The sequence below is a fragment of the Chiloscyllium plagiosum genome, unplaced genomic scaffold (genome assembly GCF_037043375.1).
Source record: "Chiloscyllium plagiosum isolate Xiang-an unplaced genomic scaffold, Cpla_swu_hap1 HiC_scaffold_16, whole genome shotgun sequence".
In the NCBI taxonomy this organism is placed as follows: domain Eukaryota; kingdom Metazoa; phylum Chordata; class Chondrichthyes; order Orectolobiformes; family Hemiscylliidae; genus Chiloscyllium; species Chiloscyllium plagiosum.
The window spans coordinates 37461425-37533513 of NW_028270154.1; the positions used below are offsets into that span (position 1 = coordinate 37461425).

The following is a 72089-nucleotide window of genomic DNA, read 5'->3' on the forward strand; positions in this document are numbered from 1 at the left end:
GATCCACACCCCCCACCAACCCAACCTCCACTCCCGGCACCTTCCCCTGCAACCGCAGGAGGTGCAAGACTTGCGGCCACACCTCCCCCATCACCTCCCTCCAAGGCCCCAAAGGAAACTTCCATATCCGCCACAGATTCACCTGCACCTCACACACATCATCTATTGCATCCTCTGCACCCGATGTGGCCTCCTTTATATTGGGGAGACAGGCCGCCTACTTGTGGAGCGTTTCAGAGAACACCTCTGGGACACCCGGACCAACCAACCCAACCACCCTGTGGCTCAACACTTCAACTCCCCCTCCCACTCCACCAAGGATATGCAGGTCTTTGGACTCCTCCATCGCCAGACCACAACAACACGACGGTTGGAGGAAGAGTGCCTCATCTTCCGCCTAGGAACCCTCCAACCACAAGGGATGAACTCGGATTTCACCACTTTCCTCATTTCCCCTCCCCCCACCTTGTCTCAGTCAAATCCATCGAACTCAACACCGCCTTCCTAACCTGCAATCTTCTTCTTGACCTCTCCGCCCCCACCCCAGTCTGACCTATCACCCTCACCTTGACCTCTTTCCACCTATCGCATTTCCGACGCCCCTCCCCCAAGTCCCTCCTCCCTACCTTTTATCTTAGCCTGCTGGACAAACTTTCCTCATTCCTGAAGAAGGGCTTATGCCCAAAACGTCGATTCTCCTGTTCCCTGGATGCTGCCTGACCTGCTGCGCTTTTCCAGCAACACATTTTCAGCTTTAACAAGGTTAGGTTTCCCTTAAGTTTTTTTTTCTCATAGGGTTTGGAAAGACACAGGTTCCATTTTGTATGCATTTATCTACTTGAAAAAGCTCTTACATATATAAAAAAAACTTGTATAATTAAAGGGGAGTAGCCAGTCCTCCCAGCTCAGCCTTTCTGTGGTCTGGTTTGACTTGGTTTGGTTTTAGCAGGCAGGCAATTTTGAAGCTGCTTGACCCAAAGAAGCAGATCGATTCTGATCCCCCGTCTCTCCTGTAAGACCCTGTGTTTGATTTTACCGTTTTTTTTTTACTAAGGGGTGTTTATGGGATTGTTGCAGGATTTTGGAACAGCATCATTAAGCTGGGATAATCTGTTGGGTTTTCAAAAAGGTTGTTATTCTATATATTCTGTTCTTGTTTGTTTGTGTTTCATCCAGTGATTTTGCAAAACAATTCTGTTTTGTTTATAACCAAGCGGTTGGGCCAGCTGTATCACTCCTGGAATGTCCACTATACACCTTCTTAAAACAACTGGCAAACTTAGGGTCCGGGCTACTTTCTTGAAATGTTTTGAGGGGATCTGGCCTGGTCCTTAACAGTAGAAGTGATTGGCAAAAAAGGACAACTGTACTGTTGGAGGTGTACTATAAGCCTCTAAACAGTCGGAGAAATAGAGGATTAAATACATAATCAAATTTCACAGAAGTGTAAGAATAATAAAGCAGTAAAAGTAGGGGATTTTAAATTGCAAATATTATTAGGATGGGTTTAGTGTGCACTGCAGTGAGGAAACAAAATTTTAAATTGGATCCAAGAAAATTCTCTTAGCCAGAACATAGAAAACCTAACAGGGGAGGGGCCAATTCTACACTTAATATTTGGGAATGAGCCTGGGCATGTGGAAGGCATATCAGTAGGGGAACATTTTGAAGATCGTGACTATAACTCAGTTGGATCTAAAATAGTTATGGAAAAAGAGAAGGAATAAATATTCTAAATGGTGAAAGGCTAATTTTATTAAGAAAACATATGATATGGCCCAAGTAAACTGAGATTAGCCGATTGCAGATAAATCTGTTGGCGAAGTGGGGGGAATATTTTGAGTACAGGGAAAATATATCACAGTAGAGTCAAAGAGTCACACCAGGACTGGAGAACCCTATGTATCAAGGGATTTCAAAGACAGGAATAAAAGAAAAAGAGAAGCTATGGCAGATACTAAGGGCAGATATTGCAGATTTCCGAGAGGAGCATAATAAGTGCATGGGTAAACTTATAAAGAAAATGAGGTCAACTTTGAGAGTACATGAGAAGATATTGGCAGGTAGAATATATGGAAACCTAAAGGGCTTTTTTGGAAAATAGACAAAGACCATGAGAATAACTAAGGAAAGGGTAGGACCCCTTCAAGATCTCAGATGGAATTTATTTGTGGACTGAGAAGACATGGACACAGTCCTCAATTGTGCCGACTTTCACAATGGAAAAGGAAGAGACAGATATAGTCTTCAGGATGTGGACCTGTGAAATATTAGAATAAATAAACATATAGAGAGAGGGGTTTCTAATGCATTTAGCAGCCTTAAAAGTTGATATATTGGCAGGCCCAGAGGAAATGTATCCCAGGTTGTCAAGGAAGATATCGGGGCCCTAATAATAATTTTCAAATCCTCTTTGGCCATCAGTGAGGTCCAGAGGACTAGACGACAGCTAACATTTCCCATTATTAAAAAAGGAATGAGGATGCACCAGATTATTATGGGCCAGTTAGTCTGTGATGGTGGGAAGTTATTCAAAAGAATTCAGATGGACAGGATATATCTGTACTTGGAGAAACATAGATTAAATCACATATAATCAGCAAGAAATTGTTATAGGAAGTTGAAGTTTGATAAACTTGACTGACCTTTTCGAAGATGTAACCCAGATGACGTTCATACATTTAATGTGGAATGCAGCGCGTAACTCTTGTCACCACATTGTAGGAAGGATGTGATTGCACAAGATTGGTTTCAAAGGAAATTTACCAGATATTGCATGTGCTGGAAGGTCTGAGCTATGAGGGAAAATGTGATAGGCTGGCATTGTTTGCACTGGAGCAGTGAAAATTGCAAAGGAGCCTTAAAGCCTTAAATTGTGAAGACCATGGGCTAGAGTGAATAGGAAGACTTTTTTTCTGCTGCTCATCAATAATGAAGAGGCACAGATTTAAGGTAAGAAGTTGAAGGCTAAGAGGAGAATTGAAGAGAATATTTTTCCACTCAAAGAGTGGTGGATGTCTGGCGCTTAGTGTCTGAAAGAAGCCCTGTAAGAATTAGGCAGTATTTAGATACTCACTCACATTGCCATAGCCTCGAGAGCAAAGAGTAAAGAGCTGAAAAATATGATTAGTGTAGTCAAATTTTAGTTCACTGACACAGACAATGGGTTGAACTATATCCTTCTGTTCTGTAAACTTACAGCTATAGAGTCATAAAGATGTAAAGCTTGGAAACGACCCTTTGGTCAAACTCATCCATTCTGACCAGATATCCTAAATTAATCCAGGCCACTTTGCTGACATTTGGTCTATCCCCCTCTAAATCATTCCTATTCATGTACCCCTCCAGTTGTCTTTTAAATGTTGCAATTGTACCAGCCTCCACCACTTCCCTCTGGCCAGATTCCTTGAAAGAGAGCAGAAAACTGCAACAGGTGAAGGAGCAAATCGACCATTATCTTCTCAGGGCAACCAGAATTAATGTGGCCTTGTCAGCTCTACCCATGTACAACAAACAAATCTAAATAAATGATTTTTGAGAAGGTTTGCATCAAAGCGAATAAGTAAGGAGGACATTAATAATTGAAAAATGAGCTTTTAATAATTAGCACTGCACATTATGCATTGGCGGAAAATGAGTATTAGTCTGCAATGTTGGCAATTAAGGCATGGAATGCTTTGAGGGATCTGATGTGGCGTCTAAATCTTCAGGAGTCTTGACTACCCCACTAGCTTTCAATTCATTTACTGGAGTGTCCACAGCATTACAAGGTATATATTAAACAGCAAGCCCTTTTCTTTCACAAATGTTGTCAGACCTATTTGGTTTCTCCAGCAATTTCTGTCTTTACTCTATTATATAAATTAAAGGATTAAACCCGGCAAAACTCTCTCGGGTTTGAGGAAAGAAAACTATGCGCAACGATGACAATGTGATATATATATATATATATATTTATCGAGTTGATCGTGCCCATCAAATTCAAACTGAACAGTTACTATTGACAAACACAATTAAAAATCACACAACACCACGTTATAGTTCAATAGGTTTATTTGGAATATTGACAAACACAAACCTTCAGCAAGGGTTCAGAATCACACCATTATTCCGGGGTCTGTTGCATTATGGGATTGTAGTTTATTAAGGCATTCTACGGTGGTGCGTAACAGGAGGCGGACTACAACACCCACAATGCATCGTGCCTCCCCCCCCACACAAACACAAACACACCGCTGCTCCGAATCTTATCAACGATGACATGGCATTGTCAAATTCGACATTTGCTATTGGTCTCCGTGTATGCCAATCATAGTCAGACCGTCACCTGCGCCGATTGGTTCAGCCGTTTCTTTTTGTTGTGTGAGGTCACAATGGAAATGCCCGCCCATACCCCATAGCGATTGGTCTGTTCTTCCCGAATCGAATCATGTATGGCTAATAGACACGTCCATCAGAGTGACGGTTGGAGGGGTGGGGAGGAGGCAGAGGTGGTCGTACTTGGGAAAAAGATCGAAAGGTGTCGCAATAAATAGGAAAGTAAGTCGGGAAGCAGTTATAATTGTTATATGCCATGATAATGAGCGAGGGTTATTGTTTTGTGCTGGGGTATGAGGAAGTGTTGTGCTCTATTTGGAGGTGCGTGTGGTGTTGGATCATGGAAGCTGGGCCTTGCGTTCCGGCAGACCTCCCCCCTCACCTCCAGCTCGGGCTGTCTGAACCGAGTCACACTCCGGATTGAGAACTTGCGGCTTTCCGAAACATGCGTTGCGTAGTATAGATTTGCAGCAAGCAGCTTCGGAGGGCATACATTTGCAGCAGGGACCTTTTCAACGAATTGATTAATTAAGCGAGCATTTTTAAAAAAAAAATAGACTGACAGCCGGCAATCAACACTGCCGGCGTTGCTATGGTTACGGCGCATGTCAATCATCGGAGCTTTTACTCTGCAAATCTAAGGTTGACTGCTACCCAGGGTCACTAATCCTTCATGCAACCTTCATATAAACGTTTCTGGCGTTTTGCCTTGTGTTATTTGTTTATACATCTCATTGACGATGACGGTTTTGTTTAGGGAAGGCAAATATCTTTTGTCGTTGGCCTTTCTGTGAGTTCTTGAATTCTGCATGACCATGAGTATTTGCAGATTGTCGCTCCATTATTTAAACGTCTTGGCTGTCGCAATTTATTGCCTCTGGTCAACTTGGTATATCTTTTGTAATTTAATTAAAATAAAACCTTAAACACATAGAGACGTAGAAATGTACAGAATGGAAATGGACCCTTTGGTCCAACTGGTCCAGACCGATCAGATTTCTAAATTAATCTAGTCCTATTTTTCCATTCAGATGCCTTTTAAATGTTATAATTGTCCCAGCATCAGCTAGTTGCTCTGACAGCTCATTCCATACATTCACCTACCCACTGTGTGTAAAAGTTGCCCCTTAGGACCCTTTTAAGTCTTTTTTCCCTCTCACCCTAAACCTAACCCCTCTAGTCGTGGACTCCCCCACCCTTGAGAAAGATCTTCTCTAATTACCCTAATTAAACCTCTAAGGTCAACCCTCAGCCTCTGACGCTCCAGAGAAAAACAGCCCCAGCCTATTCGGCCTCTCCCTGCAGCTCTGGTTTCACTCTGAAGCCACTTAATCGGAGGATAGATTTAAATATCCTCTAACCAGGAAAGTTTTCACTTTTGATTCTGAGACTGTGTTCTATATGGTCCCTTAATATTGATTTCATTCAATATAATTGACCATTCCCTTGGGTCTAGATCAACCAGAATGTTAAGATTTAAAATGTATAATATCAGTTCCCTTATCCTTTACTCTTGAAACCTAACTTATTCAAAACTTGCATATTCAGCTGGCACAAAGCTTGGAAATATTGTGAATTGGGAGAAGGGTAGTGACAGACTTCACAAGGATATAGATAGACTGGTTGAATGGGTGGGCATTGATTTTGACCTGTTTCATGTACAGAAGTTGAAGTGACCTCTTTTGTAAGGGAGAATGAACATATGCAATTATACATAAACAGAATAGTAGGCAGAGCAGGAAGATACTGGATTTGTGTATATGAATTGTTGAAAATGGCAGAGCAGATTGAGAAGGCAGTTAAAGGTTTTTATAAATCCAGGCATAGAGTACAAAAACAAGGAAGTTAGGGTTGACTTTTATCAAGCAATAGTTCTGCCCCAAACGAAGTATTGTGTGCAATTCTGCATACCACATTTTTGGGAAGATGTGAAGGCAATGGAGAATGGTTCTAGGAAAGAAAATACTTCACATAAAGATAGATTGGAGAAGCTGGAGATATTTTCCAAAGGAAAAAGGAAGTTTGATAGAAGGGTTGAAAATCATGAAGGGTCTGGATAGAATACATGCAGAGAAAGACTTAAAAATGAGATATCAACTTGGTCAAGCTACAATGCAGGATTACTTGTGTGCCAGACAACATTAGCAGAAAGTGACAGGGCTAAGTGATTCCACTACTGATGTCTTGGATCAAATCCCTGTTTTGCTGCCATATTTAGTTTTGACAGATGATGGACAACTGGAGAACTCACTAGATAAAAGAGGCTCCAAAAATACTTCCATGCTCATTTATGAGGAACCCAGTGTACCAATGCAACAAATAAGACTGAACCATCTGCAATAATCTTCACCTAGAAGTGTCAAATGGATGATGCATTTCTGTTTCCCCAGAGGTGTTCATTATCACAAATACCAGTTTTCCTGTCACCTACTCCTTGTGATATCAAGCAGTGGTTCAAGCACTGGATACTGCAAAGGTTGTGCACCATGACAACATTCCAGCTCTTGTACTGAAGAGCTGCCATTCTCCCAGCCAAGTTGTTCTGCTTCTGCTAAAATACTGATATCTGTCAGTTAATGTGGAAAATTGGTGAGGTACTCCTGTGTACACAAAGAGGAGCCAGTTACTAGTTTACTTTAAGTTAGTAAAGTGATGAAAGTGGTCATCTACAGTGGTATCAGTAGCTCTTGCTCAGCAATAAACTGCTTACTGAAGCTCACTTTAGTTCTGCTATACCAGGCAATGACCACTCAACTCTTAACCTCATTACAGCCTTTGCTCATAAATGAAAGAGGCTGGATTCCAAGGTGGGGTGGAGTGCTGATGAGATTGACTGATTGTTCTTGATATCATGACTGCATTTGAGCTAAAGTGGCATCAAGGATCTGTAGCTAAGCTACAGTTAATTAGGAAAACACCCAGTACAAAGAAAGATTGTTGTGTTTTTTTTAAGAGGTCAGTCATCTCTGTTCTAGGACATAGGGGAGCCTGGGGGTAGTGTCCAAGGTCCAATAATCCTCAGTTGCTTCATCAGTGATCTTGCCTCCATCACAAGGGTAGAAGTGGGGATGTTCAATGACGATTAGTATTCAGCATCATTCATAGATCCTCGGTATTGAATCGATCCATGTCCAAATGCAGCAAAGCTTGGTTAAAATCCATACTTGGGCTGATAAATGGCAAGTAATATTCATGGCAGGTAATAACCATATCCAATAAGAGAGAATCTCACTGTATTGCCCCATGACATTCATTTGCATTAGCATTACTGAATTCCCACCATCAAGATGCTGGGGTTACCATTGACCAGACATTGGACTGGACTGGCCCAATAAATACTTTGGCTATCAGAATGGATCCGAGGGCAGGAGGTTTGATAGAAGAGTTGAAGATCCTGAAGAGTCTGGATAGAATACATGCGGAGAAATACTGCAGCAAATAATTAACCTCCTGACTCCCCAAAGCACTCGGCACACATTAGGAGGGTGATGGAAGACCAGTGACTTAACTGGATGACTATAACTCCAACAGCGTTCAAAAAGTGGGATACTGTCTGTGAGAAGGCAGCAACTTGATTGGTCTTGCATCCACAAACATTCTCTCCTTTCACCATTGACATATGGTCGTCACTGCCTTGTATACCATCTACTGATGCAATGCAGAAATTCACCATAGCTCCTTAAACACATGACATTGCCATCTAGACAGACAAGACCAGCATTTTTTGTAGGAACTCCACCATCTTCAAGTTGCCCTCCTAGCCACTCTGTATCCTGACTTGGAAATATATTGTTGTTCCATTTGCATTGCTTACTCAAAGTCCTGATTTCTGTCCCCAGCAGTATTACTGGTATGCCTTCAAACAGACTGCAACAGTTCAAAAAGGCAAATGACCTTCAAAGTCGTCTTAGGTACAACTAGGATTGGGTGACTGCTGGCACACACTGTGAAATCTACAAGCCATGAATTTTGTTTTTTTTAAAAAGTGAATACGATCTGGAGTGCTCTGTCTGAGAGTACAATACCTTCCAGAGGGATATTACTTAGTTATCTGAAGGGAATAGTCTACATGGAAATTGTGAGAAACTTGGAAAAGCTTGATTTGCTCTTGCAGAAAGCTAGCATGACCATGATGGCTAGAGCTCTTGTAGAGTTGTACAGCATGGAAATACACCCTTCGGTCTAACTCAACTGTGCTGACCAGTTATTTGAAATTAATCTAGTCTCATTTGGCCCAGATCCCTGTAAACTCTCTTCCTATTCATAACTCATCCAGCCATCTTTTAAATGTCATACCAACCTCCACTACTTCCTCTGGCAGCTCCTTCCATATGTGCATCCACCTCTGTGTGAAAAAGTTGTCCCTTCAGTCCTTTTTAAATCTTTCCTTTCTCATCTTAAACATTCCCGCTAGTTTTGGACTTTTTTTTCACCCCCGGGAATAAACCTTGTCTATTTACCCTATCCATGTCCCTCATGATTTTATAAACCTCTAAGGTCACCCTTCAGTTTCTGAAGCTTAAAGGAAACAACCCCAGCCTATTCAGCCTATCCCTATAGCTCAAACCTTCCAACCCAGGCAACATACTTCTAAATAATTTCTGCATCCTTTTCAACTTTAACAACATCTTTCCTACAGCAGGAAGTCCTGAATGGAATACAGTATTCCAAAATTGGCCGAACCAATGTTCTGGATCACCTGAACGTGGTATTTCAACTCCTATACTCAATGCACTGACCAATAAATGCAAGTGTACCAAACATCATCTTCACTACCCTGTCTACCTGCGACTCCACCTTCAAGAAACTATGAACCAGCAGTCCAAGGGTGTCTCTGTTTGACAACACGCCCCAGGAACCTGCCATTAAGTGTATAAATCCTGCCCTGATTTACTTTCCCAAAATACAATATCTCATATTTGTCTAGACTAAACTCCATCAGCCCATCTGATCAAGGTCCCAGTGTATTCTGAGAAAAGCTTCTTTACTGTCCACAAAACTACCAATTATGCTGTCACCTGCAAACTTGCTAATAGAGTGTGATGGAGTATATGCCTCTGAGAGGGTGAGAGTATAGATGTGTATGTGTCTTTGTGTGTGTGTATGAATGAGAGAGGGTCTATGTGAGTGTGATCGTGCATGTGTGTGAGTGTATAGTGTAGTGGGGTCACCTGTAGCATGACATGAATCCAAGGTCCCGGAAAGGCCTCCCACTTTCCAACTATCCCCTTACCTGCAAATAACCTCTCCCAATCAACTTCTGAAATTTGTTGCCCAACATCGTCAAAGTTGACCTTATTCCAATTTAAAAGTAATTTTTAGATGAGATCTTATCCTTTTATATAACTATTTTAAAACAAATGGAACTATGAGCCCCAAAGTGCTCCCCCACTGACACCTCAGTCACTTGCCTTTATTTCCAAAGAGAAGGTCCTGTGTTGCTCCTTTTCTAATAGGTATATCAGGTGGTTCAGTGGTTAGCACTGCTGCCTCACCGCGCCAGGGACCCGGGTTCGATTCCAGCCTTGGTTGACTGTGCAAACTCCACACAGACATTCTCCCCGTGTCTGCGTGTGTTTCCTCCGCATGCTCCCGTTTCCTCCCACAGTCCAAAGATGTGCAGGTTAGGTGAATTGGTCATACTAAATTGCCCATAGATTAAGGTGCATTAGTTAGGGGGGATGGGTCTGGGTGGGTTACTCTTCGAAGGGTCGGTGTGGACTAGTTGGGCCGAAGGGCCTGTTTCCACGCTGTAGGGAATTTTAATCTAAAAAAAATTTAATCTAAAATCTTTAATCAGGAATTCCTTAATCCAAGCAATTAATATGATGGAAGTTTAGACACTTTAGCAGACTTCAAGCTGAGAAAATCTGAGCAATCTACAGGATAGCTTTCAAACGATTGAAATCACAGTTCATTACTTGGAAGGTTCTCTTTCTAGCATGACTTTTTAAAAGACAACAGTTTTTCCAAGGGACACCTGAGAACCAGTTCAACCTTATAAGCTGAGTTGTGGCAGGTGGAGTTTACTTTGAATAAATACAAGGTATTGCATTCTGGTAAACGACAAGGGCAGGACTTATTCAATTAATGGTCAAGCCCTTGGTTGTGTTGTGGAACAGAAAGCTATCAGTTCAGGTACATAATTCTTTGAAATTTGCAGCACAGATAGACAGGGTAGTTAGGACAGCATTTAGCATGCTTGTCTTCATTACTCAGACCATTGAATGCAAGAGCTGGGACGTCATGTTGAAGTTGTACAAGATGTTGGTGAGGCCTCTTCTGGAGTATAGTTCTGGTTGTCCCGCTATAGGAATGGAGGGTTTAAATTATTAAAAATAGGCTGGGACTCTTTCATTGGCGTTGAGGAGTGACTTTATAGAGGTTTATAAAATCACAGGCATAGATAAGGTGAATAGCAAATGTCTCTTCCCTTGGGGGGTGGGGGTGTGCCAATACCAGGTGCCATATTTTTAAGGTGAGAGGAGAAAGATTGAAAAAGGCCATGAGGGGCAACTTTTTTTACACAGTAGTTAGTGCATAGAATGAACTGCCAGAGGAAGTGGTGGATGCAGATATAGTTACAACATTTAAGAGACATTTGGATAATTATATGAAGAGGAAAGATTTGGAGAATATTGGGCCAAATGCAAGCAAGTGGGACTGGTTAAATTTGAAAACTTGGTTGGCGTGGACTAGTTGACCGAAGGGTGTTTCCATGCATTGTTACCCTGTTTCCCTGAATGAGGTGGTCCATGTTGGGAATTGAGTGCTGCATCACATTTAGCTGCTTTCAGCTGGAAAAAAAATTGCATTTTTATCCTGATTAATTCTGGAAGCAACAGCTCACTTTTTTTAATCATGGCAAGAAAAAGGAGTAAGGCAGGACCACAACAAATTTTGTCTTCTACTGTAAAGGATTCAATTTTTACTAGTTTAAATTTGCACCTGAACACCAGGTACAAGGTTAGTCAAGTGTCAATTGTTTTTTTTTGAAGCATCTCAGTACTTCACTGATCATTTCCTTTAGATTAGCCTTTCTGGTAACTTGTGTGATGCATTTGGACCAATCAATGGTCTAAAAATTAGGCCAACAGCTAAACAATTTTTTTTATATACTGTAAGTTTACAGTTATCAAGTAACTGAACAATATCTGAGCTTTGCTGTTGACTTATGCTGGTTGTGCTACTTAGTTATTCTTATAACTGCTATTTCAAAGAAAATGTATTCCTGATGCTGCAAGTTTTTTATATGTAAAATAGATGGCCTGGGAATAAGCGTCATATTGGAAGTGAGTGGGAAAGTAGTGTTGCTATTCCCTAAGACCTGTTTAAAAACTTTAGTATCAAGTAGTGTCTGTGTTTTGGTGGATCTCTTATAATGATCATAGATAAAATCCAGAAATGTCTTTAGTTCTCCAGTTGTTTTTGTCTCCCACTCTTGAGTTTATTTCCTTCTCCTCTTTCCCCTCTCCATCTTCCAAAACAAAAGTTCTGGACTCCAACTAACTGCACTCTGACATATTTTTCCCTGTTGCGTGGTCTATTTCATTTCTCCCTATAAAGACCTTGATGAAGACACTTGTCTATGGTTGAAGTGAAAGATTTATAAAGATAGAGATTTAAGGGAATGTTAGCTGTAGTGCGAATATATTTGAAGGTTTTTTTTTCACTATTTCATTGTACTGCTGATGTGGATTGTTGAAAAACTGGTGTAGTGTGTCAGAGAGGATATTTGGAGAACTAGGGCTGGAACAACCTTGCTTTGAGTGAAGGATCAGCAAGATGATTGTTGTGATGAGATGCTCGGGGGAGGATCCAAAACTGGGATAATATCTATGAAGTGAAATTTGGACTTGCTTGTGTTAATTCTCCCTAACATTGTGGTTATCAATTGGTCAGAAGTCCTATTGTTTCCCATTGTTTAACTTGGAGAGAGCTGTACTAGTCTTGTGATTTTCCTGTTCATTTGTTTAGAATGAATCTGGATAGGGAAGTCCATTTCTCCAGACATCTTTTTGTTTGTTGTCCCATTTCTGCTCCTTTCTGGTTTTGCACGATCTGTTTCCGTGTTATCACAGAGTCCTCTTTGTTCTTTTTTCTGACTATCTCCTTCTCACTTTTATAAACTTAGGTTTTTAAAAATCATTTTCAAGTTTTCATGATAGTCATTGACCTGAAAGGTTAATTCTGCTTCTCTATCCACAGCCTGACCTGTGTGTTTACCACATTATGTTTATATTGGTAATCAAGACCACTGATTTAGTTTTAACACACATAAACATCAAATTCTATTATTGCTTAGGATATTACTCTGCAATAGAAACACTAACTTATTCAATCACTTTAAATTACTGGTTCTAATGTAATGTACCTTGTATAACGTATTTCAGTAAATATGTGCATAATATACAGAACATTATCAATGAGTACTGTAATGGAGAATCTATTCAAGTATGTCAAATTGTTTTTGACCAATACATGCATATATGGTCCTCTGGACCTTTCATTTTCAGTAATACACTATGTGACTTCATGTGGAGAAAAATGTGTTTGCAGCTCACTGACCTTAATGTAATTAAAACATTATTTACTTTTTTTGGTAAAATGTATATTTGATCCACAGGATTCTGCAGTGTAGTGCAATTGCTGGTTGAAATGCACTACATTAATAAGGTAAAGGGCTGATCACTCATTAAACTGGTGGTGGGTTAACCTGAGGGACACCCTGCCTCAGGTGAAGCCAAATTTGTTTATAATGGCATTTAACTCTGCTGAAAACTGCATTCCTGTACTAATTCAAAGAGATTAGCAAATAATGCCCCGTTCATAGTATGAATTAACTAAGTAAGATATGGCATTATTAAAATATCCTAAACTGACCTTGGAAACGAGATGTCCCAGAGATAAGACCGTGCAAAATAAGTCAGTTCTCAGGAAATATCAATGGCTTAATTTTATGTCTATTTGTCATTTTTATTTCATTTTATTGGAGTAATTTTACAATTAAGGCTGTCCTGTTTGTTAAGAGACCTATAAAAGTTGTCTGTATTTTAAGCTAAAGTGCGCAGTTTGTACAGGGTACACAGAGGTGCTTAACCCTTGTGTTGCTAGATAACCTATGCCGGGCATCGTAATAAATTGTGAAATCTTGCTGAACCAGACCGAGCTGCTAGTGTTTATTTGACTGATCGCAGAACTGAGAGGCCCCTCCCAGTTGTCCAGATCATTCACAGGAAGGGGCTTGAGATTGAGAAGGACAGACTTTCATAGTAACCTCAGGTGGTATGGGAATTGAACTCTCACTGGTGATCCCACTCCATGTCACAAATTAGCCAACCAGTCAACTGAGCTAACTGACCCTGATATTGGTGTAAATACGTCATGTAAACTTTTGAAGATTACACAATTGCTGGAGATTAGGAGAAAGTGAGGCCTGCATGTGCTGGAGAATCAGAGTCAAAAAGGGTGGTGCGGGAAATCCACAAAAGGTCAGGAATGATGAAGGCCTTACGTCTGAAACATGACTCCCTTGGTCCTTGGAAGTTGCCTGACCTGCTGTGCTTTTCCAGCGCCATCCTTTTCAACTACTGGAAATTGACTGACATTTAGCTTGAATTTGGTAATGACTTTTGTGGAGGGTGTTTTGAACCCAGTAGAGAGTAATGAAACACAAATGAAACACAAATTCCCAGTGATCAATGTGAAGGAATTGCCCAAGTTTTCATCTTTTAAGTCTTTTGCTGTAACAGAAAAATTAAAAGCAATGTTGACTTAACACTTATTTTGGAACCTTATACTTTAAACTACAGAAAAAGTCCCTTGTTTGCATAAATGTGACCAAATCTTCCTCTGCTGTTATTCTTTATTATGTCCTTTTTTAAGAAGACATTTATTCTGCTGGAACTAGCCCGACATTCTCCTCTGCTCCCTCGGGCTTGATTCACTTGTTTTTGTAGCCAGATAAATTCTAATCCTTGAATTCCTTCCTTTGGCCAAAACTGGTTAAATCTGCTATTTAAATACTCATGAACAGTGCCTCTTCAAACTGAACAATGAGCACCCTTCACATTCTTGCATAATAATCATGGAGACTTACAGTCTCCATCTATTGGCTACCTCCACATTCTAGGAGAATAATAGTCCTTGAGAGAAGAATTGATTTTTTTTTGAAGAAAACACCTTGTAAGTCAATCCTGCAATATCTTTTTATCAACTCTTCTTGTTCTTCTGTTAAATCCCACTTCAATTCTCCATTTCATTCTAATTTAAAGACACAATCCAGAACTATAATAAATCAAACCTTGTTTTAACTGACATGAGCCGGCATTCTTAATAAACTGGCAAAAATTATATGCCTGAAACACCACAAAGGTTACTGTATTATTCTGCCCCATTAATACCATTTTTTATTAACATAGCTTAATGTAATTATTCAATCAAATGGCCATGCGAAATATCAAGTGAATTCAATTTCAAGTCAATTTCTTTCAAGAAATGCTATCTACTGCAACTTCCATGTAATCAGTTGAGGGTATGAGTGAGCATGCTGTCTGTTGGTTCTTTTTTTAAGGCAAAATTGCATTATTATTTAAGTGACTTATGCTGTAAAAGTATAACAGTGATGTATATACCCTTGTATTACACTTTTATTACTTAGTGTATGTTTTTACATTTGTTTATGTGGATCTCTTGAGTATCCAGAATAATTTATCAATTGGCACACTCTCTCGGTCTCATAGATGCTGGATAATAAAAAAAGTTTCCTGTAATAGTCTCCCATTTGTAACAATGCAGTTGTAATTTTACAAATAGATGTGTACAGTAAGACATCTTTTGGCCATGAAACATGATAGATTGGGAGCTATGGTGAGAATCAAACAAGACCAATACCTCCTTTAAAATTGAAGAAACTGAATTGATTGCACTTTTTTTTGTCTTGTCTAAGTTGTAACTTGCATGATGAAATGCAGTTATTTCATGACACTATAGGCAGGAGAAATGTACAAATTTAATCCCATATATAATAATTTTTTAAAGAAGAGCTTTCATTTTAACCTTGGGTTTAGGATTAATTTTCATAATCTGAACTTCTATTCATAATATTTGAATCCTTGTCATCCATACATCTTGCTTAAGATAGAAACAATTGCCTGTTTCTGTTGGGCGGTGTCTCATTTTCAAAGCTTAGAGGATCTGGACAAAATTCATTAACCACTCAGTCACTGAACCTCCATTAATTAGTGGACCAAAAGTAGAGTACTTCTATAATTTGGGTTAGTACATATAGAAATTTCTGTTTGACACATTGGCACTCTAACTATGAACATGTGCAAATACAAGGGCATGAAAAGGAATTGACAAGGGGAGTTTGATCCTGTTGGTTGTAATACAGTATTGTTGGTGGCACTGATTTGTAATGTTTAGAAGTGGATTTAGGATAAAACAATTATGCTATCTCTGTGATCAGATGTTAACATATTTTATTTTGGGGCTGTAATTTCCTGTAATTTCTAACTTTAATCCCTGCTAACAGAATTTTCAAGATGGCCGAAAACCTTCTGGAGAAAATTGAAAGCTTCGTCACATAAAGACCTGGGAGGTATTAAGCACTTTAATAATTGTCCACCCTCAAGTAAATTTTTTTTGTGCAAATGATTTTGTATCACACTTATAAAACATAGATTATTGAATGTGAAGTTTAAATAACTTGCTTAAAAATGCAATTTGTACCTGTAGAATTTATTATTTCTGCCATAAATATTAAACTAATGCTTTGCTGTGATTTTTCATCTATATGACCTTAATTTGTATGGTAATTTTTTTGTCACCTAATGTATGATTGAATGGTATATTTTCTTCATGGTGAAGTATATGGATTGAGATTTGGGCTTATAATTTAATTACAGCCTGAATTTTTACAGAAGGAAGTTTGAATGACATTCTGCATTTGGTGACTTCTGCACACCACATGTTAAATTCTCAGCTGTGGTATCAATTGAAAGCTGAAGTCTAAAACATCTTAACATTTTTGGAAATTTCTTTAAACTTTCAGATTTTTTTGACAATTACGTTTTGTATTCTTCTATGGGAAGAAGGTATTATTAGCAATGGTGGCATTTGGTGCCTTTCTCTAATTTCCTTTGCACTGAATGGCTCTTTCAGCCACTTCAGAGGGCGTTTAAAAATCACCCATGTTTGTGGTCTGGAGTCACATACAGGCCAAACCAGGTAAGAATGGCACATTTTCTTACCTCAAGGAAATTAATGAACTTCTGATAAAGGTTTTACATGGTCACCGTTAGATTAGCATTTTAAATTCCAGATTTGATTGAATTCAGAATTTCACCCTCTCGTATGGGGTGGCACTGTGGCTCAGTGGTTAGCACTGCTGCCTCACAGCATCAGGGTCCCAGGTTCGATTCTAGCTTCGGGCAACTGTCTGTGTGGAGTTTGCACATTCTCCCCGTGTCTACATGGGTTTCCTCCGGGTGCTCCGGTTTCCTCTCATGGTCCAAAGATGCGCAGGTCAGATGATTTGGCCATACTAAATTGCCCATAGCATTAGGTGCGTCAGTCAGAGGGAAATAGGTCTGGGTGGGTTGCTCATCGGAGGGTCCCTAGATTAGATTAGGGAATCTAATCTAATCTATGCTAGGATACAAATGTTAATTCCCCACAGTAATTGCTTGAGATTCATGATTATTGGTCCAGTGGCAATACTGATTATGCCAACAATAATAATTTGCAAGGGCAAGTCAAAACTAGGTTTGTACTCACAGATGTATTCGATACATTTTGTTGTAGTAATCAACTTTGAGCAGTTCTTGCATTTAGACACATCTTTAGAAGTTATTAATATTAAATCATTAAATCTAGTTTATAATATATACATTTATCAACTATTTGTATACTTAGAAAAAGTAATTTCTAGTGCAAAGCACTTGTTGGCTGAAGGATTGGAAAATGGACAAATTGCTCACATGCTTAATACTTTTGCTCACAGCTGGATTGGTTGTCATCTTAACATTTTTAAAAAATAAATAACTAATTTGAGTTCATCTGATCTAGTTTAATAAACATTTTTAATTTAAAAAGGTAATGGCTCTGTATCTGAAATTGCATAATTGGCAGGTTGTCCGTTTATGCTTTAAGTAATATTGTTGGTAGTCAAAACATTAAGTTGTGACAGTGGAATCCTAAATGTTTTGAAACTAAAATATAAAGTTAATAATTGTCTTAGAATAATGCTTGTTACTAGTCATGTCTGTCACCCAGACCGAATACAGCTACATTTTCTGTAACTTGATCCTTTTACCAGTCTGAGATGGAATTAATGTATGCACTGTTGTATTATTATTTTGAAATAATGTGATGCAGTCTTGTAAACATTTCTATTGGTCTATAAAGGAAAATTTGTCATATGATGGCATACATTAAAACCAAGTTGGAATTGCATATGTACAAACATTTAAAAAAAAAACTTAACCAGACTGTGAAAACAGCAATTTGTGTAGGAATTGTGATGTTGCTACATAATTTTCACGGTTTTGGATTTGTTGCAAAATGTAAATTGGAAAGATTAAGATAGGTAAACAATTTTTGGTTGGGTTGCCTTTTCTTTAGGGGAGTAAAAGTAAGTTTATTTTGCAATTCATTAAAATGGAAGGTTTAAAAAAAAAGCAGACCAAAGTTTGGATTGGAAATGGCAAGAAAATGAAAATAGCTTGTGTTTTCAATTTAAACCAGTAAAATTGCAGTGGTAAAGCAAGTTCAGATGTTTTAGTTTATTCATGCCTGCTTTAGCATCAAAACATGAAGTAAAACCTTCAAAAATCAAACCAAGCAAACTGTTTCCCTGATCAAAGTGAGAGATTTTAACTTTCTAATCTTTTATTATTTCTTAGATTTCTTCGAAATTTAGTTTCTGCTATGTACTTAGTAATGTGTATCTATTTAACATAATTGACGTGCATACAGTGATCTACATACCAATTTCTTGGCAATATAATAACTCTGTAAATAGTATAATTGCCATTGTAGTTGTAATTATAAATTTGTATTAGTATCCAAGGACTAATTTGAAATTTAGTTATACACCTTTATAAATGGTATACATTTTGGGGAATAGTGTTAGAAGTTCCATGCTATTTCTGCAACAAATGGGGGGAGAATTAAATGCAATCTAATTTACAAGATTTAGAGTGAAGGTAAAATTGTTTAAATTGAAAATAAATTTGGAATGATGTAACATTTTATGGTGATAGAGTTGAACATCTGGTTTAGTTTATTTACTTTTTTTTGCATTTTTAAAATTTAGGAACATTTATGAGCTGAATTTTATTGATCCTTTGATGACAGGCTAGGAAGAAGGAAAGCTGGCAAATAGTTCAGGAAAGGAAAATAGTGCAGCTGACTTGATTGGCACCATATCTACTCCCTGCACCACCCACGCTCCATAACAGCACTGTGCACCATATATAAGATATATACTGAAGAAATTCATCAAAGATCCTTAGCACCTTCTAAACTCACAGCAACTACTGTCTAGAAGGTGAAGGGCAAGGAATACAGGGAACCTGCAAATTTCTCTCCAAGACACTTAACATCCTGATTTGGAAATATATTGCCGTTCCTTTCGCATTGCTGGGTAAAAATCCTGGAATTCACTTCCTACTGGCATTGTGGATCTACCCACAAGATAGACTGCAGCAATTCAAGAAGGAAGTTGTCAAGGACAATTAGGGATGGGTAATAAGTTCTGGCTTTGCCAGCAATGCCCATGTCCCTTGAGTGAATAAGAAAGCAAGGGAGAGCTGTATAATTTGTGTTTCAAGCATTTTTCAGTTTTACATAGTGGATAATAAGGCTTAGGAGACGAAGTAGGCCATTCAATCTTTCAAACTGCTCCAATAATCAGTAGTTTGCTTGTGATCTCAACTGCACTTACTCATTTGTCCCTTGTTGACTCCCTTGTTGATCAAGCATTTCTTTAACTCTGCCTTGAATAAATTCTGTGATCCTGCCTCCACTACCTTTTGGAGAAAGGGATTTTAATACTGATGACCCTCAAAGAAAACATTTCTCCATCGTGTAAATGGAGATATCTTGGTGTTATACTGTCTGCCACTTCAGTTTTTCCCAGAAGTGGAAACATTTTTCTTGTATTCACCCTCTTACGGCCCTCAGATCATTATATTTTTCAATGAAATCATCTTTTATTCTGAACTGCATACAATAAGTTTCTTGTCCCAGGAATGATTTAAGTGAACTTTCTGAAATGCCTCTAACGAAATTGTATAATTTTAAAATAAAGGAGATTAACTGTGTACACAGTATTCTGAATGGAGTGTGACTGAGGCCCTGTACAGCTACAGTAAAATTTTATTTTTGCATATAATGCAGTAAGCTCCAGCATTCTATTTGCATACTTAATCTTTTGCTGAGCCTAATTATTAACATTTAATGAATCTAGTATTATCCAGATCCCTCTCTATCATGTGCTGTCTCCATTTGAATAGTATACTGTTTTTTTAATTCTTCCTGTTAAAGTAGACAAGTTCACAAATTCCATGCTGTTTTCCACTTGCCAAACCTTTTAATGTTTCTATATCCCCTTGGAGATTGGCTATCCTCTTTTGACAACTTGCTTTCTACTTGCCTTGGTGTCATTGGCAAAGCTACCATACAGTCATTCCCCTCCACTCTGAAAGGGTTGTACATAACTGTAGCCTCAGCATGGATTTTATTTTTATGGCAGGGTTCTTGTAGAGTTCCTTAACAATCTGACTTGCATCAGAAGGAGATGAGTGACTCACAACTGTTGCGATTTTGAGATTCATGTAGATTAACAGAAATGAAATGACTTAACTGAAAACATTTCCTTTAAAAATTAGTTATTTACCACCTTTATACAGAGAAAATATGTTTGATTAACGTAGGCTAAGGCAGTAATCACAGTGGTTAGTACCAGCGATGTCCTGTACCTTCACAGTTAATTTTCATGTAGGTAACCTGAAGATGGAATTAAGTTTATTGTTCTGAAAACATTGTCATGTGTTTGATTTTGGAACGCAATGGTTTTTTTTTTAGGTCTAATTTTGACTCCAGTAGACCTAGATGATTATATAGTTAGCTCAGTATGACTGAATGCTGAAATTTTAGTTGAAGCAATTGCTGCATGTTTATCATTCAATCAGTGATTACCAGGAAACAATGTGGGTTTGTGCATGTACGTTTTTTTTAAGAGCTGAATGTGCAATTGTTTTTAAATTTTGTTATTATTAGCACAAGGTCCTGTTTTGAATAACAGTCATATTCTGTTCTTTAGAACAATACATCCTTGGTAAATATCTATGCAATGGTCACAGGCTGCTTCAGTCCTATAACAGTTCCTATCTAATCATAACTGACCTGTAGGTATTCTACATCTTTTTCAATCTTCACTTATTTCTCTTTCACTGGTATCTGCATCTCCTTCCAGAGTGTTCTTCTGATTTGAAGAGTGTGCATTTGTGTGGGGCTTGCTAAATCTGTGTCATTAGAATGCTAAAGCATCTTGGAACTTGACATATACATTCCATACTACTATGGTGACTTTCAAGGAAAGACAATAGTCAGAGTCATACAGCATAGAAATAGGCCCATCAGCCCATTATGTCTTAGCCAATCAATAAACAGTAAACTTCACTAATCCCATTTATCTGTACTTGGTCCGTAGCTAATTATGCCACAGCATTTTAAGTGCTTATCTACTTACTACTTACTTAGTTCCTTTGTATTAGATACAAAAAGACAAAGGATAGTTTATTTGAATGTTCATTTGCCTTGTTGAGCTGGCACAAAACTATACACTTCCTTTTTCAGCCTCTGCAGGGCTTCTTATTTAGTTGATGCTCAATTGGCATGACCTCCTAAATCTCTGAAAGGCAGATTACATTTAAGTTGTTGACCCTTAATTCAGGCTCACTTGTACTGGTTATGGTAAGTTTTCTTTTTTGAAAACAACAAACATATCATAAATCTGCTACTTAAGAATCCTACATTGAGTATCTAAACCTCCTAATTCCCAAAGCCTGATCATCTGTCTACGAGGTACATGTTAGGAGAGTGATGGAATACTCCTCACTTGCCTGAATGTGGTGCAGCTCCAACAGTAACCAAGAAGCTTGACACTCTCCAGGACAAAGCAACTCACTTGATTGACACCACATTTATAAACACTCACTCCTTCCACCACCAACTCTCAGTAGTAACACTCTGGACCAATTTAAAAGATTCTATGTAGAAATTCACGCAGGCTCTTTCCACAACATCTTCCAAACCCATGGAATCTATCATCTGGAAAGATAAGGGAACCAGATACTTGGGAACATCACTTCCACATTTGCCTTCAAGCACCTCACCATCCTGACTTGGAGAAATATAATCGCAGTTCCTTCATTGTCACTGATTCAGAATGCTGGAACTCTCGCTAATAGCGTGATGCATCTACCTGCACCAGATGGACTGCAGTTGAAGAAGACAACCCACCACCTGACCTTCTCAAGGGCTACTGGGGATGTGCAATAAATGCTGTTGATGTCCAAATCCCAATAGTGAATTTAAATTAGAAAGTTAACACTGGGAAATAGTGTTTGTTGTTCTGAAGTTCACTTGTTTATGTTCTTGTGGAGTAATTGTAGTGTCTCTACTTCTGAGCCAGCCAGTCTGAGTTTAACTCCCACCAATTCAAAGATGTGTCATAACGTGTCTAAACAGTGATTAAAAATACTTAGAGGGAAAGTTGTCAAGTGGTTCTATTTACTCATCTATTAATTCAGGGATTGGATTAGTAATCTAGAGATAACTGGAAACTTGTGAATTTGAGTTTACACAAGTCAATAAAAACCTGTAATTGGTAAAAATGATCATTTAAGCTGTTTGATTGTCAATAAAAAACTGACCTGAAAATGTGTTGCTGGAAAAGCGCAGCAGGTCAGGTAGCATCCAAGGAACAGGAGAATCGACATTTCGGGCATAAGTCCTTCTTCGGGGCTTATGCCCGAAACGTCGATTCTCCTGTTCCTTGGATGCTGCCTGACCTGCTGCGCTTTTCCAGCAACACATTTTTCAGCTCTGATCTCCAGCATCTGCAGTCCTCACTTTCTCCAATAAAACACTGACCTCAACCTACCTACTCATGTAACCTCCATCAACCTTTGTGCTTCTCCATTTGTAGCCTTGGTGTATCCACAAAGTTAATCACTTCACCGCTGTTGGCTATATGTTCAGCAAGTTTAGTCATAAGCACTGGAATTCCTTCCTTAAACACCTCCAATTTTGTCAACTGTCCTAATCTTTCCTAGTGTAGCTGGATGTCAGTTATTTTTTTCTTATTTAGATACCAGTGAAGTGCCTTAAGGTATTAAAAGATTTTAAACTGTCATTGTAGATGAATAATCACTTCTATGAGCAAACAGAAATCTTGAATTTTGTTTACTAACAAACCAGTACGGCATTTATGATGTGGTAGTGAAGAATGAGAGGATTAGACAAGTTGCTCCGCGTTATGTTGTGGTCTTTGCGTTTATCACCTACCAAGCGTGCACACAGTGTGAAGGTCTTCAAGAACTTATAGGCCAGTGAGCCTTACTTCTGTTGTAGGAAAAGTTTTGGAAACAATTATAAGAGAAGATTTGTAATCATCTAGCAAGCAATGATTTGATTTCAGATAGTCAACGTGGTTTCGTCAAGGGCAGGTCGTGTCTCTCAAACCTCATGAATTTTTTTTTTGAGAAGGTGACCAAGCATGTAGATGAGGGTAGGGCAGTTGACGTGGTATAGGTGGACTTCAGTAAAGCCTTTGATAAGGTTCCACATGGTAGACTGTTAGAGAAAATGCAGAGGCATAGAATTGAGGGTGACTTAGCAGTTTGGATTAGAAACTGGCTTTTTGAAAAAAGGCAGCGAGTGGTGGTTGATGGAAAATATTCAGCCTAGAGTCCGGTTACTAGTGGTGTGCCACAAGGATCTGTTTTGGGACCACTGTTGTTTGTCATTTTTATAAATGTCTTTGACGCAGACATAGGTGAATGGTTTAGTAAGTTTGCAGATGACACTAAAGTCGGTGTGGTGGAGTCTTGGACAGTTTGGAAGAATGTTACAGGTTGCAGGGGGACTTCGATAAACTGCAGAATTGAGCTGAGAGGTGGCAAATGGAGTTCAATGCAGCTAAATGTGAGGTGATGCACTTTGGGAAGAATAACAGGAAGGCAGAGTATTGGGTCAATGGAAAGATTCTTGTACTGTGAATGTGCAGAGGGATCTTGGAGTCCATGTACGTAGATCCCTGAAAGTTGCCACCAAGGTAAGAAGGCATACGGTGTGTTAGGTTTCATTCGTAGAGGGATTGAGTTCTGGAGCTGTAATATCATGTTGCAACTATACAAAACACTGGTGTGGCCACACTTGGAATATTGTGTGCAGTTCTGGTCCCCATATTTAGGGAAGGATGTGGAAGCATTGGAAAAGGTGCAGAGGAGATTTACCAGGATGTTGCCTGGTCTGGAGGAAAGGTCTTATGAGGAAAGGCTGAGAGACTTGGGTCTGTTCTCATTGGCAAGAAGAAGGCTAAGACGGGATTTGATAGAGACATACAAGATCATTTAGAGGATTAGATAGGGTAGACAGTGAAAGTCCTTTTCCTAGGATGATGGCATAATTACAAATTGAGGGGTGATAGATTTAAGACAGATGTCAGAGGCAGCTTCTTTACGCAGAGAGTGGGAAGGGCGTGGAATGCCCTACCTGCTAATGTAGTCAACTCAACATTAGGGAGATTTAAACAATTCTTAGATAAGCACATGAATGATTTTGGGATAGTGTAGGGGGGCGAGCTGAGAATAGTTCACAGGTTGGTGCAACATAGGGGGCCGAAGGGCCTGTTCTGCGCTGTATTGTTCTATGTTCTAACTGCAGCACTTGATTACTCCTCTGTCCCATATTAGTCCTCCACATGCATATGAAAACAAATTGGTATTTTCAAATTGAACACATTTTGATCCCAATGACATAACTGACTCGAGTGCACTGAGTGAAATAACTCCATGGAGGTTGGCATGCCATTACCAAGTCACCGCTAAATTTACACACGAACAGTCCTCGACTCTCTTACTGCCTCATACAAATTCAGACACCAGAGCAGAGGTATCTCTGACACTCAACCTTTTTTTATATGTGAGCCATGGCTCCCTGATTGGGGCTGTCATGAGGTCCAGCTGGTGAGTTTATTACAGTCACTAAAGTATTCCTGCTTTGAGTCTGCAGAAATAGGCCAGTTCTTTTCTTGGAAAGCCTTCTGGGGCGTTTTAGCACTGAGTCAGATTCCTCCAATTCAGTGTATGACATGGATAGTATGTAACAGATGAGAGCTCACCTTTAGACCAGAAGCACCTTGGTAGAATTTCACTGTTCTCCTGGTGCCAAGACATCAAGGTGGCTAATTCTGTCATATCCTGATTCAGAGGGTTCAATAACATTTCACTGAGACAGTGAATCCATGAGTTCTGGCAGCATTCCTGATAGTTCTGAGTAGCAGGTCCCATTTTATTCCTGCACTTATTTGAGAATTTGCACTTTACGTATGGTCTACATGCTTATTCTGGACTGTCGCACCTACTCCTGACCTTGCATTGGCCATGTATCTTACCCCTTTGGGGCCATTTCTATGATTCTGACACTACACTTCATCCTCTGAATCAAAGTGCGCTACCCTGTAGGGTAGTCCAATAATCGAACAAGAACCATGACAGCTTGATATTTTGCAAGGCTGTAGGCTGTTTTCTCAATCCAGCTCTCATAGTTTGGATAACTGTATCTATCAGGCCATTGGCTTTTGGGTGATCTGAAGCTGTCCAAATATGTCAAATGCTATTTAACTTAAAGAAATAATCAAATTCTCTGCAGGTAAATGATGGTTATCTGTGGCCAATACTTCGGGGACTCAGTACATTGCTAACGATGTGTTCGGTTTTTCTACGGTTGTCCCAGTGTTTGCTGAACAGACCCTATGCACATCCAACACTTTGAATGGGTGTCACAATGGCTAAGAACATTGAACCCATGAAAGGACCTGCATGGTCAACTAACAACCAAGTCCAAAGTTTATCTGGCTGTTTACTTGGATGTGGCAGTAGTTATTTTTGTTGACCCCCTTGGCATTGTTCCACCGACACAGCTATGTGTGGCCACCAGACATAACGTCTTGCCAACATCTTCATTTCTGAGACCCATGGATGGCCCTGGTAGTATTTGACGGTGACCTTTTGCTCAGGACAGTCGGTCATACACCTCACAACAATATGCTGTCCTCTATGTTAGCTGGTCTGTCTGGTCCAAACAAAGTCTCAATTCTTTGGTTTGTCTTTGGTTTGTCCCTTTGGTTTGTTTCAGTTTGGACTGGGAGCATGTCCAGAAAATTTAATATTATAACAGACTGTACCACTGGGGATACTGCTAATGGTGTACCTGGGAGGTGGTTCAATGCATCCACATTGACTGCTTGGCCTCCCAGACTGTGTTCTAAATGATAACTATAAGCACTTTGTATTAGTGGAGGCTTGGGGTTGTCATATTCCTTATTTGTGTTAGTCAATTCATGAAAAGTTCTCATATCTGATACCTCAGAGAAAGTTAGGCTCCTAATGACGGAAAAAGCTGCAGCTCCACAGGCTCAAGAGACTTATTCCTTTTTCATCTGTCACAATGTCATTTGCTCGGAAAAGATAACACTCCCTTTCCACATATTGGGTCCAGTTCTTGAGAGCACAGTCAAATGAGTCAAATTTTCAACAAAGATGACTGTTACTACTGAATTTCTTCAGGATCATGCTTTACTCTCGTCACCACTGGAATAACTCCATAGAGGCTGGTATCACATCATTAAACCATTCCTTCATTTATACAGGAACAGTCCTTTACTATAATACTTCCTCAGTCAGTATCTCTGACACTCTCCCTTTCCATCTGTCAGCCCAGGACTCCTTGATTGGACTGGACTAACCGCTCCAATCCAGGAACTCCCCTTCTATCAAATCCAGCTGGCTGACCTTGTTACAATCACGACACTGACTTCATTTCATGATTATTTTTCTGCAGCAGATGATTATATACATATGAATAATCACGTTCCCTATTTTGTATACTTGTGTTCACTGTATTGGCAAAAAAGACTATGTTTAGATCACTCTAATTTACTACAGTAGTCCCCTCATACCTGCAGGGGATATGTTCCAAGACTTACCGCGGAAGCCTGAAACCACGGATAGGAGCTAACCCTTTCATTTAAATGGGATTTACCTTGCTGGCAGCCCCCAGTCCCTGGTTCTGGAATGTTCCCTGTATTATGTTCAGGCCGTGGTTAACTGAAACCGTGGAAAATGATTCTGCAGATATGAGGGGCCCTGTATGTTGCTTAAAATTGCTTAAGTGCAGTTGCTTTTTCATTCCCAAAATTATAGCTGGAAAGTTAGTTCTCGTCTTCTGGGATTGTTATCTATATATTACAGGATAATTAGAGTTGGGGGAATGACATTCCGAATTCCATAAGCAAATAGGCTAATTGAACAGTTTTGGCTGTATACTTGTCATTTTTTAAAGAATTATTCGAAAGACTTCAGTGATCATTTCTAATAGATTTGCGTCCAGCAAAATGCTTTTACTACTTAAAACTAAGTTGTAAACTTATAACAAGCTGGATTTCATGGGCAGTAACAAAGCAGTATGCTCTACTAGCTACAAAAGATCTAGCAATTTCTCTCTGGTGTAGATTTCCCCCCTTCCTAATGTTGGTTAAAACCTGGTACCAAGCCAAGGAGATCTGCAGGTGTCCAATAATAATGGTCATCAAGCAGAGTAATTTTTAAAAGTTTGACTTATTTTTCTAGTCAACCTATTCCGAGCAGATGGGACTTTGAACCCAGGCCTCTCACTCCAGTGGTAGGGACTCTACTTCTGTGTCACAATAGGGCCCAACCAAGCAGAGTAATTAGCCAGTCACATATTAATGACCCCCATCCGGTGCGCTAATGTCCTTTTAGGGAAGAAATTCAGTTGTCCTTACCTGGTCTGGCCGACATGTAACTCCACATCCATAACAATGTGGTTGACTCTTAAGTGCTTGCGAATTAATCAGTCACTCAGTTGAAGGGACAATTTGAGATGAGTGACGAATATTGCCCTTGTATTCAAGGACTAAATAAAAAGATGAAGTATTCACATACAGTAAACCAAAAAAATTAAAAGCACTGATCAAATGTAATCCTAATTTAAATTTATTGATAGCAAAATAAAATAAATTTGATTGGATTAAGCCAAACTCGAGTAGAAATTTTTTATTTTTAACATATATATTTGTTTTAAGTTTTATAGTAGAGAAATTTGACATTTCACAAATATAAAATTATAATTTTAGGGACATTGAAGTGTGATTAGCAATAATAAACTTCTCAGGCCACTAAGAACCCAGTTGCACCAACAAGGTGTGACTTCTTGATTTTTACAAAGTATAAAAGGACATGTTTTAAATCCTAGGGAATCATAATAGCTTCTAAGAATGAGAGGACACCAGCTTTTACATTTGTGTTATTTTGTGTATGGCTGAGGTTCTGTCTTTCCTGCTACTCAGAGAAGCAATATGGAATGCGTGGCAGTTCCATTGAGGTAGGGTCCAATACAATGAAGTGGTCGTGAGGCACTTAGCTTTATCGAGTTTTCACTGAAATTGAGGTTCTTGGTAGAACTTATGAATCCCCTCCCCCACCCATGTAAGTAAACGTAGGGTGGGTAGAGCAAGCAAGGATGGCTTTCACCAGCCATTCTTGTGCCTGACTTTGGGTCCCTTGATTGATGTCTGTGTAATAAACTGTCAGCAAACATGTCTGCTGGCAGCCTTCTGAGGATGCAGGATACCCATGTGGCTTCCATTTGATCCCTGAAGTCGTCATTGAATTGCAGTGGGCTTAGGGATAATGGGTATCAATTAGCTTGTTAATGAGCCTAATTGACATCTTACTGCTGCTGTACGGGAATCATGTGGCACTCCTTTTCACCCTTTGGTTCACTTTGATATAGGTGGGGAAAAGAGTTTTCCCATCTCTGAACAGCTTCTGCGATTACACTGCTGTTATATGTAAAGTTACGTAAAGTTCAGCCTTATGTGTGGACTCTTGAAATGGCTGTCAGTTGCTCTGAAGTAATGATGAATGATAAAATGTAGACCAATGATATGTTTAAAGTCTTTGTATAAGACGTGAAACTATATTTCACATGTTTGGATGAGTTTCTAAAAGAAGGACAAGGAAAAATTTGTTGATAGCCAGGCTGAAACTTCAACCTGAAATAAGAAACTAGAAGCTGAAGTTTCAAAATTTTTTATTTCTGGAATGTGAAAGGTGTGGTAGAAATAGTATTTATTTCCAATCTCTATTTGCTTGAAGAAGTTGACAGTGGAGCTTCTCCTTGAACTGGGACCATATTTGTTCGTTCATTTTATCATTTCTAGAATTTTGTTGTTCCCATATTACTGAATTGCCTGCAGCACATTTCATTTATTAAAATACTGGACTGGCTGTACAATGTTTTGGGACATAAGATGTTGACTCTGTGCAAATCATTTTTACTATGGAGAACATTGCTACACATCTGGAAACTTGCACATCTTGGATATACCAGGAGAAAGTGAGGTCTGCAGAAGCTGGACATCAGAGTTGTTGACTCTGATTCCTGATGAAGGGCTTGTGCCTGAAACATCAATTCTCCTGCTCCATGGATGCTGCCTGGCCTGTGCTTTTCCAGCACCACATTCTCCACATCTTGGATATACTCTTTGATAAAGTAATAATATAAATATCTCCTAGGATAGATGTTAACCTGAGTTGGAGGAAAATCCCATGTTCAATATATTCCAGGATTTACCATTTGACATTGTTGCCACTTATTTCAATGTTTGGTTTAAACGTTTGAACCTTGGAACTGTGGAACCATTTATTAGTTACAAGAATAGAATAATTGGTGTGTTCAGGCAGCACAGTAATTGGTAATTGCATTATTTCCTGGCATTACTGTAGCTGAATAAATGTTATCTGCAGATATAAAGATAAAGTTTTCATTATCAAAGTGTTTTTTTCTTGTACATGCATGTTTCTGCTTTTTATTTTCTATTCAACCCACAGTTTTGGTTGTAGTGTGCTAAACTTGATCTTAGCCTCTTTAATTGCAATATTAATTCAAAATATCAATGTGAGCCAAATAAGGTTCATGAAAATTTGTACTTTTTCAACTATTTAAAATGTTGTTTTTAATCTTCACATCGTTTGTTGATCCAATATTGTCTGTGAAGGAGCAAACTGTCATTCAAGATAATGCATTTATTAACCACTGACTTAGTTGTTTATTGTGATTTTAGCTCCTTGTGGTATTGGCAATAATTAAATCCACTTATTAATTTTCTAAGTAAAATCAAATCTATTTTTATTTAATACCTGATAGGAGACAAGACACAAAATATTCTTTGCTACCTTTCAACCAATAGTTTTGCTGATGGGTAAATTTGATGTCACATCCCATCGTTATCTTATGAAACTACATAATTCTGTAGACTGGTTTGATTTTGTTTAAATACACAGCTAGGCTCAAAGCTAATCATCTGTACCCAATATTTACTAATCAGAGTTGAATAGGAGCAACTTTCATTCATCAAGATAAATAATATTAGCTTTTGTTCACTCTATTTTTCAGAATGAAGCAAAATAGAGTAAATGAAAAAGTTGAGACACAGCTGCCTCCAGATGTCGATAAAGGGAAAAAAAGACGAAAGACCAGCTTGACTCCAGGCAGTGAGACTTTGAGTGCACGTCATGTAGATTGGGGAAATCTGCACTATGATGTGATTCTGCACATCTTTCAGTACCTACCATTGGTGGATCGGGCTTACGCATCATCAGTCTGTAGAACATGGAATGAAGTCTTTCACATGCCTGAGCTGTGGAGACGATTTGAGTTTGAACTGAGCCAGCCAGCCACATCCTATCTGAAGTCAACTCACCCAGATCTGATCCAACAGATAATAAAAAAACATGCAGATCATTTGCAGTATGTCAGTTTTAAGGTAAAATAAAGTTTCTGGCTCTACAATACTTTAAAAAAAAAGCAAGAAATTTCAAAATTGGGCAACTTCGCAGGTTGCCACAGTAAGAGCTGCAAATCTCCTCCTAAAGTACGAATGAAGAAAAATATAGATACATAGTTCTTTAAAGGAGGAACTGATTTTAAAAAATCTATTGGGAAAAGAAACTAAAAGATTAAATAATTATTTGTGTGTTAATAAATTAATTAGCTGAGACAAAAGGATGTAAGAATATTACCGGGTAAAAGCAAGAGTTCTTAATTTTGTAATAATTGGGTCTGTAGTATGCAATAGAAACTAAAGTTATAAATGGAGTTATCTACAAATGTACAGATTTCCAGTGATGCGCATCTGAACATTTACTGTGTTTACACAATTCAGGAATGAAAGTAATTTTCAATTGATCCTTTGCAGATGAGGAGAAGGTGCCATATTTCCACAACCTTTCTATAGACTCTGTTTTAATAGTATGCCCTTGTGTAGATTCCCATCATAGATGATAGCTCAATAATTTACTTTTCTATACTTTTGTCCACTAACATCTCTTCAATTTTAAAAGCTGTAGATTTTATTGCTTGAGCTGCAATAACAGAACAAAGATTGAGTGTAAGTGGCCATAGATTAGTAGATTGGAAAGACAAGTATCACATAAAATAAAATGGAGACAAATGAGAGATGAGGCATTTGAATAAGATTTATTAGGAAAGATATTTATGAAACAGTAACATTTTAATAACAGCAGAGGAACTTTGAGACTTGGAGTTTACTTATTTAAACATCAAAATGGGCAATAATGATCATGTTTTCAATTAGAAATAATATATCTGGTTTCCTACATTTTAAAAAAAAAGGCATGCCAAACAAAAACCGTCTTATGGAACAGATGTGAATACTGTTGAGTTGTTGCAGAATGTTCAATTTAGGAAAGTAATAGAGTGCATTACTGGCTTTAGTTATGAATGTGTGGTCATGAGTTGCCTTCTTGAATTGATGCCATCTACCATATATACTCGTATAAAAGTCAAATTTTTTAGGTTATTTTTAAAGATTCAATTTATAGGGTCGACTATTACATGGGCACTAGTTTTTGAGGGGCTGAAATTCATACTACAATTCAAAATAACACATGATTAGCAGAAGTCGATTTATTTGCTCAACTAATCCCAGATAAAGAAGAAAATCACAATGAATTACAGTAAAGGTAATTACTGGATAAAAGCAAGAGAAACCAGTATGAATTACCGGTAATAAATTTCATTTATACTGGTACGAAAATTTAACATGTCAGAGATTCATTGAAATCCTGTAAAATCACACTGTTCATCGTCGTCAAGGCCTGGTATAATAGCACACTTAAAATGAAACATTTGTTAAATTCTGAATGTGTAAGCATCTTGAACTTTACTGCCAAATTCCTCCATTTCTCTCCCATTTACTCTCGCATGTAATGAACCTCAGCAACAATAAAAAATTTGTCAAAGAATTAAAGATGTAGCTGATATATCTCACTTTTATTCAGATATAATGGCACAACTAAAATGACTAACTTTTTAATCATATTAACTTTTGGATATTTAGTGAACAAAGTGCAATAAGTGCCGTTAGACTTAGTACCTGAATGAATCAAAACGTGCTGTAGTAAACCAAGTGGGCTATATAGAGTTATGAATGAATAGAGACACAACATAGTAAACAAAGAGCAATGAGTAGAGTTACTGGTATGAATTAATGAGAATTTTGTTTAAGTGGGTTAATGGGAACATGCAGTTTCCTTTGTAAAGGTTAATAATGCGATTATAGTCTAGTCGACTTTTACATGAGATATATGGAAAAAAACAAGATTTTTTTGGCCAAAAGTAAGGGGTCAATTTTTACATGAGTCTATAATGTATCTATAGTTGGTACCTTCATTGCTCTGTTGAGTAGCAGTTCCATGATTTTTGTTCTTTCATAATTACCAAATAATTAGGTGGTTCTAAATCAGAGAGTTTTGCATGACTTGGGTGCTTGCAAGTTGTGGGGTTGTTTTGAATCTTGCAATCAGTGTTAATAGCATAAAGCATCTATTTAGTCCATTGCATCAAATTGTAGAGCAATCCAGTCACTCTTATTTTCCCCCACTCTAACTATAGTCTTTTAGATTTATTTCTATCTGAGCCTATCCAGATTCCTCTTGAAATTTATTGTCTGTCTGCATTTTCACCAACTGTAAGGGTAGTGAGATCCAGATCATTGCTACTTGCCATATAAAGTTTCCGCATCCTTTCACCCAAAATCTTCTGTCTTTGCCCTGTTAATAAACCATATACAATCAGCTAATAAGTACAGCCTTTCTTTGCTTCATCTCTACTGGAACTGAACACCATATTCTTCTTAGTGACTGAGGTTGAAGATTCAGAAGGTGTTTCAGAAGCCTTGACAAATTACTAGTGTGTACTGCAGCCATGTGATGTTAGCAATTAAGGGAGCCCATGTTTGAGATCCTGGATGGAATACTTACCAACAGAGCTGTTTTGACTTGGATGGTGTCAGCAGTCTTGAATGAGATGTCAACCTGGTGAAGTTTCAATGCACGATTATTTGTATGCCAAACGGCATAAGCAGTAAGTGATGACAGGGCTAAGCAATTCTATATCCAATGTTGCAGACCTAAGTTCTGCAGTCTGGTACATCCAGTCATGAATGCTAGTAAACAATTAATCAGCTCACTGGAGTGGGGAGCCCTGCACACATCCTACCTACAGTGTTGGGCAAGCCCAACACATCTGTGCAAATGAGAAGGTTGAAGCATTTCCAACAGTATTCAGCCAGAAGTGCCAATAGGAGGATCATTCTCTGCCTCATCCAGAGGTCTCTCGCATCGCAATTCCAGCCTTTACGTAGTTGGATTCACACCACGTGATATCAAGAAACAGCTGGAGGCACTGAATATTGGAAAGGCTATCAGGCCTGCCAAATTTTGGAAATAGTACTGAAGATGTTAGTGAAGTTACTGTTCCATAACAGCTACAACACCAGCATCAACCTAATAACAATGGAAAATTTCCCAGATTTCAGAGGTGATGGAAAGAGGGGAGGGGGGTGTTGCATTTTTGATTTAAGGCGAGTATCAGAGTCGTAATCCGAGATGAAATAACTGAAGAATCATCCAGCAAGGCTTTGTGGATGGAGCTAAGAAATAAGGGGATGGTAGTGTTATTGGGGTTATACTAACGGCCCCCAAATAGTCAACTGGAATTAGAGGAGCAAATACACTGGGAGACTTGGGAAGTCTTGGAGGAGCAATTGGATTGTCATAGTCAGGGATTTTAATTTTCCTAACATATACTGGGACTGCCATAACAGTAAGGGCTTAGATGGGGTGGAATTTGTTAAGTACGTTAAGGCAATTTTCTTCAAGCAGTATATAGAGGGTCCTACTCGAGTGTGGGCAAAACTCGGTCTATTCTTGGGAAATAGGGCGGGACAGTTGGGGACCAGTGACCATAGTTCTGTTAACTATTTTAAAATTATAGAAAGAGACAAAACTGGTCCGCAGGTTCAAGTTCTAAACTGGGGCAAGGCGAATTTTGATGGAATTAGACAGGACCTTGCAGGGTGTAGGTTGGAGTGGTTTGTTTGCAGGCAAGGGGACCTCCGGCAAGTGGGAGTCCTTTAAAAGTGAGATAGCTGGAGTTCAAGGTGTATGTGTTCCGGTGGGAGTGAAAGGCAAGGTTGACAGGACCAGGGAATCCTGGATGACGAGAGATATTGTGACTTTGACCAGAAAAAAGGAGGTATGGCTCAGGTACAGGCAGCTGGGATCTCTGGAATCCTTAGAGGTTTATAAGGGATTCAGGAGTTTACTGAATGGTGGACGCTGGTACAATTGCAACATTTTGAAAAGCATCTGGATGGGTATATGAATAGGAAAGGTTAAGAGGGATATGTGCTGGCAAATGAAACCAGATTAATTTAGGATATCTGGTCAGTATGGATGAGTTGGACCAATGGGTCTGTTTCTGTGCTGTACATCCTAATGACTCTGACTTTCTCAGAACTGAAAGGGGTGGAAAATGCTGATTTTATGCTGTTGACATTGGGGTAATGAAGAAGTGGAACATTTGAGTGAAGTGCCCAAAATAGAAGATGAAGGGAATGTGAATGTTGGCAAAGGAACATTAGAAATTTTAAAATAGGTGTAAATGATAGGAGTGAAAATGAGAAAATGGGTCTAGTGCACTGGAAGCAAAGTGACAAAACATAGGACACGACAGGGATGGGTTTGTGATCAAAATAGTGGACAGAGGTCATGCTGTGAAGTTGTGGAACTCAAAGTTGATTCCTGAAGGCTGTTAAATGCCTAACCAGTAAATGGGGTGTGGTTCCTTCAGCTTGCATTGAGGTTTATTGCAATACTCATCGAACCTAGGATGGACGTATCAACATGGGTCATGGAAACAGCAAGCATGGGGTGACTCATCACTCAGTCTGTGTTTTGTGTCATCAATGTAACTGAGACTGCATTGTGAGCAGCAAATGAGATAAACTAGTTTGAAAGAGTCAGAAGTCACATGACATCTAGTTATAGTCCAACATGTTCATTTGAAATCACAAGCTCCGGTGAAGTGGGACCTGGTGAAGGAGCAGTGCTTCGAAGGCTTGTGATTTCAAATAAAGCTGTTGGACTATAACCTGGTGTCATGTGACTTCTGACTTTGTCCACGTCAGTATGTTACCAGCACCTCCACATCATACTTCGAAAGAAGCACAAGTAAAACACTGCTTCACCTGAAAGGTGAATTTGAAGCCTTGGGCATTGAGGTGGAAGGAGGTGAAAGGTCAAGTCTCAGACTTTCTATAGTTGCATGAGAAGGTGGTTAGGGGGTCTGGATGTGGTTGCTGAGGGTGGTGAGGAAGTGTTAGGAATAATGAAGAGTAGCCCAAGGTGTTATGGAGGGGAGGAGGAGGTGTGTTGGTGTGTTTAGTCATGGTATCCTGCTGGAAATGATAGTGTATGATCCTTTGAATGTGGGCATTGGTGCCGTGGAGAGTAGAGGGAGAGCCCTTTCATTGTTTTGGAAAGAGGGGAAGGGGAGAGGGCAGAAGTTGGGGTAACGAGGGCAGGATCTTGATAAGAAAAAAAAGGAAGTAAAAGGATGCATATGATGCACACCGGAATAACAACAGCAGAAATTAGGAAGAGTATCTCAGATGCAGAAGAGGGGCTAAAGCTGAAATAAGGAAGGCTATGGGGAAATGTGAGGAATGGATGCACTAAAACAAATTGCAAAAAATTTTATTAATAGTAAAAGATTAGTGAAGAATAGAGTGGGGCCCATAAGGAACAACCAGGGAAAGCAGCTCACTGAAGCAAAGGAAATGGCAGAGGCACTATCTGAATATTTTGCTTCTATCTTTACCAAATCAGAAGATTGTGACAATGGCCTATTTGAGAAAATAGGTGTTGAGCAACTGAACAGTGTAGTGATAGTTTTTATAAAAAGGTGCTTAAAAGGGCTGGCAGTACTCTAGATAGAAAAGTCAAAAGGCCAAAAACGGATGCATTCTAGATTGGTGAGGGAGCAAATCTGAGTTGTTAACAGAAATTTTCCAGGCCTCTCTGAGCATAGGAGTAGTCCTGGGGAGTGGTGGATTGCAAATGTGACACCATTATTTAAGAAAGGGACAAAGTATAACCCAGGAAACTACAGACCTGTTAGCTTGATATCAGTAGTGGGAAAACTGATGGAGACCATCATACAGGATAAGGTAAACACCGATTTTAAATAAAAATAATTTGTGCGACCGTCAACATGGCTTTGTCAAGGGCAGGTCACGTCTGACCGATTTAATAGTTCTTTGACAAATTGACACAGGCAGTAGATGAGTGTAGTGCTGTGGATGTTGTATATTTGGGCTGTCAGAAAGCATTTGATACTGTGCCACATGGCAGGTTTGTTAGCAAGTTAAAATGTTTGTGACTGATGGGTCCTTAGCAGCATGATTTAGAAGTTGGCTAAAGGATCAGAAACCGAGGGTAGGTATAAATAAGCAATTCTCAGATTGGAGACAATTTGAAAATAGTGTTCCCCCAAGATTGGTGTTGGGACCCTTTTTCTGATTTATACAAATGATTTGGAGATGAGTGTTGTAACATCTCTAAATTTGCATATGTGATACTAAGCTAGGGAGAACAGTGAATTGAGGATGATGCTGCGTGATTTCAGAGGGATGTTGACAATTTGGCTAAATGGGTAGCTATCTAGCAAATGAAATTCAATACAGAGAATTGTGAAGTAATACATTTCGTTGAAGAAACATGGAAAGCAGTACAGTCTCAATGGTACAATTTTGAGGGGAACACCTGGTCCATTTCCCTCTGATCTTGGCCTGTTCATGTGTCTATCTAAATGCCACTTAAACACTCTCTTTATATCTGCTTCTATCACCTCCCCTAGAAATGTTGTCAAGGTACCAAACATCCTCTGTGTAAAAAAAAAACTTACAGCACTGATCTGCTTCAAACTCTCCCTCTTTCGCCTTAAATCTATTTCAAATAGTATTTGATATTTCTACCCTGGGAAAAAGACTATGCACCCTATCCGTGCTTCTTGATTTTATGTACTTCTTTCAGGTCACCCCTCAGCCTCCAATGTTCTAGTGAAAATAATCCAAGTTCGTCCAACCTCCTCTTATGGCTAATATACTTCAATCCATTCAGCAACCTGGTAAACCTCTTTTGCTCCTTCTCCAAAGCCCCCACTTCCTTCCAATTGTGTGGCGATTGGGGAAATGAATACATTACTCAACTCTAGTAAGGACAAAGTAGCCCATTTGATTGGCACCACGTCCACAAACATTCACTCCCTCCACTACAGACACTCAGTAGCAATAATGTAAACTCTTTGCAAGATACACTGCAAAAGTTCACCAAGATCCCTTGGAGAACACCTTCCAAACCCATGACTACTACTACCTAGAAAGACAGTGACAGCAGATACACAGGAACAGCACTATCTTCAAGATCACCTCCAAGCCGCTCACCATCTTGCCTTGGAAAATGTTACTGTACATTCAGTCAGGCTAGATCAAATTCCTGAACAGCAATGTGGGTGCACATTTGCCAAATGGACTGCCGTGGTTCAAGAAACTAGCTCACTTCAACTTTCTCAAGACTAATTAGAGATGGGCAATAAATACTGGGACATCCATTGATGCTCATAAATAAAGAAAAACAAAACGTTAATAATTTCATCATTGACAGCTGTATCTTTCAGTGTGTAGGCCATAGTTACTAGAATTGCCTCTCAAAATCTCTTTAAAACCTATCTCTTTAATCAAACTTTTTATAACCTATGCTAATATTTCTTGTAATGAATTATTAAAATTCTTTGCTAATATGATGTGCCATGGGGCACACTTGCTGCAGTTTGGTGCAATATAAGTGCAAGTTGTTAGAGTTGTCATTGTAGGGCAGGATTGAAATTCCGAGTTTTCTGAACAATTCCGATCAGCTGATGCATGTTTACAGTCAGTACATCTATGTGATAGATAACTTTGAGCTACATAAAAACAGTTGTGTCTTAAGAGTCTGTTAAGCAATATGTTGTTTCTTCAGACAAACTGTATAAAGTGCGAAAGTAACCACAATCTGCTTGCCTCAATATTTTAATTATGCTTTCATTGTTAATTATGTAAGGTCAAGGCACTATTAAGTCAGTCAGTGCATGCAGTTAATCTAACAGCCAATGCTAGCAAAATCTTGAGTACTGTCCAATTGGTATTTTTTCAACATTTTTGTCACTCTCTTTTAATGATTTTTTGCAACATATATCTGGCTGTACTCTAAATTATGGAGTTCATAGCAATGTTAAGTCCAGTTTTTGTATTTTAAATCTGCTTTCTTATTTTTTCAGGTTGACAGTAGTACTGAGTCTGCAGAAGCAGCTTGTGATATTCTTTCACAATTGGTCAACTGTTCCATAAAGACCTTGGGGCTGATCTCCACAGCAAGACCTAGTTTCATGAATTTGTCAAAGGTAGGTTTTAAATTTTATTTTTCCAGATCTAGCTCAGCTGTTGTGGACAAATAAAAAAAAATGCGTTAACAACTGAAATTAAACCACTTTTGTTTTGTATTTACAGTCTCGTTTTGTGTCAGCCCTGACTGTGGTGTTTGTGAACTCAAAATCACTGTCATCGATCAAGATTGATGATACTCCAGTGGATGACCCATCTCTTAAGGTGTTGGTGGCAAATAACAGTGACACTTTGAAGTTGTTGAAAATGAGTAGTTGTCCTCATGTCTCACCTGCAGGTAAATTCAAATTTGCCCATAATTTAAGATCCAGTTTAGCAATAACTCCTAATAAGAGTACAGAAATTATGAGACTAATATATATTTACAACAGTCTATTAATATTGGAAGTCAGTATAGATGATTGTATGGATTTTCTGCCAACTCTACTTTTGTGGAACCTTATTATATCAGGTCACTTAATTTTCAATGAATATTTGGAAGGGCCAATACTCTGAACATAGTAAATCATTCTAAACCTTTTGTTACATTTGCAGTTTATTCAAATGATTCTACAACTCTAGGGTAGCAAGAATGTTTCATGTCTTAAATTATTGATTGCACTCTACAGCTGTTTGAGTTGTTCAGACAATCTACAAAAGTGTAATTTGAAATTTTGTGAATGAACACAAATATTTATTTTTATCAAGTGATTTTGATTTTTAGACTGCCTTAGTAAATTCTGTACAGTTCTTCTAAGAAAAGGGAGATTTTCATTTGCAGTGCATCTTTTGTAGTTCAACAAAGATGATCCTAACGAGTCATAGAATAATGCAAAGAAGAAGCAGGCCATTCAGCCTATTGTCTGTGCTGACCAACAATACCAAACTATACTAATCTTATTTACCTGCACTTGGCTAATAGCCTACTATGTCATAGCATTTTAAGTGCTTGTCCAGATACTACTTAAACCTTTCAAGAGGAACTCCCCTTTCAGGCAGCATGTTCCATATTTCTACCATCTAGAGTGTGAAAAAGTTTTTCCTCTGATTTCTTCTGAACTATTTACTCTTCACCTTAAACTTCTGGTCTTACACATGTCTGCCATGGGGCAAATACTCTTACAATCTACCTGATTCATGTCTCTCATCATTTTGCACAGCTCAATCAGATCCTCCTTGAGCCTCCTCTGCTTCAGGAAAAGAAGCCCAGCCTTTCTGTTCTTCCCTCTTAACTAAGACTTGTTGCCATCCCAGACAACATCCTGGTGAATCTCCTCTGCAATCTCCTCTCATCCTTCCAATAGTGTGGCGACTGGATCTGCACACGGTATTCCATCGGTGGCCTAATCAATGCTTTATAAAATTGCAACAAGACGTCCTTGTTTCTATATTCTATGCATCAGCTAGTGAAGGCTAGCATCCCATATGTCATCTTCACCACCCTATCTACCTGTGCTGATACCTTCAGTGATCTGTGAACTTTTACAGCGAGGTCCTATTGTTCCTTAGTACTCCCAAGGAAAGTACCATTTAATGTGTATGTCCTTCCCTTATTAGACCTCCCAAAATGCATCACCTTACACTCATCCTTCAGCCATTGCTCTCCCCAATATCAGATCCATGTCAGACTGTAGTCTGAGACCATCCTCCTTTCTATCAACAATGCCACCAATTTTTGTGTCATTTGCAAACTTAGAAATTATACTTTGTACATTCACATCCAAGTTGATAATGTTCATAACTAACAAGAAGGATTTCATTGCTGATCCTTGTGGTAAACTACTGGTCACAGGCTTCTGATCACAAAGAAACTCTTCACAATTATCCTTTGTTTCCAATTTGTATGGTAATTTTGGATCCACTTTGTCAGTTTGTCTTGAGTTCCATGGACTTTTACTTTTTTGGACCAGGCTTCCACAGCTACCTTGTCAAAAGCCTTACTGACATTTGTGTAAACCACATTGACTGTCATCTTTTGGAAAAACTCAATTAGTCAGACAGATCTTCCTGGAACAAATCTGTGCTGACTATCCTGTTCCAATTATTGATTAATCCTGTCCCTCAATTTTTTTTCCAATGATTTCTCTACCACTGAAGTCAGACTAACTGGTCTGTAATTACATGGCCTGACCCTGCTGCCCTTCTTGAATAAAAGAGCAACATTAACTATCTGGCACTTCGCCTGTGGTCAGCGAAGTATTAAATATCTCCACCAGAGCCCCAGCAATCTCCTTTTATGACTCCCATGGCAGCATGGGATATGATGTATCAGACCCTGAGTATTTATGTACCTTTTTATGTCTATTGGAACATCTAATACCTCCTCCTCATTAACTTTAACATGCTTTGGAACCTCACCATCACAGCTGAAATCTCTAGCTACAACATCCTTAATCCCTTGTGAATGCAAAATATTCATTTAAGACCTCACCCACATCCTCTTGCTTCACACTCAGAATGCCCCTTTGGTCTCTATTAGACCCCTCTTCCTGGTAATCCACCTGCTCATCATATAGTCAGAAAATACCTTGGGATTTTCCTCAATCCTATCTGCCAGAGGTATTTTGTGTTCCCTCTTTGCCCTCCGAAATGTATTTCTTAAGCAGGCCCCTACAATCTGTATTCTCATGAAGGGCTTCCCCTGTTTTTAATGTTCTGTACTTAACATATGCATCCTTTTTTTTCCTTCATCAAACTCTCAATATCCATGGACATCCAGCATTTCCTGGACTTGCTGCCTTCACTCTTTAGAGGAGCATGCTGGCCCTGAGCTCTCAGGTTATCACTATACCATTTGTAAAACACTGCCAATTTCTAAATATAGACTTACTGCAAGTAGCTGCTCCTGCTCCATGTTTGCCAGATTCTGTCTGACGATATTGAGATTGACTTTTACCCAATTTAGACACTTAACTTCTGCACTAAGTTTATCCCTTTCCATAATGACTTTGAAACTTGCAGAGTTATGGCCCCTATCCCTAAAATGCAAGCCGATACTCTCTGATTACGTCTAGCACTAACCCATCTGTAGTAGGACCATCTCTGTACTGCCACAGAGCTCCCCTGGATGTGCTTGAAAAATTCAATTCTGTCACACTAAGGTAATTCCAGTTAAATTTAGATTCATCTACAACTAAAACCCTATTCCTCTCTCACCTCTTTGTAATTTTCCTGTATATCTACTCTTCTGACTCCCTTTTGACTCTTGGGATGCTTGTAGTATAATCCGAGCAAAGTGATCACCTCTATTTTATTTCCATGTTCATCTGCCTTACCAGTCAGTCTCCTTGCATCAGAATAGATATAATTTAGTTTTTGGAGCCTCCTATGTGCCTTATCTTGCCCATATCTTCTCCCCCAGCTAGACTATCCTTGTAATAGTATTCCTTCCATATCTGACTAACCTTGCTTCTGACTTAACATCTGTTATCTGTCCCATCCCTCTGTCAGGTTAGTTAAATTTGCATGAGCAAACCTTCCACCAAGGGTGTTGGACCTACGTTGGTTCAGATGCTACCTGTCCAATTTGTGCAGGTTCCACCTACTCTAGAAACTGTCCCAATGATGCAAAAATCAAAAGCCCTTCCTCCTACAACATTGCTTTAACAATGTGTTCAACTGACCTATCTTGCTATTTCTATACTCAGTAGCACGTGGCACTGACAGTAATGCGGAGATTGCAATCTTAGTAGTTCACCTCTTTAATTTACTACCTAAGTGTCTCAATTCCTGTTGCAGGACCTTTTTTTGTTTTCACTTTTACTGATGGCGTCCTTACTGACATGTACCCACAACTGTAGGCTGTTCACTCTTCCACATTGGAATGACCTGCAGCTACTTTGAGTCATCCCTGACCCTGGCACCAGGGAGTAAACATACCATTCAGTAGTCCTGTTTGCAGCCACATAACTGCCTATCACTTCTTACAATCGAGCCTCTTCCTACTAAAGCCCTCCAGTCTTTTGCCTCCCCTGCTCTGCAGCAGAGCCAATCTGGTGCTACATACCTAGCTGCTGTTTCTCCGAGAGGCCATCTCCCATATATGTTTATATGTGTTTAAGGGGATGGTCACAAAGGATTCCTGCACTGTCAGCCCATGCCTATTCGTCTTCCTGGTGGTCACCCATGTAGCTGTTACTTGTGGTATGACCTGCTTACTAAACATGCTATCCGCGGCATTCTCAACATCCGGGATGCTCCATGGTGAGTTCATCCACAGCTCCAGCCCTTCGTGGTCACCTTGGACTCTGAAAATGTCCTTGATTTCCTGCATACTGCAGGAGGAGCGTTTCACAGTGCCGTGTTCTTTTGCCATTGTGAACCTTGCCAACTACAGTTAATAAAGTAGAAAAAAAATTACTCAACCTTACCAACTCTCACCAAATCAGAGTTTGCTCTCACGCTCTCTAACAAATTACATGCCACAAGTATAAGGTCTTCACACTGTCTTCCTCCCAGTACGACACTCTCAATCCTTAAAACTGGTTCCTCAGCAGCCAATCACTTTGCTTCACTGTGACATTACTGAGTCTTCTCCCTGTTCACAATGAAGTTTTATTCTTTTTTTATCATGGACCACTCAGTGCAAACTCCACCCTCACAGGCTCAACTCCGAGAATCCAATTCCCAATAAGTGTGTCCCCAGTGTGGTTTTTCTGTGATATCACTCTTTGCTTTATGCTAGACCTCCAATCCTGGACTTCAATTTATCTAAAATCATAAGCAATAGAGTAGTTAGGGAGAAAATGTTTCCACTCTTTTAAAAAGAATCAAGGAACAGAGGGTACTGATTTGAAGTGATTTGCAAAAGGATACAAGGAAAAGCTTCTTTTCACATGGTGAGTATTGAGTATGGAATGCAGTGCTTGAAACAGTGATAGAGGTTCAGTTGAAGCATTCAAGCGTGCATTTGAATAATTATTTGGATGTAAGGGTATCAAGAAAAAGCAAGAAATTGACAGTAGGTAATGATACTCATTTGAAGAGCTGATGCAGACACAATGAGCTGAATGGTCTCCAATGGCGCACAACTTCTCTGATGAAACACATTAGCTATGACTTCCACCAGTGTGTAGAACTTGAGTTTAGATGATCGCTTTTTGTGTGTAGATGTGTGTTAGTAGCAAAGAAATTAATTCCTCCTGTGTTCTGGTTTTACTTTTAATAGAGGGTAAATAATTATGGATATAGGTTTGCTAGCTGAGCTGGAAGGTTCATTTCAGGAACCTTCCAGCTCAGTGAGCAAACCTACATCCAGAACCTCAACCTGAGATACAAAACTTCTCAAAACTCGCTAAGGTAAATAATTATTGATGTATTCATCTAATCCTGCTTCATAGTGAATCTGAATGCCCCATATGTCAAATACATGCGGAATACACTTAATGGTAAGGTCCTAGGGAGTGTTGCTAAACAGACACCTTGGAGTGCAGGTTCACAGCTCCTTGAAAGTCGAGTCGCAGGTAGATAGGATACTGAAGAAGGCGTTTGGTATGCTTTCCTTTATTTGTCAAGCATATTGAGTACAGGAGTTGGGAGGTTCTGTTGCGGCTGTACAGGACATTGGTTAGACCATTGTTGGAATATTGTGTGCAATTCTGGTTTCCTTCCTATCGGAATGATGTTGTGAAACATGAAAGGGTTCAGAAAAGATTTACAAGGATGTTGCCAGGGTTGGAAGACTTGAGCTATAGGGAGAGGCTGAACAGGCTGGGGCTGTTTTTCCTGGAGCATTGGAGGTTGAGGGGTGACCTTATAGAGGTTTACAAAATTATGCGGGACATGGATCAGGTAAATAGACAAAGTCTTTTCCCTGGGGTGGGGAATCCAGAACTAGAGGGCATAGGTTTCAGGTGAGAGGGGAAAGATATAAAGGAGACCTAAGGGGCAAATTTTCATGCAGAGGGTGGTACGTGTATGGAATGAGCTGCCAGAGGAAGTGGTGGAGGCTAGTACAATTGCAACATTTAAAAGGCATTTGGATGGGTATTTGCATAGGAAGGGTTTGGAGGGAAATGGGCCAGGTGCTGGCAGGTGGGACTAAATTGGGATATCTGATCAGCATGGACGGGTTGGACCGAAGGATCTGTTTCCATGCTGGTCACCTCTATGACTCTAAGTCATTGTTATTCAGTGATGGCTAGTTATTTAGTGAGAATGGAAAAGTAGCCCTGGAAAATTTGAGCAGTAGAGGAAATAGAGCAGTGCCTCAGTGGTTAGCACTGTTGGCTCACAGCACCAGGGACTCTGGTTCGATTCCAGCCTCAGACAACAGTCTGTGCGGAGTTTGCACATTCTCCCCATGTTTGCATATTCTCCAGGTGCTCTGGTTCCTTCCTACAGTCCAAAGATGTGCAGTTTAGGTGAATTGGCCATGCTAAATCACGCATTGTGTTAGGTGCTTAGTCAGGGGTAAACGTAGGGGAATGGGTTTGGGTGGGTTACTCTTCGGAGGGTCTATGTGGACTTGTTGGGCTGAGTGGCCTGCTTCCATGCTGAAGGCAATCTAATCTCAAGAGGAGCCTTTGGTAGTTTGGATTTGGGAATGCTAGTGGCAGTTGGGATCAGGAAAGGAATTATTTTTATCTTTGCTGTCTGTTTTGGTAATTTAAAAAAAATACTTTTTGAGCTATATAGGATGTGATGGTGAGTCTTTGAACTGGTAGTGAAATGCTCCTTTTAAAAAAATGAAGTGTGTTGTTCATGCCTGAATTTGATAGAGGAATTTGCTAAGTTTATGTATTTTGCTGATGCCGTTAAGACCATCTGCATTAAATGTGATCAGACTTTTTAGAATGTTCGGAATACATTTTAAATGATTTTGGGGAAGAATTTGTACATCATTTTAATTACCTGCAACTGTTTTCTTTTTGTACAGTTATGAACAATGGGAGTTGTAGATAAATATTCCTTTTGTACTTCTGATAACTTTGTTGCTGGTCTTTTATTTATATTTTGGAGATTGCTGTTTTGTTTTAACAAGTGGGCTACTCTCATCATGAACTGAATTCAAATGATCAAAGCTCATTTTACTTAGATTTGGAGATGCTGGTGTTGGACTGGGGTGTACAAAGTTAAAAATCACACCACACCAGGTTATAGTCCAACAGGTTTAATGGGAAGCACTAGCTTTCGAAGCGCCGCTCCTCCACAACCACCTGATGAAGGAGCACTGCTCCGAAAGCCAGTGCTTCTAATTAAACCTGTTGGACTATAACCTGGTGTTGTGATTTTTAACATTTTACTTAAAATTGTCTCGCAGAGGTAGGAGACTTTCTTCCTAATTCTGCCAGCAGAGTAGAAAAGATGCAGTTATCCCGTCCTGCCCTGCTATTTAGTTCAAATTACTCGTGACTATTTATTTCTCCCATTGAGTTGTCTGTCTTTGTTAGTCATATGTTAAATAGATTTTCAATTTTATTTCCCACGCAGGTATTCTTTGTGTAGCAGATCAGTGTTACGGCCTCAGAGAGTTGGCACTAAACTATTACCTTCTGAGTGATGAGTTGCTATTGGCTTTATCCAGTGAGAAGCACGTTCATCTAGAACACCTTCGCATTGATGTGGTCAGTGAGAACCCTGGACAGACACAGTTCCACAGTATCCAAAAGAGTAGTTGGGATGCTCTTGTGAAACATTCTCCAAAGGTCAACATTGTCATGTATTTCTTTCTATATGAAGAAGAATTTGATCCATTTTTCCGTGATGAAACCCCAGTCACACACATCTATTTTGGCCGTGCAGTCAGCAAAGAACTGTTGGGTCGTATTGGAATGAACTGTCCAAGATTGATCGAACTAGTGGTCTGTGCAAATGGTCTTCAGCCTCTGGACGACGAATTGATTTGCATTGCAGAACGTTGCAAAAACCTTACAGCGATGGGTCTGGGTGAATGTGAGGTTTCGTGCAGTGCATTTGTGGAGTTTGTGAAAATGTGTGGAGGACGGCTGACCCAGCTGTCCATTATGGAGGAAGTACTAATACCAGATCAGAAATATAATTTGGAGCAAATCCACTGGGAAGTCTCCAAGTACCTGGGAAGAGTATGGTTCCCAGATATGATGCCCACCTGGTAGATGTTTTGCAGATTAATTAAATTTCGAAGAGGAGCACAGCAAGATTGCGGGGGTAGTTCATAACTATTTTAACAGTGAATAAAGCATGCAGATAAATAGATGGTAAACCATAATACAGACTTAAAATTAACACACCTATATATTTACAATGTCTAACATTTATTTGAATGCACTTTTCAATCCAGTTTGTCAGAAATTAAATATTGATGACACTGATTTTGACTCTAAATCTAATTGCATACAGGTTGCATCTTAAATATTTCATGCTTTGAAAATATTCTATCTAATCTTGTGACTTCTTATGGATTAGACCGGGTAAAGATTATGACTTTAAAGTATGTACATTTTCATTAATCATGGAAACAAATTGAATATTGTATAGTAATCGAATCTACCTTAAAATCTTTCTTCTGCCTCAGAGAGAGGGAGAAAGAGAGAGAGAGCTTCAGGAAGCTGACAAATTAACTATTATTCATTTGTAACTGTATCCAACAAATCCACTTTTCAATATGCAGAATTTTCACATTGAGCTGGATGATCTGACTTGACTGATCTGTCGAAGGAGGGTCAGATTGCAAAGAATTACAGCAGTTGGGAGGATGGGGGTCTGGAAGGGAAAGGATGGTGGTTAGAAGCCTCAGGTATGAAATTGGCGAGCATTTAGAAGTATTGTGATGAGGGTGGGTGAGCTGACAAGCATATTGAATCCAGTACGTAGTTGCAAAGGTCTTTATTTCCTGATTCAGCAGTCTCTCACCAATCTAGATAATGGGTTAACTTTCAACTGTGGAAAACGAATGAAACATGCAACTAACACCATCCCCTCTCTCTTGATATCCACCTTCAGTCAAGCCCTTCCATATATAATGCAAACCTTTTAATTTAATCATGCATTATTGAAACCTGTCAGCTTTTAGAAATTTAAGACTCCCTTCAATGAAGTAAATAGGTTTCACATACCTCTACTTGAGGTAGCTGAGTGTAATGATTCCTTTTGTACTCCACAGCATTGTTTCAAGTTATGTGTTTGTATATAAGCAGTAGTATACTTAGTAAAATGTACGAGATGATGCAAAAGGAAGCAAATCTGAAGAACCGAAACACTAAAGCCCCATTGTATTTTGGAAAATTGCACTGAATGCCTTCTTCGGAATAACTGGTAGGGTTAATATATTAGATTAGATTTGATTCCATACATTGTGGAAACAGGCCCTTCAGTCCAACCAGTCCACACTGACCTTCCGAAGAGTAACCCACCTGGACCCATTTGCCCTCTGACTAATGCACCTAACACTATGGCAATTTAGCATTGCCAATTCACCTGACCTGCACATCTTTGGATTGTGGGAGGAAACCGGAGCACCCGGAGGAAACCCACGCAGACGCGGGGAGAATGTGTGCAAACTCCACACAAACATTTGCCTGAGGCTGGAATCGAACCTGGGACCCTAGTGCTGTGAAGCAGCAGTGCTAACCACTGAGCCACCGTGCCACCCTTAAGCTAATATTTTAAGCTAGAGACAGTAACTTTTCAAAAGAAATTTTAGATGAGCATTGTCCTATTGTGAAAGCTTAGTTAAGTAGTTGCACACTAAAGATGTGAATTAAACCTTGAGGTGATTTTTATCCTGGTTTCAACTTCAAAATAAGCTGCAGCGTTCACAAAGATTACCTTTGGACAAATGTTAATCTATTAACTTTTGGTGCAAATATCCAAAATTGGAAATACAATTCTGAGTTGAGCAACCCTACTTAACTTGTGTTGCATAGTTATGTGTTAAGTTGGTATTATCTTGCATGCCTGTAAACCTGGTAAATATCTGGATTTCAGCTCTATCGTAAGAATGCAATTGGAAACTATGTTGAGACGGATAAATAACTTAATGGGTGTGAATAGAAATCAGTCATTTCTGTGGGGCAGCACAAAAGTTGTAATGCCTGCAATTGCTATATATTGGAGTTTTGATTTAAAACAACTACAGTGTAGTTGATAACTATTACTAAATGTTATGGAAACTAATATGAAAAAAGATTGAAATAAGATGATTAAGCTGAACTTTGAAAACGTTACTATATGAAAACAAAATTTAGTAATTGACGTTCAATTTGATTTTTGTTTGGAGCTGGCAAGTTTGCTGTTTCCTCAACATCTGCTATTGATCTATGTTGTACGTCATTGAATACTATATTTGCAAGAATCTCTGATAAATTTTACTCCAAAGCAAATTTAGTTTAATTACTTCCCTTCCATACCTGCTTCGCTCCAGCACAAAACAGATATTTGTAACCTATTTAAAATTCACTGTGCCTAGGATATTGTAATATTAATGTTGGTCCAGTTCAAATGAATGCGTGATTCATGGCATTGGTAACCTTTTAAATTGTGTCTCTGGACAATGATAATCTAAATTTGGTACTGTTCATGTTCATGGACTTGCCAGAATTTGAAAAGTTGGAGCCAGACTGCTATGTAGAACATCAAAGTATTAGTTCTGATTTAAGATCATGATCTGAAATCACTTTCACATTCCACAGATAATGCTAGACTTGTATTACCAAGATGTTCTTTTTTAAATTAATGTAGCAAGTTTGTGATATCCAGTTATTGTGAAGTCGATATAATGATTTAGACTCTACAGGTGATTTTGACTTTTGGCCATGTTCAACTTATTTTTTTCTCTATGTTTCAGAAGCACAACAGTAATCTACAAAGAGTTGTACTTAAAATCATTGTTTATTGATGTTGAGGCACAAATCTTTGTTTTGCAAGAGTGAAGTTGAAAATGTGGCAATACTGCAGATTGTGAAGAATGAATCAGCATTTTAAATTGATGCATGAAATTAATTTCCAAATTAATTTAATAAACACTAAAGGAGGACCTATTTTTCTCATAGTTAGGCTTTCCATTTCTTTTGTAATAGGAATGAAGCTTTGTTTCTGATTGTTACAGTACAGGAACGCCTGATTTTGATTCAAAATCCCATTTCCAAAGGCATTTTTGGAGATTATGGAAACTAAAATAATTTCAGATATCTTTACATTCAGATCAACTTTTTGAAAACCAAAATGTGTTCATTACCAAATGGTTCAGTCAGTGATCTTAAGACAGGTTTAAGTTTATTAAATCTGCATTTAGATGTCTAGATTTACAAATCAAGCATTTTCCTGAAAGGTGTAATGTTTATATTTTGGTCATCAAGTTTTACAAAGCATATTTTATGTATTTTCTTACTGTGATATAAAACTCAGATATTTAAAGGTGAATGTTTTTATTGTGCAGTTGTTTGCTACGAGTAACCAAACATACATATTCGAAACTTAGAGTACTCAAGATCATTAAAGAAAATTGTTTGTTCCACCTTCTGGTGTATTTATTTATTTATTTATTTAAGAGTACATTGGTGGAATTCTATATGATTTTGGGATTGACTTCAATTTTAATTGTAATTAACTAAGGTCTCCCAATTATAGGCATCATCTAATTGATCTGCTCAGATGTGTTATGACACCTCTCTGGACCAAGTGGATCTTGAACCTGGGCCTCCTGGCCTACAGGTAGGGACATTATCTTAATGCCTCAAGAGCTCTAATTGACCTTCAGAGATTAAGTTTTGAGAGAGTCATTCTCTAAAGGGTTACTGGTCCTGATTGGTTACACAATCATTTCTGGTTACAAATAAATTATTGATCTTGTAAATTTATTACATTTTCTATAAACAGTAAAAAGAAATAATTCTTAATAAAAGAAGTAAATATTTGGTCATTCCACTGTGGATTCCAGTTTATATCAGTGGTTGACTGGACGCCAATCTCTCAGTCTCTTATATTGACTGAAGTTCACTTTCTGTCTTCAGTCTTCCTGTTACATAATTTAAATTACAGAATTACACCATATTAAAGAATTGTTGACCCCTTCAATAAAAGCCTTTAACTCCAAGTCATTTTCATATTTGTTTGCCTAAATTTACATTAGCTTCAGTCGTAAAAGCAACCATGAAACTATGAACCCATGACCTTAATGGCTAATTTATTCAGCTGTCAGAGGCACGATGGTTTGAATGGTCTCTTTCTGTGCTGTATACCTTTGGTTACCTTTGGCCATATGGCTTTCTTGCAGAAACTGTTTAGCAACTCTACATACTGAAACCAAATATAATTTATTTCTTCATTTGATCGAGTCAAAATGATAAATTATTGATAAATAATACTATAATTCCACTTCCTGCCATGTAGTAGATGTGTCTTTGTACTACCTGTCAAACTGTAATGCAGATATCCTAAGGTGAGCTTGAGGAGGACAAAAGCCTCTTTGAAACAGTTAATATTCAGCAATATACTGGAAATGTCTGAAATGAGCCAACTGCTGGATTGATGGATTAATGCAGTCTTTCCATACCTTAAAATTTTTTCAAATGTAGCCCACAGGTTAAATATGTGGGGGAAAGACTAAGAAGGCAGTTCAAGGTTCCTGCTTACAGGATTTGCTGAGATTGTTCTTTTGGCTTGTCAGGATGTGCTGCTCCTCGATTTTCCTCTAGATATTTTCACTTGCTTTTAGTGGTACAGGATGGCTGATTCACACTTTAAAAAGTCACTGGCTTTTTGATCTAAGAGACACGGTTTTCAGCAACTGGAAGGATCAAATAAAATGGTTATCATCAGACTTGATATGCTTTTTACTGCAGAGCAAAATATTTCTTTCTTCAGAGGCTAATTGGTTTATGCCAAAATAATCACATTCACAAGCTGCATGGAAATCAATCACACAGTTGTCAGTAGACAGAAGGTCTATTGTCTGTAGACTAGACCATCAGCTACTTGCTGTCAGTGAAAACTCTCTTCATACACAGGCCTTGCTCCAAGGCTCTCATTCAGAAGAAAATGACTTGGATGTAACCCATGTATAAAAGGATACTTTTGTTTGAGAATGCTGGTTGACAAGAGGAAGTACGGAAAAGGAACTGAAGAAAGGAATGCCAACAATCTCAAGGGCAAGGGCCAATTCCACCTCCTGCAAATGCCCGCCAAACGTGAAACTGAAGATGCGGCTCTAGGATCAGGCTGATCAGCTGCACAAGGGCTCACAGAACGCATGGTCAGTGACATGGAATTTCCTAGGCAGACATTCAAAATCAATAGAAAGTGATTGCTAATGACAAAATGTGCAACAGTATGATTTGTTTGCTTGTTATAACAGAATTGACACTTCTGGTATATTGAACAAAAAGCCTATCAACACCAAACTGACTGGAATGTCTCCAGTAGGAGCCCCATATACAAGATTGAGGAAAAAATCCCAATAAATTGCACTTGGGGTAATACATTTGATGTTAATGGAAAGAGTGTTGAGACTGCTATAAAGTCATTACATAGAACATGTATAGGCAAGTAAAATTCCTTTTCATCATTGGATTACATTTGAAGCAAGTTTGTGAGAGGAAAAGATTGCATTAATCAATCATTGCAACCGATCTAGCTTGTAACCGATCAGCCACATCGTAATAAGGTAATATTCAATTAAAGTCAAAGCAGCTAGAGAATGATGAGAATATTAGAAATTTGGAAATCGCAGAAAAAGGCAAAGAGAAAGATGGGTTATGAGAGATGGAGTTAAGAAAACAGAAGATGGAAATGAGAGAACTAGAATCTGAATTGCAAAGAGAAGAGAAATTGGATATTCATATTGCTCAATCAGAAGGAAATTTCTTGACGAACCGTTGTAATGAGGTGCATTCAGAATGCTAGAAGTTGCAAGTGAAATTCAAGGAAGTTGTGTCTAAGAATGTGTCTAACAGGAAACTCGAAAGGTAAAGGCTATGGATCAGATTGGATCTTTAATTACAACTGAGCGACGAGAAGTAAACTGAGCTGAGTGCAGAAGTACATAGGGTAGCTAAGAGATATGGTGCTTTCTTTCAAAAGCAAAAATAACCCCTTTCTTTTCAAATGAAGAATCCAAACCTATAATGCAATGGCTAAACAAAGTTTTAAACACCAATTGGTTGAATGTTAGCAGATTTTGTAAGGCTATTACCGAAAACCATGCACCAGTATATGCTTAGAGTTATGGTTACGCTATATCAATTAGGAGAAGTTGTTCCTTTTGAGGAAAGTTACATCTAGGGTAGTAGCGGAAAGGTTAACTCAAGTTTTTACTCATTATCTAGTACTAAATGAGATACAATCTGCTTATTGTCCTAATTTTGATACTTAAAAATTTCCAGGCATTCATTAGCAGTTTGAGTATAAAATAATGAAAGTCAACTGTATTAACTGCAAATACAGCGAATTTTGGAGAGATACCATCAGACTGTCAAAGCCATGTTGAAAGCATACAGCTGCAAATAGACACAGGACTGGAACACAAAATTCAATTCCTTTGACAACAATGAAAACAGAAATTGCTGGAAAATCTCAGCAGCTCTGGCAGCATCTGTGGAGAGAAGTCAGAGTTCATGTTTCAGATCCAGTGACCCTACTTCAGAACTTCTGGTGAAGAAAAAGTTGTTTTTTTTTTCAGACAATAGGGTGGGGGGATTGAGTAAGGAGTAAATGTTAGGTGGGGATAAAGCTGAAAGAGAGAGAAGAACAGTTAGACAAAGGAGTGGATAATGGTCAGCCTAGGAGAATGAATGGCTGCTAATGGGTTGTGTGTAATAGGAGACATCTGATATCAAGGCTTGGTGTGTGGGGTTTGGGGTAAGGATATGGAAAAATGTCCTAAAATTGTTGAACTCAATTTTGAGTCCAGAAGGCTGTCGAGTTCCCAAGCAGAAAATGAGACGCTGTTCTTCAAGGATGTGTTGAGCTTTGCAGAAGCGATGCAACGGGCCTGAGACAGCAATGGTGAATAGAGAACAAGATGCAATGTTGAAGTGGCAGGCATCTGGAAGCTCGGGGTCTTTTTTGCGCACAGAACATAAGTGTTCTGCAAAGTAGTCACCCAGTCTATGCTTTATTTCCACAGTGTAGAGGAGATCACATTCGATTTCTTTTTATAGAGATTCTTCAAATGAATCTACTAGATTTAGTCCATTTGAATTGGTTCATTGTCATGAGAATGTAAGTGTATTAAAGCTGTTTAACATGAGGTTTTTAAACCAAAAAGATGAATCCTTGCTTTTGATTACAGATCTATGTATCTGGAGCATGTAAGGTAGCATGAGAACATGTGCAAGTTTTAAGGTTATAAAGATTCAGCAATTGGAATGTTTTTATAGAATCCAGCCCATCGAGTCACACCAATAATCTAAACAGCACCCAACCCAGAAAGACCTAAAAAGAGAGCTCAGAAGAGCCAGGAGGAGACATGAGAAGTTGTTGGCGGGTAAGATCAGGGTTAACTCTAAGGCTTTCCATAGGTATGTCAGGAATAAAAGAATGACGAGAGTTAAATTAGGGCCAATCAAGGATAATAGTGGGAAGTTGTGTGTGGAGTCAGAGCAGATAGGGGAAGCACTAAATAAATATTTTTCGACAGTGTTCACTTATAGAAAATGAAAATGTTGGCGAGAAAGATACAGACAGACTTGCATCTAGACTAGAAGAGATTGAGGTTCACAAGGAAGAGGTATTAGAAATACTGCAGAGTGTGAAAATAGACATGTCCCCTGGGCCGGATGGGATCTATCCTAGGATCCTCTGGGAAGCAAGGGAAGAGATTGCCGAGCCTTTGGCATTGATCTTCAAATCATCATTGTCTACAGGAACAGTGCCCGAGGACTGGACGATAGCAAATATGGTTCCCTTGTTCAAAAAGGGGAGTAGAGACAACCCTGGTAATTGCAGACCAGTGAGTCTCACTTCAGTTGTTGGTAAAGTGTTGGAAAAGGTTATAAGAGATAGGATTTATAGCCATCTAGAAAAGAATAATCTGATCAGGGACAGTCAGCACGGTTTTGTGAAGGGTAGGTCGTGCCTAACGAATCTTTGAGTTTTTGACAAAGTGACCAAATAGGTAGATGAGAATTAACAGGTTGATGTGTATATAGATTTCAGCAAGGCATTCGATAAGGTTCCCCACAGTAGGCTATTATACAAAATGCGGAGGAATGGGATTATGGGAGACATTAGCAGTTTGGATCAGTAATTGGCTTGCTGAAAGAAAACAGAGGGTTGTAGTTGATGGAACATGTTAATCTTGGTGTCCAGTTACTCGCGGCAAGGGTTGGTGTTGGATCCACTGCTGTTTGTCATTTTTTATAAATGACCTGGATGAGGGCTTCGAAGGATGGGTTAGTAAATTTGCGGACGACACACTCAGGTTGGTGGAGTTGTGGATAGTGACGAAGGATATAGTAGGTTGCAGAGAGACATAGATAGGATGCAGAGTTGGGCTGAGGTGGCAAATGGAGTTTAATGTGGACAAGTGTGAGGTGATACACTTTGGACGGAGTAATCAAAATGCAATGTACTAGGCTAATGGTAAGATTCTTGGCAGTGTAGATGAGCAGAGAGATCTGTGTCCATGTACACAGATCCCTGAAAGTTGCCACCCAGATTGACAGGGTTGTTAAGAAGGCATACAGTGTTTTGGCCTTTATTAATAGAGGAATTGAGCTCTGGAACCAGGAGGTTATGCTGCAGCTGTACAAAGCTCTGGTACGGCCACACTTGGAGTATTGTGTACAGTTCTGGTCACCACATTATAAGAAGGATGTGGAAGCTTTGGAAAGGGTGCAGAGGAGATTTACTAGGATGTTGCCTGGAATGGAAGGAAAGGCTGAGGGCCTTGAGGCTGTTCTTGTTAGAGAGAAGGTTGAGAGGTGACCTAATAGAGGCATACAAGATAATCAGAGGGTTAGATAGTGTGGAAAGGGAGAGCCTTTTTCCAAGTATGGGGACGGCAAACACGAGGGGACACAACTTTAAAGTGAGGGGAGATCGGTATAAGACAGATGTCAGAGATAGTTTCTTTACTCAGAGTAGTAAGGGTATGGAATGCTTTGCCTGCAACAGTAGTAGATTCGCCAAGTTTAAGTGCATTTACGTTGTCATTGGACAGGCATATGGACGTATATGGAATAGTGTAGGTGGGATGGGCTTCAGATTAGTATGGCAGGGCTGTGCAACATCGAGGGCCGAAGGACCTGTACTGCGCTGTAATGTTCTATTATTGTAATGTTCTATTATTAACCACACACACACCCCCACACCTCTGTTTATCCCTGTAATCTTGCATTTCCCATGGCTACTCCACCCAGTTTGCACATCCTTAGACACTGGGAATTTTGCATGGCCAGTCCAGCTAACTTGCACATCTTTGGACTGTGGGAGTGAACCCACTCAGACACTGGGAGAATGTGCAAACTCCACACAGTCATCCGAGGTTCAAATCAAAAGTGGGCCCCGAGATCTGTGAGGCAGCTGTTTTAAGTGGGAGATGAAACCTTGGTATTGATGCCTTTGCAAGGTGAACCTCTGCACGCAAAATTCAATGACCCAAAAAGTAGTAGCTAGGGCAGTTAGCACAGCGATCTGTCAGATAATTACTCCAGATCAAAAAGGTATAATAAGGAAGAGAGTAAGTAGGAGAAATGTGTCAAGTTTTAAGAGTCATGGAAGATGATGGTGACAATAGAGTGAGGTAGAAAATGTGAACCTCTTACAGTATGACTAGCACAGAAATACTGAGCACTTAGACACCTGTTTAAAGAAAGTTAAAAATCGCACAACACCAGGTTATAATCCAACAGGTTTAATTGGAAGCACACTAGCTTTCGGAATGCTGCTCCTTCATCAGGTGGTTGCCACAATCACTTGATGAAGGAGCAGTGCTCCGAAAGCTAGTGTGCTTCCAATTAAACCTGTTGGGCTATAACCTGGTGTTGTGTGATTTTTAACTTTGTGCACCCCAGTCCAACACCGGCATCTCCAAATCATATTTAAAGAAAGGACAACACGAGGATCTTCTGAAGATTACTGAGAAAATATGAAGTAACCTGATGTATTATGTTAAGTACATATGATGTTGATCTTGGAGAGTCAGCAATGATTAAGTCCAACATTCTCACCTGTCCATCCCAGGAAAACTAGCTCAGATGGAAACAGAAATTCAATACGTGCTGGAAAGCCACTTGATTAAACCTAATCAAAGCAGCTGGAGATAAGGTGAGTGGCTAAACCCAATGAATCGACTAAACTACAGATTATAGAAAAGTAAATGCTGTCACAATGACAAATTCATGGTTTAAAGGATATGTTGATAGGGTTGGCAGTGCCTCGTTCATCTCTAAGATTAATGGATTGAAGGGCAACTGGCAAGTATACCCTTAACGTCAAGGGCTAATTACAGTAATGTTCAGCAATGTTGAATGATACATTTGAGTTAAGGAATAAAGTTGTAACTAAGGTTCGTAATGTGTAGTTTATTTAGATAATGTCATGGTATATGGTGACACATCTGAAGAACATGTGAGACAAGTAGAAGCCCTGTTTTAGCAGTTACACTTAGTATAACATTTGATGACTTAGTAATAAATTCACTGAAAAGTAAATTTGGAAAAAGCAAGTGAAACATTTTAAGGACATATTGTAGGGCAAGAATAGCTGTTATCAATGACAGCAAATTGAAAGCCCTAATTGAACTCCCTGTACCTAAAACTAAATAGAAATTACAAGATTTTTAAGAGAAAATTGGTTTTACTGGAAGTCTATGCATAATTTCTGCACAGAAGCTGTCTTTAACAAACTTAATTGAACAAAAGCAGGCAAAAGTGGTACGGTCAGTAGAATTCCAAGCAGCCTTTGAGAAGTTGAAATCAATTCTAATAAATGAACCAGTATTGGAGACTGCTGATTTTTCCAGAACTTTCAGAATGGCTATTGATGCTACTGATTTGAGGATAGATTCAGTCTTCTTATAGAATGGGGAGTCGGGAGAGGGAAGCAGGTTGGGTACTTCTCTTTGTAAAAAAAAAAAATTAAAGCAGGATTCTGAGGAAGGGTCATTGGACCAAAAATGTTAACTCTGATTTCTCTCCATAGGTATTGCCAAACATGCTAAGTTTTTCCAGCAATTTCTGTTTTTGATTCTGATTTCTAGCATCCACAGTTTTTCCAGTTTTTATTAGGCTTTAGAATTATATTTGGCTCTTCAACATTTTCATGTGTATGCTTGACATGGTAACAAAGTAGTAGTAATTTACATTAATCATTTCAGAGTAGCAATTAAAACATAGAATACATGACTATTCCAATGGAGTTTTTTGCCACCATTTAATGTACATTTCATCTTTTCCAACAATATGAATAATGTAATTGCTGATGCAATTGTCAAGAGCATGAAATACTGGATCAAGTTAAAGTTTAAGAAATGTTATCGTTGTTATGTAATGTCAAGGTTACATAAGCGAGACACAAAATGAATTTGTATCAGTCTTGTGTTTTGTTTGTGTATCATATTTTATATTGAAATGGCATTTCACTTTCAAGGGTAGAAGCATGTAAGTACCATTTTTTTTTTATTTACTTTAATTTTGATTATGACCTGAAATGAGAAAAACAGCTTTTCAAACACAAACGTTTTAGAAGCAAGTCAGCTGCCACTCATTGAAAATACTGTTAACACAGCCGTTTGTTTCAGCAGCAGTGAAAACCTAGATTCCAGTTGGGCTGGAGCCAAGGAGTGGGGACGAGAGGAGCTTTGGCTGGCATCAATCCGCTGATTGGTATGTGAACTGATGGTTTAGTTGTCTGCCAACAACTGGATCTCAGGTTAGCTGAACAGCTTGGGGTGTGAATGTTCTGGAAGAAACTATTAAGGAAAAGGAGCAAGTTCTGCTATGCAGTGAAAAGTATCTCAAACTTGAATATAGCCTGTTTGTTTGCCTATGTCAGTTGCTGTAAGCTGTAGTTGTTAACCAGTAATTATTAGATTTTACTATTGTGAACCAGCCATCCTATGTCTTCTACAAGCAAGTGAAAGTAGCTGGAGATGAGGAATTGAGGAACAATACATCCTGAAAAGGCAAAATGACCATATCAGTGAATCCTGTAAACAGGGACCAATGGTTTTCCTTTTTAGTATTTTCAGACCTCCTCATAACACTCGTGTTTCTTTCTCTCTGCCCTGTCAGTAAGTGTGTGAGAAGGGGAGTATTAAGTAGGATAAAGTAATAACCAATAGAGTTAATGCCGATGGATCATAATAATTAATTCTAACTAGAGATAAATAATTTCTATTAAATAACAATTCTTGTTCAGCAGTAACTTGGTCCATGCTTTCTGTCAACTTGGGTCTAAAAGACAGGCAAATTGGGGCAATCTGTATTCTTTTCAAAACCTTTAACTTTTGTACTGAATAGTGGGGTTTGATTTTTTTTCAGTGTGCGATGCTACTAAGGTGTGACAGTGGAAATATGTTACTTCTAGCAAACACAGATGAACCACATTGCAAGCACAACTGATAACACTGACAATTTTATCGGCAGGTGCACACTAAGCATCACGTTATCGTCAAGAGTCATATACTGCATTATTTATTGTTGTGGTTGGCAGGAACTCTTCTTGTCTTGACAGCAGCATCCTGTTACAGACAAAACCACTTGCTTTGCTATTGCATAGCAGCAAGAAATTGCTTTAACTCATTGCTTAAATTTAAGAGACGTCTTACTTTTGTCGGCTAATTTGAGGTATAATGAGCATTTTGTAGGTCTGGGAATGGTCGCCTTAAGTCAATCCATGTATTTGTGCAATATACAGCAAATAATGATCTGTGGCCGGGTGCTGGCAGGTGGGACTAGATTGGGTTGGGATATCTGGTCGGCATGGATGGGTTGGACCGAAGGGTCTGTTTCCATGCTGTACATCTCTATGACTCTATGACTGGAGTTGTAACTATCCTGCAGAATAGGGCTGTGTATTGTTATGGCATCAAACTTGCATACTGAACCAATTACTCAGGCCGTATTTACCATGTTAATGGTGAGAGCTAACCATCAGTACATGGAAGTGTACGAGTCCCCTCCTGTATATTTCTGATGATGATAGACACCATTAGAAAAGTAATTCATATATTTCTCAACTGATACATCATGGAAGGGTAGTTAGACTGTTCCTTTTCATGGGTGAGTTTGAGTACAGGGTGAAGCCCATTAATGTGGAAAAGGAAAACCTTAATGCAGCTATCCATTCAAATATAGGAAATGTATTATGTACACATTGGAAATAAGCAGGGGGTTGAGGTGTCATGCTTTTGAAACTAATTTCATGTGGGACTAGGGAAAAATGTTCAACAGAGTTGGGCTCAGAGGCAATACCATTTATTCGGTCATATTCAAAGCCAATAAAGTTGAAGCCGGCTGTGTGCTCTGCTAAGTTCTTAAGTTCTTAAGTTCAATGAATACCAATTCGGACATCGTGTCACATCGAGATTGCCATGATATAGTGACACAAGTGTCCATGGCATCCTTGACTTAGTCCTTTAGATTTTGATCAGTATCTGACTTGATCAAAGGTATACATCAAAGGGGTCAAAGAGTCATACAGCACTGAAAACGTTCTTTGGCCCATCAAGTCTATGCTGACCCATTTAAACTAAACTTGAATCTTATGGCACTTCAAGTGCTCACCCATGTGAGGTGTCCTGCCTCTACCAACACCCCAGCACCCCACCCCCCCACCACACCCCGTGCGCAGGCTGTGTAGTCCAGATTCCTAGCACCTTCCAATTTAAAAATAGTTTTCCTGAAATTCCCTCTAAATTTCCTGCCTTTCACCTTAAAATTTTATCCCTCATTATCGAAACTTCATATTTTTAAGGTGAGAGGAGAAAGATTTTAAAAAGATGTGTGAGAGAATCTTTACGCAGAGAGTGATTTCTGTGATGAATGAGCTTCCAGAGGAAGTGGTGAATGTAGGTACTGTTACAACATTTAAAAGAAATTTGGATAAGTACCTCAATAAAAAAAAAAGTCTGGAAGGATGTGGACCAAGCGCAGGCAGGTGGGACTAGTTTGTGATTAGGGATGGCATGGACTGATTCGACTGAAGGGTCTGTTTCCATGCTGTATGACTCTATAACTATGATTTTGTCACTAAGAATGAAATTTGAGGTAGGCAGTTTAGTTTAGAAAATGACTGAATGTGTTCATTGTACTTTAATATCTTGAACCCCCTAATTGACCATTAAGATAGAGTGCAGTTGTGAATATTCATACTTTTTTTGTTAGATAAAATTGTTTTAATTTAAACCACAGTTTCATTCTATTAGTAAATACCTGGGATTTTTGGATTCTTAACAAAATAAATAAACATGCTACAGATGTCAACTCCAATCATAACGAAGGAGATCAGGACTTAAATAGAAGAAGCAATGTTAAGGTTTTTTGTAATTGACTCTGTCTGCAATTGCCTCCTCCTAGTTACCATTGTACAGCCAATTTAGTTCCCTGTTTGCGAAATGCTAAGCAAGGCGTGGTAGCTCTGCTGCCTCATGGTGCCAGGGATCCAAGTTTGCATGTTCTTCCTGTGTGTCTGTGTGGGTTTCCTTTGGGTGCTTCAGTTTCCTCCCACTGTCCAAAGATGTTCAGGTAGGTAGATTGGTCATGGTAAATGTGGGGGTCTGGGTGGGATGCTGTTTGGAGGGTCTGTGGAAACTTGATGGGTCAAATGGCTTCTTACTTTTTATAGTTCAAGGTTATTGGTCCTGACAACATGTTTTACATAGGAGCAGAAACCTGGAAATAGACAGCATCTTTAAAGAGAGAAAGGTTTAATATTTCAAATCTGTGTCTTTTAATCAGAACTGTGTAAAATGTAGAGATGTAATAAATTTTGAACAAAGTATGGGTGAAATAAAGATAAAAGGACTATACATGATAGACTGAAAGGACATATTGAAGGACCAGAAGGATTAGTCTTAGAGGGCCAAGGGCATGTGATGAGGCAAGAAGAGAAAGAGTTCTGAAATGTGTTTTAGCTACCAGTTTTAAGTCTAGGTGTGAGTGATCCATGAGCTGTGACATAATTTTAAAAGAAAAATTCAGTAGATGTGAACATCACTGGTAAGGCCTGAATTTATTGACTATTACTTGTAGGGATCATTCAGATCCCTAACTCTTACTTGCCATACCATCAAGGATCAGCCCAGAAGGCATCTGATGTGCTGATCATGCATAATGAAACTTTATTGCTGCAGCATAAGATATTGTTGAAATTAGGCAGACCAACATGGTAAGTATAAGTAAACAGACTTATCCAAGAATTGAGTAATAAATCATTAATAGGCACTCAAACACTAATGGCTGAAGTTCTACATTCAATTCAGTGTATGCTATTATTAAATGTTGATCTACCCCACGGTGTCCTAGATCAGAGAAAGATGACAGGAAGCCAGCTTAAATACAATCACAAAACTAAGTTTTAGATAGCTAATTTTATGTGCAGATTATCATCTTGATATTTGTGGTTAGCTGTTCTTCAGATCTTAAACTACCCTATGTTTACAACTCATTTGATTAAGTCAGTCTCTTCACTGAGATGCAACTGTTAGCTTCAACCAGTCGATTACCATCTTTCAACAGTGTGGTTATCTGTTCTCATTGGTTCTTCCATCTTACCTGAACATACTTTGCACAGTAACAGATCTCTGAGCTGGTTCTACTGTCATCTTTCTCTGATCATGATCACATACCATTGGATTTGAACTTGGGTGATAGTGAAAAGTGAGTGATAGCAAGTCAGCGCCACGGTTCACGCTCCCAATTTGTTATTTTCATTGACTGAACAACTTCTCAAGCAGAGGATATGAAAAAATGGCTTGGTACTGTCTCACAACCAGTGACATTTTCCAAATGTGAAGCAATAATAACGAACACTACCTCAGAAATGTACAATGACAGTAGCATCAAATAATTTGTTCTTGCATTGATGCGTGATCTTAAAACTGCTATTGGGCTGAGTGAACGAAATGGCACAGAACTCAAGAACTTTTCGTTTGTAAGGGTTTGGTACACAATGAGCTTGCTTGTCACTTGTTTACACAGATCTATTTAGACTTTAATTTTCTTTGCATTTTCAATCCATTGCAGTATTCATACTTCTCCACATGTCCATTGACTAACAGTGTATGTGGGGAAATAAAAGGTATGTTTTGGCTACTTTCAGTGTGATGTAATCATCACTACAGCTATTTTAAACTCAGAAATATGATTGTCATTATGGGAACCATGTTATTACCCAATAAATTAGTAAGCAGAACTACTACAATGGACTAGGAAGCTATTATTGTCTTAGGAGTGTGGACATTTCAGGCAGATTGCAAAAGGCCTCCATTCTGTCTGTAACTTATCATTGATATAATTTTTTAAAAAAATCTTTAAATTTGGTTACATGCTCAACTGGTCGTTGGTTAGCGCAGCTGTCTGGATGATTGGTTAGCATCAACAGCAGATCTTAATTCCCACAACAGGCTGAGGTTACAATGAAGAATTCTCCTTCTCAATCACTCCCCTCACATGAGGCATGGTGACCCTCAGTTTAAAGCACCAGCCGTCATCTCTCTAATAAGAGAGCAACCCTGTAGTCTGGGAAGATGTGGTTACTTTTAATTACCAAAATGCGTGGTTTATTACATGTAAAAAGTGTGTTCTGTAACCTCTTCATAAATCAAATACAGGACTAACGTGATTTTACTTGCAGAATTAGAAATATTTTACAAAAATAATTTTCATTGAAACACCATTTTGAAAATAAATAGAATTATCAACGTAAAGTTTTCTCCTCTGTAATCAGGTTATTAAAATACTTACCTCACAATTTCCTTGCAAAACTATTCTGTAGTAGGGAAGTAATGAAGTCTTGCATCAATTATAACGGAGCTTAGTTAGACTGCAAATGGAATACTGTAAGTAGATTTGGTCTCCTCATTTCACGAAAGGTATTATTTTTACAGAAGGAGTGCGACAAAGGTTCACCTTGTCCACTTGTTCCCATGCTCAAGGGACTGTTTTTTGTAGAGAGATTAAGCAAACTGTCCTTGTATTCTGTAGAGTTTTGAAGAATGAGCACTGATCTCATTGAAACTAACTAAATACGTAAAGGGATAGCCAGGGTAAATGCAGGTAAGATATTTCCCCTGGTTAGGGTGTCTGGAATCGGGGGGAACAATTTAAAAATAAGGAGGATGCAACTTAGGTCTGAGATGAGGAGATATTCTTTATTGAGTTGTGAACCTTTGGAATACTCTACCAGCCATGGCTACAGATGTTTAATCTTTGAGTATGTTTAAGGTAGACATTGATAGATTTCTGATCACCAGTTGCAGCAGGTTTATGATGTTGGGATGAGTAAAAGGCATTGAAGTGTTCGATTAACCATGGTAGTACTTAATAGCAGAGCAGACCTGACTGGCTGAATGGACTGTTCCTTTTCTGATATTCCTCTATTCATGTGTGTGAATGCTTCCCTCTAATGGCTGGTGTGTTTTTCTTGTGTTAGACATTTTGATGCATACATCCATCATTGGTACTTCAAGTTCAGCGTTTGATTTGGTGTAAAATGATACACTCTATAGGAAAAAAAAATACATGTAAAAATCAGTTATGTAACTTGCTATTAACTTTCTCACCTGTAATAACCAATTTACCGTTCTTTGAAGAACTCTTAAACAAAGCCAGATTTCCTAAACATAAAGTTAGCCATTGCTAAAGGTACCATTAATGATATGATAAGTATTAAGATGAGATTGGGCTGGTTTTGTTAAGTTTCAGAGTGAAATCTGCATTCAGACTGACATTTTGCCTCTGCCTTAATGTTGATGTCTGTCCAATGAAGTCACTGGGATGGTAATGGTCTTCTTGAAGCAGGTGGGAACCTCAGGTCAGAGTAAGGAGAGGCTAAAGATCTCTGCAAATATTCCCACCAGCTGGTACGCACAGTCCATGGCTGGGGATTCCATCCAGGTCAGTCGCTTTCCATCACTTCACACTTCAGAAGGCCAATCTAATGTCTGCAGCAGTGACTGTGAGTACAGGTTTATCCACTAGTGTCATGATTTTATTAATCAGAAGGGAATGCCCGATATGTCAATCTTTTTAATGCTGGACATGACTATCAAGATATTTTAATGATGAAGGAATTTACTGCAACTAATAGTGGAAAATAAATGGACTATTTTGAACTGATTTGTCAGTGTGGGATAAATAAAATTGTTTGAAGTGAAATTGACTATCAGAAGACATTGAAACAAGTCAGAGAGTCAAAGGGGTCAACAGCAGAATTAGGCCCTTTGGGCCATCACATTCATGCTGGTCAAAATCAGCTTCCTAACTATTTAATTCTCATTTTCCAGCACTTGGCCCATAGCTTTGCATGCCTTGGCATTACAAGTGCACATCTAAATATGTCTTAAATATTATGAGGATTTTTGCCTCTTTACGGGCAGTGAGTTCCAGATTCTCACCACCCTCTGTCCCTTACCTTGAGAGTTTGTTGCCTGGTCATTGCCTGCAATAAGGGGAAAAGTTTCTTCCAGGCTACCCTAACTATGCCCCGAATAAATGTATACACCTCAACCATGTTTCCTCGCAATCTCCCCTGCTTTAAAGAGAACAACCCCCAGACCATCCAATTGCTCTTCTTAACCACAATTGTCCAGCCCAGGCAACATCCTGTTAGGTATAATGAAATTAGCGTCTCCTATTTTAATTTACGCCAAATAATACGTTTGACGTTTTGAAGATCAATGACTCACTTGCAATTATCCAGCTTGGAAACAATGATCCCAGACACTGGAATATACAAATGAATACAAGTTATCAAGCAACTACTTTGGCAGAGCATTGGTGATGTATTTATCATAAAATAACTGGAAGTTTTGTTTTTATTTACTTGTGGGATGTGAGCATCTCTGGTTGTCCCTCGTTATCATTGTGAAGGTGGTTGTACTGCAGTTGACCATGTGCTGTAAGTTGACACACATTGCCATTAGGCAGTGAATTCCAGGATTTTGACCAAAGGAATGGCAATATATTTCCAAATTTGGATGGTGACTGGCTAAGTGGAGATCTTGAAGGTGGCAATATTCCCAAGTTTCTGCAGCCCTGTGTTTCTAGGTAGAAATGGTTATAGGTTTGGAAGGTGCTGTCTAAGGATCTTTTGGCAAGTTTCTGCAGTACATCTTGTAGTTGGTACATGCAGCTATTGAGTGTCACAGAGAAGGGAATGGATGCTTGTGGATGTGTTGCCAATCAAGTGGACTGCTTTGTTCAGAATGGTGTCAAGCTTCGAGTGTTGTTTGAGCTGTGGGAAGTGTTCCATCACACTCTGTGTCTTGTGGATGATGGAGAGGCTTTGGGAAGTCAGGAGGTGAGTTACTCACCGTAGCATTCCTGACTTCTAACCTGCTCTAACCTAGCCACTGTGTTTGTATGATGAGTCCAGTTGAGTTGCTGGTCAATGATAATCCCCCAGATGGCAATAGTATGCAATTTAGTAACACCATTGAATGTCTAGAGGCAGTGACTAGATTGAAGATGGTCATTGCCTGCCATTTGTATTGCTCTGGATTGAGCTCACTTGAAACAGCAGTGATGGCTGAAACAAGGCAGAGTGAACCTGAGGGTGAATCTCAGAATGAATCTAAGAGTGAATCTCAGAAACTTCCAGATAATAAATACCTACCTAAAGAGTGAGCTCATTCCAGGTGAATCCAATGGAGGAACTCGAGAGATGATGTTACGATCCAAAAAGTGATGCAGGGCAATTAGATTCACTGCTTAGGAACCAGCTTTAGAGACTGAGCAATAATACCAGGACCGTGACAGAGCGAAGTCCTTACTTGTAGTTTGTTTGGAATAGAGAGAGACCGAGAGAGTAAGAAGTCTAATTTAGTGAGTAGTGGGTAAGGTTGAGCAATTTGTTTTTGTTTATTGTCTGTAGTTGGCAAGGTTCACATTGGCAGAAGAACTCAGTCCCATGAAAATACTCCTCCTGCAGTATGAGGGTAATCAGGGACACTTCCAGGTCCAAGGTGACTACGTATGCAGAAACTGTGTTCAGCTGCAGCTCCTGTTGACCAATTGTAGAGGCTGGAGCTATGGATGGACTCACTATTGAGCATCCCAATGCTGAAGATGTCATCGATAGCATGTTTAATGAGCAGGGCACAGCATTAGTAAAGGCTATATGAGCAGAAAAGCATGGGTGACCAGCAGGAAGACTAATATGCATGGGCTGATAGTGCAGAAATCCTCTGCAGCGGTCCCCCTCACCCCCACTCAAAGATATATATTGTGTTGGATACTGTTGGGAGATGGCCTTTTGGGAAAACTGCAGCCAAGTATGTGGCACCAGATTGGCTCTGCTGTAGACCAAGAGAGGGAAAATACTGTAGAGCCTTAGTGATAGGGGACTTGATTGTAAAGAGAAGTGACAGGCAATTCTGTGGCTGCAAGCAATACTATTGCATGGTATGTTGTCTCTGGTGCCAGTGTCAGGGAGGTCTCTGAGCAGCTGCAGGAGAGGGAGGGAGGGTGAACAGCCAGCAGTTGTGGTACATATCGGTATCAACGCCATGTGTAACAATGAAACAAAATTGAATTTGAATGAATTGAATTTATTGTCACGTATACCGAGGCACAATGAAAAGCTTTGTCTTGCAAGCAGTACAGACAGATCACAGTTAAGTAGCATAGATAGCAAATAATGGGTAAACAGCGGCAAAAACAAAAACATAGGTACAGGCGAATGTTAAGAGTTTGAGTCCATGCGGTATTCTAACAACAGTAGGGGTGCATGAGTAACATCCTGATGAAAGTCAATAATGAGTTTCTTGATTTTGCTAGCATTGAGAGCTAGGTTGTTCTCAATGCACCATTTTTCCAGGTCTTCCACCTCCTGTCTGTAGTCTGTTTTATCGCTGTCTGAGATTCGACCAAGTATGATGGTGTCATCAGCGAACTTGTAAATAGCATTAGTCTGGTATTTGATGACACAGTCATAGGTGTACTGTGACTACAGTAGGGGGCTGAGTACACGCCTCTGGGTGGGGCTGTAGTGTTGAGTGTTAGTGACAATGAAATATTGTCCCCATTATTCACTGCTTGTGGCCTGTGGGTCAGGAAATTGAGGATCCAGTTGCAGAGATTGGGGCTTAGTCGGAGATCAGTAAGCTTAGTAATCAGACTTGAGGGGATAATAGTGTTGAATACAGTTCAGTCTTCAATGAGTAGGATTCGTATGTAGCTGTTCTTGGCGTCAAGATGTTCAAGGGAGGAGTGAAGGGCAAGTGATATGCCATCTGACGTGGATCTGTTGGTCCAATAGGCAAATTGGAGTGGGTCAAGAGTAGTGGGGAGGCTGGAGTTGATTAATGCCATGACCAGCCTTTCAAAGCACTTCATGACCACCGATATTAGGGCCACTGGATGGTAGTTATTGAGACATGCTGCATGAGCCGCCTTAGGCACAGGGATGATGTTGGCCCTCTTTAAACAGACAGGGACAGTGGCCTGCTGCAGGGAGAGGTTGAAGATGTTTGAAGACTTCTGCCAGTTGATCGGCGCATGCTCTGAGTGCATGGCCTGGTACTCCGTCTGGTCCCATTGCTTTTCTTGGATTCACATGAAGGAAAACTGATCAGACCTGTGATACAGTGACTGTTGGGATAGATTCATCAGGACTTGTCAGAATATGTGTTACCTCTCCACCGAAATTCTGGTCAAAGTGAGCCAATCAAGATGTGATCACTTTAACTCTCTCTCTGTTCTTGCTCATGAAGAATGAAACAACCACTAAAAACACAAATCAGAAAAATACCTAAAGACTGAGAACTCAGAGATACCTGCAATATTCATAGCTGCGCATCCAAGGCACTGCTAGCAAACAAACAATGTTCTCAGAATAAAGACTAAAACTTGGGCGTAAGGGGGAGAATAAATAAATGAAGACTAAAATTTCAAAGACACCCAAAGGCCTTTAAAATGAATAGTCTTTTATCTTCCATTTCCCACTGGACACTACTCTCCTTTTATAACTTAGTACATGATTATGTGCATTCGCTGTTATGTCAATATTCATTGTCTTGGGGTTAACAGGTAATAAAATTGGTCTTCCTTCACTCAGGAAGACTATCTCCCTTTACATGACTGAGAACTGATGATGACCATGACCAGTGTCTGTGCTAATGGTAAAGCAGTAGAATAGTAGTGGATCCTGCTCTCTCTGACTGATGGCAAGGCACAATAGCATTAGTCTGGTATTTGATGACACAGTCATAGGTGTACTGTGACTACAGTAGGGGGCTGAGTACACGCCTCTGGGTGGGGCTGTAGTGTTGAGTGTTAGTGACAATGAAATATTGTCCCCATTATTCACTGCTTGATTAATGCCATGACCAGCCTTTCAAAGCACTTCATGACCACCGATATTAGGGCCACTGGATGGTAGTTATTGAGACATGCTGCATGAGCCGCCTTAGGCACAGGGATGATGTTGGCCCTCTTTAAATAGACAGGTAGGTTCAAAGTGACTGAGCATATAACATCAATTCAACAAGCTTGAGAAGAGACCCGAGTTGAAGAGTGTGGTGCTGGAAAAGCACAGTCGGTCAGGCAGCATCCGAGGAAGAGGGAAATCGACATTTCAAGCATAAGCTCTTCATCAGGAATGAGGCTTGTGACCCAAGGGGGCTGAGAGACAAATGGGAGGGGGTTGGGACTGGGGGAAAGGTAGCTGGGAATGCGATAGGTAGATGAAAGTTGGGGTGAAAGTGATAAGTCAGAGAGGAGGGTGGAGAAGGTAGGTCAGTTCAAGAGGGCGGTGCCGAGTTGGAAGGTTGGATCTGGATTAAGGTGGGGGAGGGGAAATGAGGAAATTGGTGAAATCCACATTGATCCCATGTGGTTGAAGAGTCCCAAAGAGGGAAGATTGAGGCGTTCTTCCTCTAGGCATTGGGTGGGTAGGGTTTGGAGGTGGAGGAGGCCCAGGACCTGCATGTCCTTGGCGGAGTGGGAGGGCGAGTTGTATAGTTCTCGTAAACGTTTGAAAATTGGTGTCCTGTCTCCACAATGAAGAGGAGACCACATTGGGAGCAACAGACATAGTAGATGATGTCTGTGGAAGTACAGGTAAATCTCTGCTCGATGTGGAAGGATCCTTTGGGGCCTCCGTCGAAGGACCAAGAGGCCATCTGGTACCTGGTCTGACTTCCATTTGAGAATTCCTGACATCTGGTTTGTTTGCAGCTGGTAGTACAATTGAAAACAATAGAATTGTTTTCCTTATTTCTCTTCATTGCACTTCCTAATGCAATGCAGGAAATCAATGCAGGTCATGGAATAACAAAAGAGTTGAAAACAGAAGTATACACCCTGAAATTCTTCACTAGTTTAGTGTTATAAATTAGTAGCTCCTCAGTCCATTTCACTCTGCAATAAGAGTGTGGCTGATGTAATAGAGTCCTTTATGTTCCTGTTTATCTCCTAAATCCTTTGGCTCCCAGTCAAGAATCCATTCAACTCAGTTTTAAAAATATTTAGTAGCCTTATCTCTAGTGCTCTGTGGGGAAGATAATTCCACAGACTAATAACCCTCAGAGGGGAAAAAAAACTCCTCCTTTCCACCTTAATGTTTATTTTGATTTCTAGGATCTCACAAGAAAAAATGTCCTTTCAATATCTACACTGAATACTAAGGCTGAGTTATAAAGTCTCCATCATCAACACATTCACCAAAATATGAGAGATAAGGCCTCAGGCTAAACTTCCAGAAAACAAAGGTTCTGTACTGGCCTGCTCCTGCCAAATAACACTGTCCCTGACCATCAAAATCCATTGTGAGCCCCTGGACAATGTGGGTCATTTCAAATACCTTGTTATCCATGTCTCAGTGCAATCAGACATTTGAGGATGAAATCCAACATTGAACACTCTGTTCCTCAGGCATCAGAAAGCTGCACTGGTTTATCAGAGTCAAAGTCCAAGAATTCAAACCCAGCATCAAGTTCATGGTCTGCAGAGAAGCCGTGGTCCCCACCTTCCTGTGTGCATCAGAAATGTGGACTATATGTAACAGGCACCTCAAATCTCTGGGAGAGTTGTCACCAAAACTGTCTTCACAAAATCCTGCAAATCCAGCGGTAGAATAGACATATCAATGTGAGTCAAGATTAGAGTGGTGGTGGCAAAGCACAGCAGGTAAGGCAGTATCTGAGGAGCAGGAAAATTGATGTTTCAGGCAAAAGCCCTTCGTCAATGTGAGTGTTTTCTCCCAAGCCTCAGTAACGAGGCACTGGTCATGCATGACTAGCTATAATGGGTTGGCCACATTGCTGTATGAGCTGGAAAATGTGTTGCTAAAAAAGCGCAGCAGGTCAGGCAGCATCAAAGGAGAAGGAGAATCGACGTTTCGGACATAAGCCCTTCTTCAGGAATGAGGAGGGTGTGCCAAGCAGGCTAAAATAAAAGGTAGGGAGGAGGGACTTGGGGGAGGGGCGTTGGGAATGCGATAGGTGGAAGGAGGTTAAGGTGAGGGTGATAGGCCGGAGAGGGGGTGGGGGCGGAGAGGTCGGGAAGAAGATTGCAGGTCAAGAAGGCGGTGCTGGGTCTGAGGGCTGGGACTGAGAAAAGGTGGGGGGAGGGGAAATGAGGCTGGAGAAATCCGCATTCATCCCCTGTGGCTGGAGGTTTCTAGGCGGAAGATGAGTCGCTCTTCCTCCAGGCGTCGTGTTACCATGGTCTGGTGATGGAGGAGTTTTGCGCACCAATCTCTATATTGCTGAGGCTAAACGCCAGCTCTCGGACACCTCCTCCTACTGTCCCCTTGACCATGACCCCACCTCCCACCACCAAACCATCATCTCACAGACCATCCATAACCTCATCACCTCAGAGGATCTCCCATCCACCGCCTCCAACCTCATAATCCCACAACCCCGGACTGCCCGTTTCTACCTCCTGCCCAAAATCCACAAACCTGACTGCCCCAGCCGACCCATTGTCTTAGCCTGCTCCTGCCCCACTGAACTCATTTCTGCATACCTTGACACGGTCCTGTCCCCCTTAGTTCAAGAACTCCCCACCTACGTTTGGGACACCACCCACGCCCTCCACCTCCTCCATGATTTTCGCTTCCCTTGCCCCCAACGCCTTATCTTCACCATGGACATCCAATCCCTATACACCTCCATCCCCCATCACGAAGGCCTCAAAGCCCTCCGCTTCTTCCTTTAGTCTATCACCTGATGAAGGAGCGTTGCTCCGAAAGCTAGTGTGCTTCCAATTAAACCTGTTGGACTATAACCTGGTGTTGTGTGATTTTTAACTTTGTACACCCCAGTCCAACACCGGCATCTCCGAATCATAGCAATTAACTGTTAGTCATCACTAATGATGTTTTCTCCATGGCAATGCCTGTACCAATCCGTCAACTTGCCAATTAATCAGCACTTTTTCTCTCATTCAGTATAAATATGGTTTTCCCTTTATTTTGATGTTTCTTGTGAATTGCCCTGATGAATGCAAAACATAAGCTTTTACAACATGCATCTTGCTTTTACCTTTTGATAAAGATCCATCTTTTTGGAGTACCA

General features: G+C 39.5%; 1 protein-coding gene across 2 annotated transcripts; it reads left to right on the plus strand.

Moving 5' to 3' along the window:
* Positions 1 to 4473: 4473 nt before the first annotated feature.
* On the plus strand, positions 4474 to 49916 carry LOC122556603 (F-box/LRR-repeat protein 3-like). 2 transcript variants are annotated; one of them, XM_043703486.2, is made up of 6 exons: positions 4474 to 4539; positions 15854 to 15919; positions 30094 to 30463; positions 38380 to 38502; positions 38609 to 38780; positions 45914 to 49916. In XM_043703486.2, exons 3-6 carry the CDS (start codon positions 30095 to 30097, stop codon positions 46555 to 46557), a joined length of 1308 nt encoding a protein of 435 aa, XP_043559421.1. In that variant the 5' UTR covers positions 4474 to 4539; positions 15854 to 15919; position 30094; the 3' UTR covers positions 46558 to 49916. The 2 variants fall into 2 exon arrangements, with proteins under 2 accessions (XP_043559421.1, XP_043559422.1); XM_043703487.2 differs by lacking the exon at positions 15854 to 15919 and having other exon boundaries at positions 4478 to 4539.
* The last annotated feature ends 22173 nt before the right edge of the window (positions 49917 to 72089 follow it).

What these genes read in the sequence shown, in the direction of transcription:
- LOC122556603 (XM_043703486.2), top strand. Translation starts at nt 30,095, where the DNA reads ATGAAGCAAAATAGAGTAAATGAAAAAGTTGAGACACAGCTGCCTCCA. An exon ending in TGCAGTATGTCAGTTTTAAG is followed by an intron (nt 30,464 to 38,379) that starts GTAAAATAAAGT and finishes TTATTTTTTCAG; the next exon opens with GTTGACAGTAGTACTGAGTC. An exon ending in GTTTCATGAATTTGTCAAAG is followed by an intron (nt 38,503 to 38,608) that starts GTAGGTTTTAAA and finishes TTGTATTTACAG; the next exon opens with TCTCGTTTTGTGTCAGCCCT.